Source organism: Dendronephthya gigantea, unplaced genomic scaffold (assembly GCF_004324835.1).
Source record: "Dendronephthya gigantea isolate DGI-Jeju-01 unplaced genomic scaffold, DenGig_1.0 000041F, whole genome shotgun sequence".
Taxonomy (NCBI): domain Eukaryota; kingdom Metazoa; phylum Cnidaria; class Anthozoa; order Malacalcyonacea; family Nephtheidae; genus Dendronephthya; species Dendronephthya gigantea.
In genome coordinates this window covers 1,558,583-1,630,671 of record NW_021163051.1, presented here as the reverse complement: position 1 = coordinate 1,630,671, position 72,089 = coordinate 1,558,583, and the positions used below count along the sequence as shown (strand labels likewise).

General features: G+C 38.5%; 5 protein-coding genes, 1 long non-coding RNA gene and 2 pseudogenes across 7 annotated transcripts; 5 read left to right on the top strand and 3 right to left on the bottom strand.

Moving 5' to 3' along the window:
• Positions 1–104: 104 nt before the first annotated feature.
• Positions 105–3,347, bottom strand: LOC114526798 (annotated as a pseudogene).
• Positions 3,348–17,776: 14,429 nt separating this feature from the next.
• LOC114526797 lies at positions 17,777–18,526 on the top strand. The gene has a single exon (XM_028548316.1). The coding sequence runs from the start codon at positions 17,777–17,779 to the stop codon at positions 18,524–18,526; it is 750 nt and encodes a 249-aa protein (XP_028404117.1).
• An 8,790-nt stretch (positions 18,527–27,316) lies between these two features.
• LOC114526804 lies at positions 27,317–28,721 on the top strand. The gene is made up of 3 exons (XR_003687366.1): positions 27,317–27,347; positions 28,319–28,492; positions 28,616–28,721. It is a non-coding gene; the product is annotated as an uncharacterized LOC114526804 (long non-coding RNA).
• A 20-nt stretch (positions 28,722–28,741) lies between these two features.
• Positions 28,742–31,882, top strand: LOC114526796. The gene is made up of 6 exons (XM_028548315.1): positions 28,742–28,757; positions 28,963–29,096; positions 29,232–29,748; positions 29,968–30,048; positions 31,528–31,712; positions 31,874–31,882. Exons 1-6 carry the CDS (start codon positions 28,745–28,747, stop codon positions 31,880–31,882), a joined length of 939 nt encoding a protein of 312 aa, XP_028404116.1. The 5' UTR covers positions 28,742–28,744.
• A 9,451-nt stretch (positions 31,883–41,333) lies between these two features.
• On the bottom strand, positions 41,334–41,885 carry LOC114526795 (uncharacterized protein DDB_G0290685-like). The gene has a single exon (XM_028548314.1). It carries the CDS (start codon positions 41,883–41,885, stop codon positions 41,334–41,336), a length of 552 nt encoding a protein of 183 aa, XP_028404115.1.
• A 9,044-nt stretch (positions 41,886–50,929) lies between these two features.
• LOC114526731 lies at positions 50,930–54,956 on the top strand. Of its 2 annotated transcripts, XM_028548257.1 has the most exons (5): positions 50,930–51,655; positions 51,791–51,945; positions 52,157–52,705; positions 53,281–53,544; positions 53,678–54,956. In XM_028548257.1, the coding sequence occupies exons 2-5, from the start codon at positions 51,853–51,855 to the stop codon at positions 54,860–54,862; spliced, it is 2,091 nt and encodes a 696-aa protein (XP_028404058.1). In that variant the 5' UTR covers positions 50,930–51,655; positions 51,791–51,852; the 3' UTR covers positions 54,863–54,956. The 2 variants fall into 2 exon arrangements, with proteins under 2 accessions (XP_028404058.1, XP_028404057.1); XM_028548256.1 differs by lacking the exon at positions 50,930–51,655 and having other exon boundaries at positions 51,713–51,945.
• On the bottom strand, positions 54,868–56,718 carry LOC114526732 (ATP-dependent DNA helicase Q-like 1). The gene is made up of 2 exons (XM_028548258.1): positions 56,699–56,718; positions 54,868–56,343 (listed from the first exon to the last, which is right to left on the bottom strand). Exon 2 carries the CDS (start codon positions 56,250–56,252, stop codon positions 54,990–54,992), a length of 1,263 nt encoding a protein of 420 aa, XP_028404059.1. The 5' UTR covers positions 56,253–56,343; positions 56,699–56,718; the 3' UTR covers positions 54,868–54,989.
• A 10,619-nt stretch (positions 56,719–67,337) lies between these two features.
• LOC114526794 lies at positions 67,338–68,249 on the top strand (annotated as a pseudogene).
• The last annotated feature ends 3,840 nt before the right edge of the window (positions 68,250–72,089 follow it).

The window sequence follows — 72,089 nt, the reverse complement described above, 5'->3', positions numbered from 1 at the left end:
TTTCTCAAAATATTCAGATTTTGGGTTATACAGGAAAAAACACAGCTTGAAAGATAATATCACAATTTTTCAAAATATATTTTAGTAATTAAAATTTGCAGAATTCAGGTGCTTTCTTTACACCCTTGATTAGAAAGTCCTCTTTCTCTCAATGCCTGGTTCAGTGCATCAACAGACATCACATGGGGGTTCAAACTACCGCGGTAAACTAGGTTGATACCTGTGACCTTGTGAGTCTTACTGTGCTGCTCTAAACTATTTCTATCCGCAAATCTTTTATCACACTCCAGACACGCAATTGGTTTCAAGATGTTAAGAACCTCAGGGAAAATTTTTCTCTGTTTGGCACAGTCCACAATTACAAAGCTATCGTTGCAAAGAGAGCAGGAATTCTCGTTGGTAGGCTTCTTTCGGCCACAATCACAGAAGTCAGGAATTTCACAATGAGATGGTATGCGCGCTTTAAAATGAGAAGAATAAGTTGGTGGAGAAGGTTGGTGCTCTGGCAAATAAAAAGATCTGACATAGTCCAACCTCATTATTTGCCACCATTTACCAGATGATGAACTCTCAACTGAACGATTTATTAAAGCCAACTCCTTTTTAATCCCAGCATGTTTGGATTCCTTTGTTGAAGGGAAATTATACCCAAACCAACATGGTAGTTTTTGTATATCATCTTTGCATGATATGGTATAGCATAACCAACTGTCCAAACAGTAAACCACTGGCATTTCTGAGATATTGTGCTGCTTTAGAAAGTGCTCTTCGTTTAATCTTCTGGCCAGAACTTTCATCCACACAAACCAAGCTATCAATCAGCCTGTAACTGTAACGAGCAAGAGATATGGCTAGTGCACCAATAATGCGAATTGGTAATGTACCGTTTGCTCTCATTACTATAATGCTCCTCGATCTTGTGCAAAAGATGGTACAAACCACAACCCTTTATTACCCTGGAGGAACATGCTGATTTAGAAGTATTCTTTAGGGCCTCAGCCAGATTAACCTTAGCAAGATCTTCTCTTAATGAAAGTGAGGTTGATTCACAAAGGCTTTCATCAAGATTAGAGAGTTCAGAAGGCAAAATTGTTGATGGTTGTTCCTCAGACCCATCAAGAACAGGGGTCTCAGATATTTCAGAGCCAATAGCACCAGAAAGAACATCAATGAATGACTGAAAGGTATTTCTCATAATGGCTTCATGATAAATTATATCAAGTAAATTTTGCCATGCATTAATTTCACAATGCAAAGGATCTGGCCTAATTCTTTCAGCGAAAACACCAATACGTGCCTTACCTAACTGTCGAATACCATTCCCAGCCATAAACTCTAGCATTTTATCATGTCTAGTATTCTTATTTAAGTTATCTGGTAAGGACTTCATGAATGTGTCTAACTTCTTAATATGTTCCTCATGAATGTGATTATAATAAGGTTTCCAGATGCTATCATCATTTCCAATAGATCCATCTAACTTAGACAGATCATTTTTGTGTACATTGGCATAAGGTGATGGGTATGTTGCAGCCTGATTAAGCTCATTACATGCCCAACTTTGCCAACTCATGTCAGCACTAGGCTGAAATTCCATGGTACACTCTTTACCACATATGGTGAATACACTTGACTCTAACAGTGAAATCTCATCAGCATGCTGTTGCCAGAGTAACTCTAGCAGCTCATGTTTCTCAGACAGGCTAACACAGTGTAACAAATACTGATACTCCCTACTGCGAACCCTCTCTCCAAGGTTCCAAAAGGTCAAACTGCCTATAGACATTGTCAACTTACTAGTTTCTGGTGCACCATCATCCGAAAATTGGAAAATGAAATGATTAGTGTTATCATTGAACCAAACTAATTTGCGGAAAAGGTGGGAAAGCCTCTAATGTAGATCAATGATCATGAACACTAACCCAGTGACAGTCCTAGTTACCCCTGGTACATTAGGAATTTGAATTACAGAACCTTTATCTAGAGATTTAACAAATTTATCAACTGAATCATTAGACACCTCTTTATGGGAAACCCTCATGTCTATACCTAAGCATTTCATGTTTCGTGGCAGCCACACCTCTATATCAGAATCAAAAACTGAGGACTGAGTTTTGCAAAGCATATTGAATTTTCTTCTTGAAAGAAAGTTCTGGTATTTCAATGCAATGGATTTTTTAGTGCATCACTAGATTGGCAATATTCCTGTATACATGATCTTACCACACCTTCAAGGTACTGTCCTCTCTTGTAACTTCCTACCAACTGGTCCATCATTTCCTTGTTTGCACCAGATGACAACACATCCCAGGCTCCATACAATGCTCCTTCAACACCACCATGGATGTAATTAAGAACCCTACTGCTCTCTTTCCTTTGTCTGTAACGAACACTTGATGTGTTAGAGGTTATTGTATGAAAGGTTGTTGGGGTGTTCTGTCTGTGAGTACGAGCATGTGTCTTCTGATCCAACAAGGTTTTGAGTTTTTCAAATTGCTCATTCAGATCATCAAGATGCCTTTGGCTTTCCTGTACCTCTTGATCAATAGCAACTTTTCTTGATAATGCCTCCTCTAATGTTTCTCCTATAAGAAAAGGGTATAATTAAGAAACTCATAAGGAAGTGGCAAAACCAAAGAGGCTATATTGATATTGAATAGGCCATAATTGAACAGGCCAGATTTAAAGCACAGGTATCCTTATTATGTCATTGCAATGAAATAAATTTGCATTCTGAATAGGAAAACTCTTACAAGCAGTCTTGGTTAGTTCTTCAATTTCATCTCTTTTAGTTTCTAGTTGTAGCTCAGCTCTTGTTAGCTTATCCTGTTGATTTCTTGCATCAGTGTGGGCTTTCTCAAGCGAAATTCGAGAATATATGGGAGATTTCTCCCAAAATCTGTGCAGCTCTCTCTCCGAATTACATCTTCCTTTGTGATTTAAAGTTTTGCTACATTTTCTACTTCTTTTACATAGAGTTTTAGTGCTAAAGAGAAAAATAATATTGCATAATACTGATAATAGTGATATATAAATATCCAAGATGCCATCCACATTGAATATGCAAACGAACAACGATTTACAGCGCATTTGCTTACCGTTCGTCCGAACTGGAATCCAGTTTAATTAAAAGAGTAAATAATAAACTTCATCTTTGGTTTTAAAATTTCTTCATAAAAAGACCACACAAAATATAGTTAGCAAAAGATGACGAAATTTTGCGATAAAAATTGATATTTCACAATTTTCCGCCACAAAACACAATTTCTGTGGAGTAGTCCAAAGCCAAAATGTGAGTATATATTATTCCTCTATTCAGGGACCCCTATACCGTCACTTTTGACCATCTGGCACTCCGATGTCAACTGGAATTTCCTTCGGAATAGGGTATTTTAAAACTAAATTTTATGCATGTTGCACAGAGTTTTTCATATCCTTTAAAGGATAGGTACATTACGAAAGCTTGATATGTAAAATGGGCTAGGAAATAAAACGTTGAACGCGAAAGCGAAATAGAAAATGTTCCACAAATTTTACTGGTTTGGCTCTAATAGATCTATACGCTGCGCAATGTCTGTTGTGATCACGTGACCCAGACTCAATGCGGGAGAAATTTGCTTAGCAACCAGCCACCATGATAATAGATTTAATACCATTTACCACTCTGTCTGATCTTTCATTTATATTAAGATCAGATGCATATAAGATATCCCATACCTGTGAACTTATATCATTCAAATAAGCCTCACAATTAAAATTTTTGTAGTCACAATAATAAACTTTTTGTTTATTTCTGATTACTTGAGTGTCAGTCAGGCAAAAAAGGACTTTTCAAACATAAGTCCAAATTGGCATACTAGATTCCGCTTATTAACAGAGCTGGCGGGGGTCATATTTCAAAACACACAACTTCGTACTCCTATATATTATCCCCTTATGATAGCAATAGTTGATTTAACACAAATTAAACAATATCCTCAAAGAAAATAAACAAAAATATTTTCATTGCTTCACAAAACCATGCTAATCATAACAATCATAATATGTTATAAATAGTCGCGAATATTATAATATGCATCGCAAACTTCAATATAATGCAAATTATCAAACACTCTAACGAGTGTTGACTGTTGAGTAAGTAGGCTTATCCATTCTAGTGCATTTTATGACGGGATAAGTTTTATAACCATAATATTATGAGCATATGAACTAGGAAGATTATGAGATATAAACTATATTGATAATTGATCAGGTTTATACACAACAAAGCGGCATGAAATCAATAACTGTGAATGAACTTGTCACATGGAACACTCCTAAATCATTATGTTTTTAGGTATATTGCTATATTTCTTATATTATATCCATTTTAAATGTTTCTCTTACCAACACAGTCTTATTTTTTATGTTCAGCAGGCATATCGTGATTAATTCCCTCATGTATTGAAGTCTAACATCAACAAGTTGCTCGCATGAAATCGCTGCTCCACGATAAAGTTTATCAAGAGCCAGTCAGACAAATCAGTCGAGATAAGTCCAAATGGCTTATTGACCAATCAAATGAGCCGGCTGACCCACCCGATTCTGCGAGTTTTTTGCGTTTTACCGCTGCTCTAGATAAAAGAATATTGCTTTTTTGAAACTGAACCCTTTAAACTGTCACTATTATGTAATCTTATTATAATCTTGAAGGAAGTTAATTATTCATATTTCAAGATAAATTTGAATATTTAATTATCATTTTTACTGCCAAAAATATGTAAGTTGCGCGACTGACTGGACTTACCCTAGATCCGCCCCTGGCCTTTCTCGCAGCTGGATTTTACCGTTAGTTGTCCACAGAAACCTGAACTTATGATCTTTTTTAAATTGATTAATCTTACCAAGAAGTCGTTTCCTGTAGACAGGGGGGCTATTATAGTCTGGCGGTTAGGCGGTTTTAACCATTTCAAGGATCAGATTTCGGATATATCTACATTTTCGTGGCGGTTTACAATGAAGAGATTATTGTACGGTAGCGGAAAATCATTGTTTTTAAACTCGGTTTACAATTATATATGTGTTTAATGTGCGGAATACGATTTAAAATATGTCGCAAAAGTTTATTAATAAAAGAATTCTTGTCAGATAGACAGAGGGAAAGCCAGGAAAGGCAAAATAGTCCAGTTATGTCCTTTCCCTTTTGCTCCATCCTTTAGTTACAATGTCACATAACAATATAACATGAAGTAATGCGTACCACGTAATGACTCATTTGCAAAAAGGCATATAAAGTCATATTCAGTGGTCATATTCCAATTTTCAAAATGGCAGAGCCTGAAATGGCAGGTAATAATTTGAATAATTAATGTGTTACGGATGAAAACACAGTCGACGTAATAAAATGTGTTGCCTTATTTTATTAGTTGGGATCATCTGCAAAAGATTTTATTCGAAAGGAAAAGTTCCGTATTAAATTACCGCATTCTGTACGAAAAGTTTCGAGTTTAAAAGAATTAGTTCAGTAAGAATATAGAATTTTATATCGATTTTTGTGCATGTTTTTGCTTTGTTTGCCTTTACTTTGATCAGCTATAGACTTCAATTGAAATTTGTTGATCTTGTGTTGTTTACTTGATTTGTTTTGTTTACTTCTATATTTGGTATGGACTGTTTGGAAAATATAATCATTGCTACTGCCCTATATAGGATAGCTTATAACCTAAAATGTGACACATGTTTAGATGCAATGGGGGTCTTGATAAGATTGCAAAGCAAGTTGGACTTGGAAACAAAATAGACCTGAGGTTGGGGAGGCTTGACTTAGCAGGAGAACAAACATCAATTAACACAGATCAGCAGCTGGAGTTGGAAATGCCTACTATTCGAAGTTATGTTGATAAGTTACTAGGTGAGCTCATTATAATAATTAATTTTAGTATTATCAATAGTTGTTGATGACCAATTCATATTTCGTCTCATTTTAGGAATGGTATATCCTGTGGAAGTGGTCTTTGCACCAAAAAAATCAACCATAGTGATTGAGGTTGGATCTTCTTACACAGTCAGACCAACTAACAAACCTACACCAGAAAAAAATTTATCAGATTTTGAGAAAGGCAAGTTAGATGAAGGTGTGTCAATTGATTTTTCATATATACATGTTTTAATATCAGCAAGCTCAACCTCGTACCCAGGGTCTTTACTCGTGGTGGGGAGTAAAGACCCTGGTCGGGGCTGGTCACGTGAACCCCCAGATTTTGGGGGTAAATTATAAATTCAATTAGGGAAGGGTAGGAGAGGAGCGCGTTTGTCTCTTAAAATTTTAATATTCTAGTTGTGATGAATCTGTGCGAAATATGTAAATTCCATTGCTACTTCACTGATAAATATACGCAAATATTTACAAAAAAAAGCATTGAAACATAATATATCCTGTCAGGAGCACGAGGAGTATCAAATTACACTCAACAGCGTTTCATTTTCATTCAATCGAGTCGATGGCTAGCAAAGGCACGCCGAAAAAACACTACGCAAAAGGAGAATTTTCTGTAATTTCACGCTGCAGACTTTGCAATTGTGTTGCCAACCCAAAACACAGCAAGAGTCTGTTTCTAAAGAAGAACCAGGCGATTTTACTCAACGCTGAGGAAATTTTTGGTGACAAGTTGCCACAGGAAAGCGATCACCCTGCTCACATTTGTGCGCCTTGTGAGAGAAGGCTAAACAATGCCATTCAGTTTAAAAAAATAATAGCAGCGACTCAAAAAACCATAGCTGAGAATCTACGCACGAAACATTGTGCGAATATATCACCTATGATATCACCGAATGTTGTACGGCCCACAAAAGTGCTAGCTGCTGGAAGTTCACGTCGACGAAGCATCGATTTTAATGTGACATCTGATGATACTCAAAGTTCATCCCAAATACTAGTATGTACTCTTTTGTGCATCATACTTTTTAATTCCTGTCCTTCGTTACTTTATTTAAATGCTCAAATATTGAGTCATTGAATATTTTGCGCCATCAACTGAATTGGCGCATAATTTCATTTAATATGATGAATGGCTTCATTCATGCGTATACAAAACATTGATCCTATACTCCTAGTTTGTTGAAATTGTTACTAATCATTAATCATGGTTTTGCTTTTACTTCTATAATATTACAAAGTCTTCACTAACATTACTCAATTAAAACCTTTACTGCATTTCATGTTTAAGGATTCCCTGGCGTTGGTAGATGCATCCTCATCTGTTCTTAATCAGGCGAACAAAGAACTCATTGAGGTTGCAAGAAGATGCAATCCATCAGTCCTGAGGCAGAGATCATTTGATGGCTTGAGTTCCGAAACATGGATGTCAGAACTGATAAGTGAGATGACAAAAAGGTGTCCAATGTCTCATCAAATTCTTTCTGGGCTGTTGGAAACTACCATTGATCCAGAGAAGAGGAATCCTGCTTTGTGCTTAATTTACTTAATGTTCTTCAGATGTCATGAATTAAGCAAAATACAGAGAATTAATTCAGTTTTGCTCATTCAAGGACAAGCGTCTGTTAATGTAAGTTATTCTTAATGTAACAGTTTTGTGCTTATATCTCTAGGTTAACTGATAGTACAATACAGTATGCTGTCATGCAGTTGATGAACAGAATTTTTACAATTGTTATTTTACCCTAAGTGATTAAATATCATTTTACCCTGAATACAAGGCATTATACAATTTAACAGGCCTTGCAATATTAAAAAAAAATGTGAGAACTTGCATAGAGTAGAAGTCATTACATAGTAATTAAATTCAAATTGTATATTGATTTCTATTTTGTTATTAGGTGATTGCTCAATTGAATAAATATGGTTTCTGTCTTGAGCCGAAAATGAAATACAACATCCTGAATGAAATTGGCAATCATTTTCTTGATCATGCTGCAGAATTGGTGAAGTGTGGTTGCAAGTTTGTTTACGTTCTGGATAACATTGATTGGGAAGAAAAAGCCCATGATATGAGACAGGATGTACAAAACCGAAGTGTGCATGCAGTTGCTACGAGCATCGTGTTTAACTGGAGCAATGGACTTATGAGATATATTCAGCTGCTGGTCTATGTTCTCCTGATCCTAAACTCTCCGAGATCACAGCCCATCCCCCTGTGATCACAGCCCATTCCAGACCAGATCAACCTGCCTCACATGCACCACCTGTTGCAACTGAGAGTGATCCATTGCATGGTGTGAAAATACCATGCTATGGAGATCAACTCACTTGTGTCAGATTTGCTGGTGCAAAAGATCTACGTGCTGGGTGCCATTCTCCAAAGCAAAGGCTGGATCATCTGTACCCATTCTGTATAGTTGACTGGCATACAAAAAGAAGCTATTTGAAGGTATTGTCTTATCACATATTTGTACAGATGAAGTTTATATCTATATGTGCTGTATGCCCAATATATTGTATTTTCCTCATCCAACAAAAATCAATTGTACAATTGTATTTAGTATATAGATTTCTAAAATGACATTTTAACTTTGCCTAGCCACATGCAAAGTAGCCAGTTTTAAAAAACCTTTGAATTGAGTATATTTTATGATCCCCATTTTTTTTCTAGCTTCCCCTCAAAATTATCCCTTAATAGAGTTCAAATAGGCTTCTTGTATCAATCTCACATTCCACTCATAGTAATGTGTGTTGTTGTATGAGAGCCATGAGAATTTGAGCAATGTTTTAGGATTGTTATTTGGAACTGTGCGTATACTAGCGTTGTTCCTATACAACTGAGCTTCTGAAAACCTGTTCTGATTGTATGTTTGAAACTGACGTTTTTTTCATTCAGACTGTATTTAAGCATCTATACAAGAATTCTGGAAGAGAAAAGGGTACTCTACGGTTCTTCAGGGAAAAATTGAACAGGAGGAATGTTACTCTGGATGTGAAACACTATGAAGACTGTGAGCAGCTGTTTTTCAGTGTTGGTAAGTGCTTTGTTATTGAAGCCCTTTTGGAATTCTTCCAAATGCTTGATACAAAGCACAAACCAACTGCAAACAGTCCTCATAGTGTTTATGTCCTAACTGAAGAATACCAGAAAACATATCTCATCAACTCTCTGGACAAATTTCTTGATGAGTATGTTTTTAATGAAGAAGAAGAAGATGAAGACTGTGAAACAGTTGATGGCATTTGGTGTTACAGCATTAACATACTCAAGTCATTCCTGCTACTTGCGGACATAAATGATGCAGTTGCTTCAGGTAATGGGGAGTACTTAAAGCATTTCTTCTCTACACCAGGATTTAACGAGTTTGCAATTGAAATGTTTATTAACATTTTACAATGCCAAGTTCTTTTGTCCGAAGCTGAAGCTCACCTTTGTAAATGGGCTGCCACTGTGAATTGGAAAGGTGGTGCGAAAAAGAACATTGAAATTGACTTATTTCAAGAAAACCGAAATGCTGAAATGAAGAAACTGATCAAGTCTATGGGAGCTAACAAAACAGAAAAGGCGATTGGCAGAGCGAGCAAGGCATCAGGAGGGGTGACAAAGATTGTTGAAGCATATGAGGGTCAGGTGAAAATGCACAAGAAATCTTTGGCGCATTCCCACAAGTCATCAACTGAGGATGAAAAGTTGATTGCTAAGAACTTACGTGACTTGCGGCCTTTCAGGAAGGAAGATGGAAGGATGTTTGAAACATTTCCTGATATTCCACACAACCCGACACACAATTTTAACAAAGAAAAATTTAAAGAATGGACAATGAGACATAAAAACAATATATTGGTGCATTACCCTGATGATTCAGAAGAACCAGATGAATAATTTAACTTCTTTAAAACAATAACTGGGAAATTGTGTTAAATATTGTTTTTTGTCCTATACTGAGAAGTAAAATCAATATTGTACCCTGGGCTTTCATTCCTACAGCATAAAGTTGATTAAAATAATTACTAAGGGTTAAAGGTCTGAGTGGGTTGTGAATAATTTTCTCTTGTAATCAAAACCCTTTAACCCTTAACAATTATTTTAATCAACTTTATGCTGTAGGAATGAAAGCCCAGGGTACCATATTGATTTTACTTCTCAGTATAGGACAAAAAACAATATTTAACACAATATTATCTGGAGATGAAATGAGGGACACATTGCCAGACAGCCAGTTCATGAGTTAATGTATATATAGCACCATACACATGCATCTAAATTAATATACTGCACTTATTGTATCTTGCACATGTTTAATTCTATGCTAGTGAACTTATGTATTTTTAAAGAAATTTTGCATGTGGCACAAAGATTGAAAATTTAGTAATAAATAATAGGGATGATTGCTGCATGTAACATAAAGAAATATATTTTGTGATATTACTAAGGCCTTTTTCTATGTTGAATTTCAGTCATGTTAAATGCAAATTAGGACAATTATAGATTAAGACCATAAATCTTAACAAGCTTCATTATTTATTGTTTGTATTGCACTCAGTGGTGCACATTGAACATTTACACTGTTCCTTACATACAATTACAGCAAAGCCAAAGGTGTTTTACAGAATTTTCAACATCCAAATCTACTGATTTGAGTAGCAATCTTCTTTAGACATCTTTCTCACTTGAACAGTACTCTCTCATATCATCTTGTATTGCCAATACCTCGATTGTTATAGTATAACACAGCTGATGAAAGCTTGCTATCTCTCCCTGCACGGCCAGTTTCCTGGAAGTAATTTCACACTAAATGGTGGTCCGACGTGAATCACCTGCCGTACATTTGGATTGTCCACACCCATGCCAATTGTTACAGTAGCTAATACAATCCTGAACCCGAGCAAAGCTGTTTTAAGATTTCATCTCTGCAGCTTGTGGAGCATGAAACTGTGCATAAAGTCGGTTTGTTGAAATAGCAGGAGGGAAGTATTGATGATCACCAAGGACATACTCGAATAGCTTATATCAGTTCTATGCAAATCCACACAACCTCAGCAGACATACACAATTGTAAGTTGGTACTTTTCATCCAACGGTGCTTTGGAAATTGGCATCAGAATGGATTTAATAGCATCAGCATCTTGTCCAAGTCTAAATACTTGCTGCAGAAATACCTCGCAATCGAACGTGGTCGAGCAGCTTTGACTTCGCAAAAAACAGCACTGGTTGCAGATGGAAAATCAAAGACTTCCCAAAGCCTGTCGGCAAAACACACATCACAACTTTTTGTAAATAAATATTTTCCAGGCAAAGAACTTGCTTTGGTTTTAATATAACTTCTTTGTATATAAAGCTATTCAAAATAGCAAATTCTAAACAAGTTTTAAGGTTATGTAGTCCAGCAAGTCAGCATCGATAACGCTCTCCTGCTTGTTTATGAAGTGGTTGCCTGCAAACAGGCTAACGAAGTGTAACACGATACTCTCCCCTCGCCCCCTAAGGAGTTCAATTTAGCCTCGGTCACGTGACCAGCCCCGACCAGGGTCTTTACTCCCCACCACGAGTAAAGACCCTGGGTACGAGGTTGCAGCAAGCTATGGAATGAGAAATCTCACCTTATAGAGCTTAAGAAATTGAATGGAAGTAAATTGAAGAAGGATGGGACACAAACTACAAAGTTGAAAAGTGTGGGAGTAGTGAAGTAGCCATGGAAAATTGAATTTGGTTACTGCAAAAATCGATAATGTTGCGCTACAATTCTGATTCAAAGGGACGCATCAATGCATTTCAAAGACGTAAGTTTAATGCAATTGTATATTTCTTCAGTGACTGCAAATATGAAAGAATATTGTGGACTAACTTGCTGCACAGTTAACTGTGCTTGCTAAGAGCAAGGAATGACAAAAAGCCAATTATTTACATGCTATGAGAAATTTATTGGAAAGAAGACCTATCACATTAATTTCAATATCTGTTTCAGAGCATTTTAATGCATGCACATTCAAAGCAAGCAAACCACAGCCAAAAAAGAATCGAACAGTTAAAGATATGTTAATTGGATCTAGTAAGAGTGAAGTTCCACAAAAGAGAAAAAGAACCATCATCTCTGATGTCCCAGAATCCATTGACTCAGACTTTGACTTATCAGACCAAGAGCATTGTTCAAAGTAAATACTATACAGACCTATTTATCCACATATTTTTCAACATTGCTTTTTTAGGCCTGTTATTGTTACACTACATATTTTCATATTTTCACAGAGTATTCCCTCTAGTCCCTCAATGCATAGAGGCTATATAGTTATTTTATAATTGTTTTACAGTGTACAGTGTATATTGTTTATGTGGCAAAAAAATATACAATACAACTTCCTTTGGTTCACAGTAGTTGTACATTGTACGGAACAAATGACATTTATCAATATTCAAGGATGTAATTATATAATGTAACTATATTGTATGCTGTTTTTAATAAAAAAACAAGTAAGTACATCACATCACCTTTTTTCATCTATGAAACACTGTTAGGCATAACGAGCTACAATTTTTTTGTGGCAGAAAGAAGTAATTATAAGTTAGTTATCCATTTTCAGATATAAAGATTCCAGTTCTGATTGCATGGGGTTGGATTCAGAGGATGGCCTCTCTTCTAGCAATGATTTAAGTGTATCCAGTGATATAACTGATAAGGACATCCCAATTGATTCAGATGAGAATAAATGTCAATCCTCGGGTTCTGATGAATCGAATTTAGATTATATAAATGGTGATGTTAATTTAGATAAAGACAATGGATGGTACGCTTACAGTGTGGATAAATCAGATCCTGTTTGTCGTAAGTTTGATGACTTAATTGGTTGAGGCCTGATACCCAAGAATGGAATCCTTTACAAGTATCTCTCAGACGTCATTGAAATATTCCAGGATCGATGCCACGCATATGATCCAGAGGTTGTTGAATATTTCAACACAATCCGTCAATTAGGTGGTAGGAGAACTGTAAATTTCATTCGGGGTCCCATGAATATTGGACAAGGAAAAAGGGGGTCGATGCAGCCAAAAATGTTGTGCAAAATGAATTTGGGAGGTACTTCTGAGTCAGTTTCTAATGTCGAAAATGACGTAATCAGAACAGTATACGTGATTGTCCCGCGAGATGCATGGTTTCGGCTCGCGGAGAAAGCATGCTGTTTTTTTTTGTGAAGATTATTATTGTGCGACTTATGTGAGAAATTATACGAGATTTATACAAATTATATCCGTGATTATCAGTGAATTTTACTATTTACAACACGTGGCACCTCCTGCGACGAGATTTGAAGCGAAAGAGCTAAGAAGATGGATAAAATTAGCAAGAATTTAGAGACAGAGCGACAGCTATTAAAACTTACGCGAAGCAAAACAAAACTAATTCTAGAGAGGGGATATCTTGACAAAATCATTCGGCATAAAGAACAGACCTGCCAACTTTTAAAATGCTAAATCTGGAACTTTTTAAATTTTAATGGTGAAATACCTGGAGATTGATAGCCAAACCTGGAGATTGTCGTTTTTTACATAAAAATAGAAATCTTTATTAGGTTAACATTTATTAAAGTAATATACCATATTATCTATATATATTTATATAATATATTATATTTACTAACAATATATTATTGGGTACTAAGATAACATATTATCTTGGTACCCAACTCTGGATATCAATGTTACATGTATGTTCAGTTCTGTTCAATAAATATAATGTCAATATAAACCTGTATAAAAATAACAAAAGCACACCAATTTTAGTTTTAATTTGTGTTCATTATTGTATGCCATGGCAGCCTTCTTCGAGTCTCTCAGAAGAGCTTCATCGGGACTCCATTTGAAACATGGAACAACAGATTCTGGATAGTGTAACTTCATGGCCAGTAAATTGGAAAGGGCTCCATCAAGCTTTAATGATGATCTGCTATCGGTCTTGTTCTTATGGACCATACTGAAAAGTCGTTCTTCCCCAGCATTACTATGGGGTAAAACTAAGACGAGCTCTGCTACCTTCTGCAGGTAAAAGAACCAGCTTGTAGTTGTTCCTGGTGTTACCATATGAGCAATATACCACCACAAAATGTCTACTCTGTAATGGAATACATCTGTATCATCAATTGAACCATCAATGACCTTGGCTTCATTCCATGCCTTGTCACCAATGTCCCCATCACTTAAAGTCTGGTAATCACAAAATTCGTCGTATAATGCGTCCATGTTTATATTGACAAAAGATGATTGGAACTTGGCAAGGAAGAACTCCACACTCTCCCATTCAGCATCTAATCGTTTAGGAACATTCATCCATTTGGCATGGAACAGCACATCATTAGTCATTGGAAATTTCTTCAGAATATATTCAAGGGATGCTTTGAAATACTTTTCTGCAGCTTTGAAGACATTGTCATACTCTACTTGAGAAATGTCTCCTTGATTTAAAAGTCTTTGCAGAGTAAACTTGGTTGTTCCACCAAGATGAATTGACTTATTTGGTTTGAAGATCTCAGGATCTGTCAGATCAATTACAGTGACATCTGTGTCTTGCATGAAATTTGCTTTAATGATACAATTTTCAAGTGTTCTGGCAAGTGCAGTGACCTTGTCATGAACTATATGTACCACTGGCTCAACAGATTGTAACAATCAGTGAACAATGAAATGGTGGCTTGGTTGAACATCAGGGCTATTTCTGTGATTGGACTGATAAAATAGGACTTCAGTCCAGCATATTTCTGAAGTGCACGTTCCACACATCTCTCTAATGATAGCCATCTGGCTGAGACATGCTTCAGGATCTTGGTATATTCTTGGTCACAAAATTCCATGTGCTCCACTAATACACCTTTTCTCTTAGTGCTTTTGTCAAACCAGTAATACATGTCCATGAGAAGATTTTCCACATGGACTCCAAGAACCTCTGCAAATGCATCATGGGCATGGCTTGCTGCAATATTGGCTAAGTGACATGGGCATCAACATACATAAATTTCTTCATTTTGCACCTTGCATCTTGATGCAAAAGAGTTATGAGCTCCAATCATCGAGTTTGTATTATCAATGCTGAGGCTAACAGCATTGCACCATGGAATGTTATCTTGCTCAAACTTGGACTTAACAACTTCAAAAATCTCTGCTGCTTTTGATGCATCTCTTCCAGTTGTGACACACATGTCATAAAAATGAGTAGTAACAGTTTTTGATGTGTTTACATCAAAAATTCTCACAGTTACAGGATTCATTTTGTTCACATCTGTATCACTTGACCCATCTGTACCAAGGCTAAAAGGATGTTCCACACCATGTTGTACAATATAATTATGACAATGGGGCCCCGTTGCCTTATTTACTATAGCACTGGTCTTTGTTCTTCCAGAGGAATACCATTTTGCAATATCACTGTCAGGAAATATTGTCTTAAACAATGGTTCCAGATGGTCTGCTGTTGCAAGCGGCAAATTGTGCTGAATAAGGAAATTTGTTACCATAGTTTCAGCTTTAATAACAGCAATATCCCTTGATGATTCCGGTCGTCGAAACAACCCTGCAACTGATGGCTGACTTTTTGTTGTTTTAAGTAGCTTTTTATGAGTTGTTGTATCACAGTGGTCTTTAACATCCTTCAGGCCCTGGTGATCACAACGAATGGTTTTGTTGCAAGGAATACAGACAAAAGCAAACTCGTTATTTCGCACAGCTCGTTTAGGATACGTTTTAGTCCACCCAACCTTGAGCTTACAGCGATACCTGGCGGCTCCAGAAAAATTCACATCATCAGCCATTTTGAATTTGACAATGTAGCCTGCACAGCCTGGCGATAATAGGGATCGTTAGGGGCTACACGTGACTGGCGGGCAAACACGTTTTTGAACTAGGTTTCTCGAATTTTGACCGATATGGCGATATATATTAATTAATCAGTGTATGTGAGTAATTGTATAAATAGTCATACTTTTTATGTTCTTCTTTAGTTTGTGTTTTATTTATAAGTTACACAGTATTTTTTTGCACTATATTTTTTCCCACTGCTACTAATTCTCACAAACCGTGAGAATTACTAGTCATACCGGGTGACCATGAGAAGTCATCTGATAACGGGAGTCTCAGTCAAACCGTGAGAGTTGGCAGGTCTGAAAGAAGCATTGGGGAAAATTGTAAAGGAAATAGAAGATCTCAAAATAGGAGGCGAAAGGGAAAAATTACAAGAGGGAGTAGGGATTGAAGACGTGCAAAAATGGGGAGCGGATATCGAAAGCAAAGTAGACAAAGCGGATTGCGAGATATCGCATTTAAATCAATATTTAACTGAAGCTGAGGCGAGGACTGAGGATGAGAAACGTGAAAAGGAGAAAATATTGTTAAAACAACAAAGGGATGAAGAACTGTAGTTTGAAAAATGTAAATTGGAACAAATGGCTAGCTTGGGTTCGACCAGTGGCAAGTCAACAAAGGTAGAACCAGCAAAGGGGAGCAGTGTTAAAATGCCTAAGTTAGTAATAACAAAGTATGATGGTACATATGAAAGATGGCTCTCTTTCTGGAACAAATTTGAACCCGAAATAGACGATACAGACCTCCCAGCAGTAACCAAGTTTTCTTACTTGAAGGAACTATTAGAGCTCCATGTGTGATGAGATTGATGGGCTACCCTTTACCACAGAGGGGTACACTCATGCCAAAAACATTTTGAAAACCAACCATGGGAACACAAGTGAGATTGTTAGGGCATATGTAAGGAACATTCAAGAGTTGCCTACAATAACTGGCAGAAAAGTAAACAAGATACACAAATTCATTAAGATCCTAAGCTACAATGTACAATCCTTAGAAACATTGGGTAGACTGTCACAGAGTTTGTCAATGGTACGGGGTGTTATAGAGAAATTACCAGGTATTAAGGCAGAGTTGGTCGCAAATCAGGTTGGTTGGCAAGATTGGGGATTTGCAGATTTATTAAAAGCTTTGGAAAACTGGAAACCAATACACCCAGTGGAAAGTTCAGCCGAACATAACCCTAGAACCCCATACAACCTCAACCACTCCTTCTTCTCCAAAGATTCCTCAACGCCAAAGGGTTGTGTTTACTGTGATGATGAACAGCACAAGTCATATGAATGTAAGAAGGTTGCTACACCAAATGAGTGTAAACAGAAGCTGCAAGCAAAGTTATGTTTTAACTGTACAGGTGGCAGACACCATGCAGCACAGTGACGAAGTCGAGTTACCTGTTTTCACTGCAAAAAAAACATCATTCATCAATTTGTGACACGTTAGAGGAAACTCCACCTAACCAAATTCCAGGACAAGCAGCTATGACAGCAACACACAAAGAGCAAAAGGTTTGTCACCCCATTGTCATCGTCAAAGCAAATGGCATTACCTGTAGAGCACTACTGGACACAGGAGCTACAACATCATATGCATCTGCGTATCTCCTCAGCCTGATGAGGATCAATCCATCCAGCACTTTGACGCAGTGTATTCAGACCATCACAGGGACAATAACAAAGCATGTTGAAGTCTACGATCTGGAAGTTAGCAATACAAAGGGAAACTTTATCATCCCGGTGAAAGTAACAAAGGTTGACCGTAGAGATATCTTGTCAGTTGTGAATCCAAATTACCCAAAATTGATTGGTCAATTTCAACACCTACAAGGCGTTTGCATGGTGGAAACAGATACCAAATCATTACTTCCGGTACACCTGATATTGGGGACAGCAGAATATGCAAAGATCAAAACCAGTGAGCCGCAGAGAACTGGCAAAGTGGGAGACCTTGTGGCAGAATTCACTCAATTTGGCTGGACAATCATGTCGCCAATTTAGATAACCAATTTAGATAACATGTTTCTTCCTCAAACTGCACAATCCGATTATGAGGAACTTTGTTGCATGGATGTTCTCGGTATTCAAGACACACCATCTGGGGACCAGAAGGTCGTACATGAAGAGTTCTTGGAGCAACTTCGGCGTGATCCTGTGCATGGGTGGTTTGAGACTGGGCTCCCTTTCAAGGGAGGCCATCCGCCCTTACTCTCAAATGAGGATATCAGTTTGAAACGTTTCGGGACCTTGGTGCAGCGATTGAAAAAAACAGACAAATTCAATGAATACGATTCAATTATTCAAGAGCAACTCAAAGAAGGAATTGTTGAACCAGCAAATCAGCCACCAACCGGAACTGTGTTCTATTTACCCCATCACCCTGTCATTCGTGAGTCATCAGAGTCCACAAAAATGAGAATAGTTTATGATGTATCCTCTAAAACCGGCTCCCAACCATCCCTGAATGACTGTCTTAACACAGGTCCACCCCTACAGAATCAACTTTTTAAGGTGCTAGTTCGAGGACGCTTCCACCCTGTCGCACTCAATGGTGACATTGATAAAGCATTTCTTCAAGTGCGTATTGGGCCAGAGCATCGAGATGCAATGAGATTCCACTGGTTGGAAGATAAGAATCCCCAACGTATTTGCACTCTGAGATTCACTCGAGCCCTGTTTGGCATGGGACCGTCACCATTCTTGTTAGCGGCTACAAAGTCATCAAGATGCGAGCAAAGAGAAGCACCCCAAGCATGCAGAAGAAATTAAGAAAGAGTTGTATGTGGATGATTTGGTAACTGATGGAACTTCTGTCGGCAGGTACATGAAAAGAAGGCGTCGTCTATCGAAATATTTAGAGAAGCTTCATTTGATTTGCACAAGTGGCAATCCAATGTTAAGGAATTATAATGAAGCGAAGATTTGGACAGTAATGAGGACACTAGTTTTGCCAAACAACAGTTAGGTGGAAGGTCCAAAACGGGCTGTCTTCTCGGTTTGAAATGGGATAAGGAAGCGGACAGCATTGAAGTGTCTATCCCATCCGATAAAGTAGTTCCAACCAAAAGAAGCATTCTGGGTAGGGTAGCCAGAATTTATGACCCACTTGGTTTCATTGCTCCTACAATCCTGCAAGGCAAGTTGTTCTACAGAGAGGCTTGCGAGAACAGGTGCAAATGGGATTCAGAACTGCCTGAAGAACTGTCCAAACGTTGGCAGAAATGGGGAAATCATCTTCCTCAGCGAGTTAAGTGCCCGAGATCCATTCCATTAGCTAAAGAGCCCATACAGAGCGTAGAACTACACGGCTTTGGTGATGCAAGCGGTCAAGGTGTTGGCGTAGTAATGTATGCTGTGGTTACTCAAGAAACCCAAGTAAGCCAAGGTTTAGTTTGTGCGAAGGCAAGACTCGCGAAGCAGGGGCTTACCATCCCCAAGAAAGAATTGGTCTCGGCGCATATGGCCGTGAATTTACTCGACAACGTCCAAAGTGCCTTGGACGGATTTCCTGTAGCATCACTTCATGGCTGGTCAGACAGCAGCGTCGCGTTACACTGGATTCGCGGTAAAGGAGAGTACAAAACGTTTGTAGCGAACCATGTTGGGAAAATTCTTGACCACGAAGGTGTAACATGGAGACATGTACCTAGCAAAGAAAATCTGGCTGACGTTGCCAGTCGTGGGGGTTTCATAGACAAAAGAAACCAGCTGTGGTGGAAGGGCGCTAGCTGGTTGAGTAACCGCAGTGCATGGCCGCCAGATCTAAAGAGTCTGATGAAGAAGTTGAGTTGACAAGGTTGGGTTTGGCTAAGAAAGAAGATGACGCTCTAGGAGACTTGTTTACCTATTGGAAGTCCCTATGAGTTACGGCATGGATATTGAGGTTTCTATGGAATACTCGACGGAAGCCGAACAGCAGAGTTACTGGTCCTCTTACAATGCATGATCTAGAGAAATCGGAGAGACTTCTGATTTGCAAGGCTCAAAGACAAGTTGATGAAACCTTCGAGAGAGATCATTTGCAACTTAATCTATAATTGAATGAAGACGGTGTTTTTGAGTGTAGAGAAGAGTTCAAGGATTTTACCCAATCTACATTCCCGATTCATCATGACTAGCAAGAAAGTTCGTGGAACATGCCCACAAATCTACACTTTATGGATCCCTCGTTTACGACGACTGGTAAAGCGGGTCATCAAAGATTGCCATGGGTGTAAGAGATTCCATGCTATCGCTTATGCAACGCCCCCTCCAGCTAACTTACCAACCACCAGAACAGAAGGAAGCACTGCATACCAAGTTATCAAGATCGATTATGCGGGCCCACTACGTTATCGAAAGTCAAAAGGAAAAGAAAGCAAGGCGTACGTCTTGTTATACGCTTGTAGTCTTACTCGTGGTGTATACCTCAAACTTCTTCCCAACATGGAGACGTCAGAATGTCTAAACAGTCTCCAAAGATTCATCGCCAGACGCGGTCTTCCTGAGCGCATTTACTCCGATAACGGGGCGATGTTTGTAGCGGCAGCAAAGTGGGTGAAAATGGTGAAGAAAGACAAAAAATTGCAAGATTACCTGGCTAGAAACTGAATATCATGGCAATTTAATCTAAGCCGCGCCCCATGGTGGGGCAGGCAATTCGAAAGATTGGTTGGTATAGTAAACACAGCGCTATACAAAGTGATCAGTCACGGTCAATTAAGTTGGAAAGAGCTCGAAGCCGTCTTACTGAGTGTTGAAACTACACTAAACGACCGACCCCTAGGATATGTCGAAGAAAATGATGTTCAATCAACCGTGATAACTCCCAATTCGTTGTTGTTTTTGCGATCAAACCAACTCTTGGAACCTTCCCATCATCTAATCAAAAACAAGGACTTGCGAAAGAGATATAAATATCTGCAGAAATGTAAAGACACCGTTTGGAAACAGTGGTCAACGGATTATCTTCGAAGCCTTAGGGAAAGATACATCGCAAAGAAGAAAGAAGGACGAGGAATACCCACAGTCGGAGAAGTGGTTATTATTCAATCTGAACAAAGAAATTGTGGCGCATGGGTACTTGGAATCATAATCAAGTTGATCATAGGGAGAGATGGTGTTGTTCAAGGCGCGAAAGTGTGCACTGGAAAGTTGATCGTGGAACGTGCGGTACAGTTTTTATATGCTATCGAACTGTCTTGTGATTCGGGGGTAGACCAACCCGAAGCAGTGGTACTGAACCCTGAAGCTCCTGAGTTTCGAATGAAGCCCAAGAGAGATGCAGCCACAGCAGCTGAGTTGCGGATCAAGGAACTTGTGCAAGAACACAGTGTTGACATTTAAACATTAACCACTATTGAATGTTATTATTTAATGTCAAAAATTGTTTAGTTGTGTTTGGATGTGTTTCACTACGTCGTAGTCAAACAGGGGTGTGTGTCGAAAATGACGTAATCAGAACAGTATATGTGATTGTCCCGCGAGATGCGTGGTTTCGGCTCGCGGAGAAAGCATGCTGTTTTTTTTGTGCTGATTATTATTGTGCGATTTATGTGAGAAATTACACGAGATTTATACAAATTATACCCGTGATTATCAGTGAATTTTACTATTTACAACAGTAACAAGCAGCAAGCAGGTTATACTGTCCAATCTGGGGTTATTAAGTCCCTCTGCCTTTCTCAATTAAAACTAGCTACAAATAACAGTTGAACTGTTCCTCTTATTGCCTCTGACATCATCCATGTAATCCCATGCGCAATAAGCAATGATGGAAACGCTATCAAGCCTAGCATTGAGTTCGATTCAAGGCTCAAAAGATGTGTTGGCTTGGATATTGATGTAGACACTGATTTTGTGAAAAGAAATGGCAAAGTTACACCGGAATTTTTGAGTGAGAACATCGTTACTGAGGTCGTTATTTCTTTGGTCACGACCATTTATAATGAGGTAAGCCTCCCTTGCGTGACAGAATACGTACCCAAAAGTGTAAAAACAGGAGAAGCAATCAGTAAGTCGCTGCTTTTGACCATAAAAAACTTTGCAAATCTGTGAATCGTGTGTTAAGGAAATTGCTCCTATTGAACATATTCTCAAATACACCAACATTTGCGAAAGTCGATGTGATGCCTGCTTATCGAACAACTCGGTATGTGAGGAATGTAAAAGACAAGGGCACATAAGTCACTTGCCATGTTTAAGAACATGTGTCAACTGTCTTGAAAGAGGTCAGCTGTGTGCGCGCGCCGGGTGTTTCTGGTTTTAACTGCAGATTGTGAAGAGGGAAACAAAGCGGCATTCACAATCATCAAGAAATCGATCGAAGATGGCTCCATTGATCCAGACCTCTGTTTACTGTCGCCAATTCCTGATGTGCCTCACGTGGGCAAAAGTTTAAAAGCTGGATTTTCCAACTGGTATCTGAAACTGGGTGAAGAAAGGTCCAACCTAGCAGTTATTCGCAGCCTAAGAAACAGATCCACAGATACCATCAAGCAATCTATGAGAAAACTAATCCTGAAAAACGATCATGTTGAAATAGAGATCATCAAGACCCGTGCGCTGTTCTAACCTTGACAAACGACTCTGTGCTTACTTACTTGTCCAGTTTAGGTTTAGTTTGCACTACAATCATCCCTAAAACATGTAAATTCATGGCTGACAACAGGCCTGGCATGTATCCTAAACCAATTAGTGTTGCATTGGGTTCCTATGGTTGGTTGTATTTTCTTTGCAATTTTAATGAAGAGAATGGAAACTCAGATTTGGTAAAAGCTAGATTACATTCTCCCTTAGACAAGTTTTGTATTGTAAAGAAACAAATCGAGGCAAAAGAGGTGCACTTTTTAGATGGGATTGTTTACTTGTGCGGAGATCATTCCAAAATCACGATCTTGGATAAAGGACATGCCGTGAATTTGGATGTCAAAAAGTTAAGTGCAGCAAAGTTAAGTAAAGCGCACATGAAAGCTAAATGCCAGGATCTTAACGTTCCTTTAGATCTACAGTGTTCTGTTAACCAGATGAAAGAGAGACTTACCTTAAACAAGAAAAATGTCGAAAAGCAATGTGTGGAGAATGGCTTCGAAAAGTGCACGATTAACTTCTGGAGTGACAATCTTTTTGAACAATAGCCAGTAGTTGCATGCTGCTTGTTCCACTGATAATGCCATTGTTGCTGTCACAACTTCTTTGGGTGGAGTTGGTGTGCGAGGTTCTATTCAGAGCGTCTTTTCCTATGATGTTTGCTGGAAAACAATATTTAGTCTTTGTATTGTTTCATCAAAATTATTCGCAGTCACATCTGTTGGAATCGAAATGATTGAGTTAGCAACTGCTTCTGCTTCCGTTCATGTTGTTGATAACATTCGAGATGGTTGCCATCCGTATCAAATCAGACGAAGAGGTTCTGATATCATCTTCAGCAATCCAATGATTCATAAGATTTATAAGTACACAATTGAACCATCTAAGTTGGAAGTTTTTGCTGGAAATGGAAATGAAAACAGTGTGAACGGACCAGTTACCGAATGCACCTTTCGACAACCAAGTGGAATTGCTGTCGAATTTGACAATGTTGTCTACGTCGCTGATGCGATGTCTGGAACTATACTTATCATCTCTCCATTAATTAACACTGTCAGTTTCCTGAAGGCTATTGGTTATTTGTACAAAGCATTTTCAGTACAAGAAAAAGGCAAATCCTTCAACAAATTCAACTTGCAATCTGCATTAGAATTAATACAAAGCTGCAGGGTGTTTCTAGAAGAAAACGAGCAAAGCATTCGCAGGGATATACATTCTCCACTACCCAAAACGTTGTATGGTCCCCAAGAAAACGTAGCAGCGAAAACAATTGAGTCAGTTAGCTTAATTGAATGGGGAATAAACCGTCTAACCCAGATAACACGGAAATACAGTTACAACGAAAAAAACTTGTTAAGCTTATGACTCTTGACGTTGAACACTTTCATTCAACAACGCACTTTAAAAGTGAAGTCATGTCCATGTTGCAGTATTGCCGCTCATTTGGGAACTGTGTGAAGGAAAGTCTGAAGAAGTTCTCATCATGGAGTGCACATTACTTTACACATCCACATAGTTGGTATCCACTACCAGAAGCTGCAATCCAGTTGAGTGATATGCCACAATTGAAGTCCCTTCCTACTGTTGAGCTTTGCTCCCAAGAGTGTCAACGATTGACAGATGAGACAACTGATGTATCAACAGCAAAGCAACTAGCGATGTGTGTTATGTATGTCAATGATGACCTAAAACCAGTCAACAGGTTTCTGGATATTGTTGAGGCTAACAATTCAGGAGCGAAGGGATTCTATCAATCAATGAAAGTCGCACTTCAAGAGAAGTCAATACCTATTTCCAATATTATTGGATTTTCATCAAACACTTGCAAGGTCATGTTTGGAGAAAATTTAAGCGTTGCAGCTCTTCTGAAGAAAGATATTCCACATGTTGCCACAATCAAATGTAGTTGTCATATTATTCACCTCTGCGCATCTCCAGCATGTTTAAAATTGTCTACCACCCTCGCGGATTTGTGCAGAAACATTTATTCCCAATTCATCAGGTCAGCACTAAGGCAGAAGAATTACAAACAATTTCAAAGGTGGGTAGAAGTACAACCGCACAATTTGTTGAAATTATCGCAGACAAGATGGCTATCTTTAGAGAGCTGCGTAACAAGAATTCTAGACCAATGGGATGCTCTTCGTTTGTATTTCACTGGCTTTATAGGCGAAAAAAAAAAGATCCCTCTTACACGGCACATAACATTTTGAAAGGCTTGAATAATAAATTTATTCTTGCTCAATTGGAGTTTTTAAGTGCTCAGTTGCATCGACTCAATGAGTTTAACACCAAGTTTCAAACAAAAGAACCCATTCTTCACCATCTTAGAGAAAAAGTTCAAAAGTTGCTAAAAGATATTCTGAGCGATTTCATCATCCTGGATGTGGTCAGGGAAGAGGATCCCTTCCTTATTGATTTAGAACGAACAGAAATTAGAGTTGCTTTAGAAAAGATGTATATTGGAATCCTCGCCACATCTACATTGAATGAACTCAGAAATGACCCAGCTGCCGTGCTTCGGGTTAAACAGTCTTGTCTAAATTTTCTAATCAAGTTAATACAGCAAATAAGATCATTTTTCGACATGAAGTCTCCAATATTTAGATTGGTTGAGTTCCTAATTCCTAGCAACGCTGTCAAGTGTTCACCTGCATCATTGAAAGAGCTTTTCTCAATGTTTCCATACCTAGCCGAAGAGACAGACGTTGTCTGTGCTGATTTGGAATGGAGGAGACAGTCGCTGGAAGAGTCCACAGAGTTAATCCCTGACGAGTCATCTATTACCTTTTGGCAGAAACGGCTGCATGCAAAGACTATTCAGGGATCCCTAAAGTATCTGAACCTTCGTAAAGTTGTCGCTTGCATGATGCCTTTGCCATTTTCTAATGCTTCTGTGGAGAGAGTTTTTAGTCTTCTGAATCTAATAAAGACCCATTCGAGAAATTCTTTGAAACGAGAGACTCTGGTCTGGCTGATGCATACAAATGCAGGCATGAGAGCACAAGGGAAGCATGCTCACAAGTTAAAGCTAGGCACAGAATTCCTTCGCATGGTGAAAGATGTTAAGAGTGATGCTACTAACAGGGAGGCCCACAAGCGTACATCTAAACAACTTTCTTTGGTATTTGCCAATACTTAACAAAGACACGAGAACTAACGACAAACAATTTAACTGAATATGATCAGTGAACGTCTTAACATAGGTATGAAAACAGATGGCAAAAACTGTAATAAGCAGTGTTATTTTTGGGAATTGTTTGTTTTGGGAATGTCAATGGTTTTAGTAACAAGTGTTCATGATTAAAATATTACCCTTAGCTATGTTTGAAAATTCCTGAAAAATTTTTAAAACTTTTGTTTCCTTAAAAATCTCCTTAAAAGAGTCAAATTTTCTTCAGTTTAAGGAAATTTCCTTAAAAATGAGAGCCCTGGTCAGAAGTATCTGAAATTTTATTGGGGAAATAAACTCTACCAATTCACCTGTTTGTCACAGGGGCTGGCATGGTTCCATGGCCCCAAGGTTATTCACAAAGCATATGAGGCCAGTTTTTGCATCCCTCAGGGAAAGGGGACATTTATCCAGTGGTTACCTGGATGATTCTTTTCTTGTGGGATACACATACACAGAATGCCAGTCAAATATCACAGATACAATAAACCTTTTAAAGAATCTTGGGCTTTATCCACACAAGGATAACTCAGTTACAATACCCACACAAATTATACAGCATTTAGGATTCATATTGAACTCCATTGATATGACTGTGTCTTTGACAGAGGCCAAAGTAGCTACACTGACATGTATAACTGACAGGAAATTTTGATGGCCTTATGACATTGTCAAAGGAGGCCTTATCTGATATTCATTGGTGGACATCAAATGCATGTCAATTGAAAAAGGCAATAACCCATGGTAATATCAATCATATAATAAACACTGATGCATCTTTCCTAGGGTGGGGTACCTCTCTGAAACAAAAAACAAGTGGGGGGTGGGTGGTCCAGCGCAGAACAGGAGAACCATATACAGGGTGTCTCAAAAAAACAAAAACTATTGAAATCACTCATTGTTAAAATTTGAATGCAGTGTTCACAAATTTTAGCCTGTGGGGATTTAATGCAACTCATAAAATGCTACAACCTTTAATAAATTTTACAACAAGGAAAAGTTGGATCTCCGGATAATGGGGACAAATTTGGTCAAGCTATTTTATTAGATACTATTAACTGATTACTCAGTTCTGTAAGATGGACATGGCAATTCATATTCAATAAATTAGATGTGTTATTGTTCATGGCATCTATTGCTTTGCCCCTTAAGGCTTTAAAATCTCATGGAATCTCTGCAGTGGAGACTGATGGAATTAATCAATTAGATGAGACTTACCTGTAAGTTGAAGTTTGATTGGGATTCTATCAGTTACTGCAGAGCAGAGATTACATGCCTGCCCTATGTGTACCTTCCTGCAATGCCTGCACGTTTATTGTTCTTTAGGTACTTCAGCATCTTTAAAGATTGACCAGCATTGCGCATGCATGCTCTCTCATGTAATCTCTGCTCTGTGGTGACTGATAGAATCCCAATTAATCAATATTGTCCTATTATATAAGGAAATACAAAAGACGGTAACTCTAAATTGCGGTCGTTATCCAATTTACTTGAAACAGTGATTCCATACATCATTATGTCATGTAAGTTAGCTATTTTTTGTGTTTCTTAAGGTATATCCATGGCTAAAATGCCGTTTTCAACCACGGAAAACAACCATGGATTGCGCATGTCCATTGTAGTTTCTATCCCCTATTATCCCCTATCTCACTTTAGAAAACAAAGATGGCGGAAAGGATACAGTGGCAGAAGGAGGGAGAGCCGAAACACCATACTTTCGCTAAGAGGAAAAGGAAATATAAAGGGAAATTACCGCAGCAAAGAGCACAAGAGGACATATTGCCAGATATTCGCGAAGAAGGAAGATGGGATAATTCATCACCATCAACAAACCTGGTTGACAACATGCAAGTATGGTTGATATATTTAAATATAAAAAGTTTATCTTGTATAAATTATGTTGGATATAAACTTACGGCACTATATTTTTAGTAATAATAAATATATAATTTTAAGATACTTTTCCGTCACTAAATTATGCAAGGTTGTTCATTTTGGTTGTTTGGTAATGGGCAAAGTGGAAACTGGAAAGATTTAATATAAATAATAATATTTTAATAAAGTAAAGACTTTAAGTATATAAGAAGATCTGTAGACATATTTGTCTTATAGAACAACATGGTGGTGATGGTGGGTTTTTCTGGTTTGTTTTATGTCTAGTTCATTTGATTAAATTTGCATATGCACAGGATAAGGAAGCCCATGCATGATCCTAATATATGCTGTCATGCAAGATTCTGAGATTCCCTTTTGACAACAAGCCATTATATGTTCAAAATGTATTGAAACAGACTTTGTCTTGTTCATTTGTTTGATGATTGTATTTACCCCTCTTACTTAAGCTATTACAGGTCATTTGAATGCCTGGAGGGAGTATGTTTTTGTTGTAATTCCCTTTAATGCTATTCCCTGTGAGAACATGTCTGCAGTAATTTCAGATGCAAACAAAGTCAGAGCAATGGAACCCATTTTCATAAATTATGCAGAAATAGACTTAAGGTGCACATTCAAGGCTATATTTGCATCCTTTGTATGTATGATTTATGAATTTGATTCTATAATATTTGATCATTCTCTAAAAAATATCTGGCATTAATAGCAAAAAAAACCGAAGAAAAAAACACTGGCCATGAATTCTTTTCCTTTTCAACAAACCCTAGGATTTAGTCCAAATTTGACTACATTGGCCAAAGAATTTCATTCGCAATGAAAAAATAATACCAAACTTCAGTAAATAGTCTGAATATTGGAATTATTTTATGATTATACACCCATAAATCTTTATATACATGACCCAATTATACATATATACTAATTATAAGGAAACCGATGACGTTGGCTCTGATCATGAATCATCAGGCATTGTGGTTGGATCATCAGCTGTTGGCGACATCGATTCTTATTGCATGGAACTAATTGGGCAAAATGCCATCACAACATTGAGCATTGTTTGTTTTCTTCTGCGTGATTATTCTTTGAAGGAAAAGACATTTCTGGTAATGTACCATCAAGTGTGACATGTTTATTTTTACTACTACAGACAAAATTGATAAATACTGGTACATATAACTATAATATTGTACATATGCTTTTTTGTGTTATTTTACTTTTTACTATAGAGTAAAAAGTTTGTTTTAGTAACAAGGAGACCACACAAATTTTCATGTGGAACAAAATGGTGCTATGCATGCTCTTGTAATAAAAGGATCACAGAGTTCTTGACATCTGGAGTGGCATTCCTTGTTGAAATGAATTATCCTGGTAAGTTTACTTTACATGCCTGAGTCCTTTTTAATATTTCTTTTTCTAATAATTCGCTATTATTATGGGACCATATCCTATGTTGAATTAATTAATATGATCAGAAAGAATGCATACCACCAGAATTTTACAAACTAAACAAAATATTGAATTAATAAAATATCAATATAACAGTAAAAGACTATCCCTAATCATTGTATTTTAGATTTTGTTGAGCAATATGAATCATGTTTTCATGTGAAGTCTTTGAAGAAAATATTGTGTGGTTTTGACAACCAAAATGACATTGATGCTACTCAGTTTGCCATTAGTGAAGTTGTTCAACGCAGCACTGATCAGGTATAAAGAACATGATTTCTGTTCTATGAGCTTTTTTTCATAATTCAATTTTAATATGTATACCATATGCATAGATACATGCAGAACATGTACTCTTAATTTTGTGTGTTGTGGAAATTGTATCTTTCAATTTAGCTGCCACTGACCGTTCATTCAGTATCAGGATCCCCTTCCCTCTTATGTGTCGTTCTGGAGAGCAGTTTTGGAGTTGTATGTTGGGAGCGAAGTGAGTTACAATGTTGTTTGTGTTCTGGTATTTTATCTGCTTCGTGTGAACATGTGAAGGAAGTGAGCAAGCTCTTGGAAGATGATGATGAAATGCCTGATTTTGTTGAATTGTTCAATGAGTGCAGGGATGATCATGTGGGTGTATGTGCAAAGGCTTCGTGGTATTTGCGTTCCAAATCATATATGGCTATACCATTTGTTTTACCGAAGCAGCTTAAACAGGTAATGTTTGAAACGTCAGAATGCCAAATCCTTATGGACGATGGAGGAGCACGTTTAACCCCTACTTTACCGGACGTCAATAGTAAATTTACTGCCTGTCCATCGTGCGGTTCGGCGTGGCGAGCAGACTCACCAATTGCCTATGAGTGGTTATCTGAAACCTGCAACCTTATTTTAAGAAGGTTCATTCTGAAATGCTTTGGTGAGTACATAATTAATCACAGTAAGTACTCTAGTACATTCAGTCATTCAACTTCATAGCACCGTATGTTCGTAAAAAAACAAAACTGACATATTGGTAGAAATGGAGATATAATCATTCCTTATTGAGCTGATTGAGATTGAATTGTGCGACTTACATAAGGCCAAAATGCTTTATGCATGGAAGTTTACATCTTTGTATATATTTTATGCTTTTCAGTGTATTACCGCCCCTGTTCCAACACTTTGTGTGGCCAACGTCTTGAATACGATGGCAGTGATGTTGCCCTTTTGAACATGGGTAAATTTGTCATTTCGTATGACATTTTACGCGACTTCATGTTTCACTTTTTGATGGGGATGTATGTTTTGATGGTTACTTGCTTTTTAAAATGTATATCATTTATCAACATATATTACCATTGTTTTAATTTTTGTCGTTATTAACAAAGGTTGAGTCGAATCAGTAGATGCGAAGTTATGTTTCAATGATATCGAATATAACATATTAATTACTTGTGTATGCCTTTCTGTATCTTTTATTGTAGATGTACTATGTATACCTACTATAACGTTTGGTCCGAAGTGATGAATGATGGCGGAAAGGCTGATTTGCGAGAGATCATTTCTCTGAAGCAATGGCAAGCAAGTTGGTACTCGTTTCTGCAACTGTTAGATATCGACTATAACGAGGGTTTTTGTTGTCTAGGGGGGTCCGGGGGCATGCTCCCCCGGAAAATTTTTAAAATTTGGATCTCTGAAATGGCATTTGCAGCATTCTGAGAATACATTTTGTAAATAATTTTAGGTTTTCAAAACACTATTTTAATGGTGCATTTTGTTATAAATCACATGCTAAGCATAAAAAAAACAACATTTCAGAGAAAATATTCTGGATGATTATCTACATTTGTGACTTAAACAATTTCGACCATTCAGCGATGTCAATGATGACATTTACTTACGAGACTCGCAGACACATTACTGCGAGTCGCAGTAATGTGTCCAACAAAATGTATATATGCTACTATTTAACGAAGATAATTGTTGTATGTGTTAAAAATAGAAAGTTTATCATTCTCTGATGTAAAATACACATTTAATACATTTAATTTCATGTTAAATACGAAGTTACAACCATTCGCTAAACGGGAAAAAAACAGTGTTTATGAGCAGATTATAGAATATTTCAAAACGCTTCCGAACAAACAAAGAAATAAACAATACAAAATCGTGCGCAGGACGGACTTGACAGCCACTTAAGGCCATGTTTACACTGTATTGGATAACCTTCGCTGTAACTGAGTATCAGGCTCTTCCGCTGCGACGCGAAAACCATACCGGATAGGCGTTTAGAGCCTACAGACTGACGTAATTGGACACGATTAAGCTTAGTCATTGGCTGTCGATAAATTCGCTTACTCATAAAGTATTACCGTATTGCATCAGAAATTATGTCATAGTTCTATATCTAGAATTTAGGTCATAATTTACACCTACCCGTTAGTATAAATAGCTAAGCGCAAAACATGCATTATTCATATGGCTAAAGTCTGTACACTGTGAATGTGAAATTGTGAATCTTTTGAAATCCATTTTCCAATATATATTTTAAACTTATCGTGAGTGATTGTATTGTGAATTGTTGAGACGGGTGAAACAATTAAGAGAGGCGAACTTCAACAATATGAAGAGGACTGCAAATCGCACAATAACTTCATATTTTGCTAAAAGAGCAAATCTTGAAGTGACTAATGAATCAGATGAGCACCATTAACAGCTGGAGCTGTGGCAACCACAACAGTGAACGAAGAAGATAGCGCTCACGTCAGGACTACTGACAACGATACAGTGTCAAGCTCTCTAATCCCGTCAACATCTGCTGCTGTTACTCCGTTGACTCCTTCAGTATGTGTTGTTCAGCCGCCGCAAGTGGGAGTTCGTCCAGTTGATCTAGACTCTGCAGTGAGTGATCTTGGAACTTTGGTGGATGGGCCCTCGCAGCCAAACCTTGGATCCTATCCGAGAGGCCAGAAGAATCGTTGTTTTCGAGCAACCTGGTATACAAGTTATCCGTGGCTTGAATACAGCATTGCAAAAGACAAAGCATTTTGTTTTGCGTGTAGGAACTTTAGCACATCGACGTCAAAGAGCGACACAGCATTCACTAAAGTTGGTTTTTCTACCTGGTCAAAGGCGATGGAAAAAAATCGCGGATTTAAAGCCCATGACGCATGCTCTGATCACCTCCTTTCCATGACTCGCTGGGAAAGTTACAACATCCAGAAAAATAATCCAGGGGCTAGTATTGGAAATATGTTAGATCCTGGAAGACCGTCTTTAGTGGAAAACAATTGAGAATACATGAAGACGCTGTTGGAGTATCATCAGTACTTTTGTTCTGAAGAGGTGGCGTATAGAGGGCACAATGAAACTGACGAGTCGCTCAATGCAGGAAAGTGGAAAGAATTCATCAATGTGATGCTACGCACTAACCCAACATTCAAACAACTGCATAGGAGGGTGATTCAAACATACAAAGCATACGACTACACATCAAAGCGATCTTCGCTCGAGTTGATAAGAGCCATGGCTTCCGAGGTTCGACATCTGATAGAGGAACAGATAGACAGAGCGGGGATGTATTCAATGCTCATCGATGAATGCAAAGATAATGCGGGGCATGAAGAGCTGTCGACTTGTTTTAGGTTTGTAAACGACGAAGGACAAATCGAAGAACGATTTTATGATCTCGCTAGACTTAAAGAGACTAATGCCCAGACCATTGTGAATGAAGCGGTTTTGGCAACAATTGAAAAACTGAGCTCGTCCGCCACTCTTCTGGCGCTTGGAGCAGATGGCGCATCTGTTATGAGCGGATGTTACGAAGGCGTAGCTGCTAAACTGAGGAGATATTATCCTTGGTTGCTTTATATCCACTGTGCTGCGCACCGTCTGAATTTGATTGTTGCAGCTTATTTTCGTACAGTTAATGAAGCATGTAATGTAATAAATGTCTACAAGGCTTTACACACCATTTTCAACGTCGCCAGCAACAGAGAAATATTCGAAGCTGTTCAAAAGGAGTTTTATCCAAAACAGCCCATAATGGCAGCCTTCTCTCTTACAGAAGTCCGATGGGCTTGTAAGTTTGAGGGTGTTAATACAATGGTTAAAAGACTCCGAGCGATTCTTGTAAGCCTTCAGAAGATCGGTCAAAACAAGCCGATTCAGCAGCGGGTCTCTATCACAAAATTCTCTCGGGAAAATTTGTTATCTCCCTTTGCTTTCTTCATCAGCTTTTGTCAATAATGCATGGATTAAGTAAGGCTATGCAAGAGACCAATGTCAAATGGCTAAACGTAGCCAACGAAATGGTGGCTGTAAGGAAGCTTCTTGTTGAGATTGAAACCAACGACATCATTGAAACCGCCAAAGAGCTATGCTCGACTGTGAACATTACCTTGGACTATGAGGATCCCGTGCATGTTTCCAGACAAGATTCCACAAGATCTGCATGCCCTCGTGAATTCTGTAATCGTCTCAAGGCAGCTTCTGTTCCCACGCTCCTCGAGGAGTTGGAACGACGTTTCTCTGGTGAGAATACTGATATACTGGGAGCTCTGGAGGCTTTAGATGCATCAAAATCGACATACCTGGATTACACGACTCTGTCCAGTGTCATTGCCAAATTTGGAGATTGTCTCCATATTGACTCTCCCTTGCTTAAAACCGAGTGTGAACGGGCGAAGATTCTAATTGCGGCTGGAAAGAACATCGACCCTGAGTTGTACCCCAACTTATTCAAGGTGATCGCCATATCGAAGACCTTGCCAGTTGGTACTGCAACCGTGGAAAGAAGCTTCAGTGCTATGAATCGGATATTGAGCTGGGTTCGTAATAGCTTAGACAGTTCGTTGGCCAATGACTTTATGTTACTATCGATGAACAAAGACCTGTTAAAAAGGATAAACTTGGACAAAGTGCTTGATCGTTGGGTAAATCAAAAAGCCGAATTGCACCCTTTAATTAAAAACATGTTAAACTCTCATCTTAATACTGTAGATACTTTCAAGTTTCAACTGTTGTTATTATTGTTTATAGCCATCGATAGTGCTATGCCTACGGCTAAGTCGTGTCAATAGTCAAATGAGAAGATTAAAATTGTTTCTAAAGAAGCATGCTGCTTAAATCTGTTGTACATTTGTGCTTAGTATATTTTTCGCTGTAAGTCTTTTATGCAATGTGTGAACATTTCTAACCCTTTGGGAAGCAAAATTCATATGACAATGGAAAAATGTGAAGCATCAAGCATGTTGTAACTTGTAAGAAATTTCTTTATCCAAACTTCCTTCATAACACTTATTTTGTGGGATTAGAATACTTTCGCTTGTTTTTTTAAAAAACGCCATTTTGCTGCTGTTGTTATAAAGTAGTGCTTTTACAGTTTACTTCTTGAAATGAAAACTTTCTCGTGCTTCCACTTTTCAAAATGAAAGCTTCAGCTAAAATTATTGGGGGGGCGATCGCCCCCCCTCGCCCCATTCTGTTACAGTGATTGCATTGGGTTCGCATGGCTATGATGTCTGGGGTCATACCAGGCCAGAATACTGAAGTCTCGGCCCGAGATGTCATGGAGGAAATCCCTTGGTGGGCGGAGTGTAGCGTTTGCAGGATGTTGTGGCGTAGTGGTGGTGGGATGACAACACGATCTTTATACATGATAACCCTGTCGACTGTGTAGAGGCTGTGACGGAATTGGTGGTATATCTGTAGTGTTTTCGGTAGTTCATGGCAATTTTCAGGGAAGCCTGATTCGATCATGGTGATGAGTTCGTTCAATGTGTCGTCGCTGGCGGTTGCGGTGCGAACCCTGTCCCAGGTAGTGGCCATGCTGGTTAGTGTCGTGGATGCCACGGAGGTAATCGTGTCATTGTGGTTGTAACCGGGATTCGGCGTTGTTTCATGGTGGCGGATTCCGTCGAGGAAGGGGCGCCTGTGGCCGTTTAGTGGAAATGGGGTGGTAAGGTCTTCTGTCATGGCGATGTCGTCCTCGAGGTGGAGCATGGTGGGGTTTGTGGGACCTGTGGGGTGGCGGGAAATCGCATCAGCTGCTTTGTGGCGGATACCTGGGATGTGTATCATTCGGAACTTATATTGCAGTGTTTTCTCCTTGAGGTTGCGTAGTCGGGGGTTGGGGATGTCTTCTAATCATCGATTGCCAAATAGTTTGAGGAGAGGTTTGTGGTCTACGGCGATTATGAGGTCAGTGCAGCCGAGGACAAAGAATCTGGCTTTATCTAAGGCGTCCGCTACTGTGAGTGCTTCTCCCTCGATGGGTGCGTATCGAGATTCGGCTGCATGTGTGAAGCGGCTTCCAACTAGAGTTATTTTCCAACCGGTATGGCAACAGGAGGGTTCAGCGGATGGGCAGTCGCAATGTTTTTGAAGTAACCAGAAGCCAATTCCGTTTTTTGACCAATCAGTGGCGAGGCAGCTGGGACGTGACTTGTCGAATATACGAACGCCTTGGTTGATTTCCTTAATGATGACAGATTTAGATTCTTCAAAGATTGTGTTTAGTTGTTCGTTCTAAAGGAATGTTGCGCCAGGTTTTAACAGCTGACGAAAGGGTAGCATTCGTTCGGTTGCTGCGAATGCATAGGAGACCTGGTTAACCAGGCCAAACCAGGAGCGGATATCTGTGATATTAGTCGGTGTTGGAAAGTGGCGGATGGCGTCGATGAAGCGTTGACAGGGGCGGACCGTGTTGGGCGTGATTTCAAATCCTGCGAACTCGACTGTGTCTGATCCGAAGATGAATTTTTCCGGGTTAAGGGTTATGCCGTTGCGACCGCAGATGTCTAACCAGTTGACGGCTTGGAAGAAGCTCTGAGTGAGGTTGTCCGCCCAAAGCAGCGTGTCGTCGACGCATTTGGTTTTATTGGGGATGTCGGAGACAATCTCTTCAAATCGGCGCGAGTAGCCGTCCCCTGAGGCGATGTAACCCTGTGGTGCAGACCTGTATCGGTAGCAACCCCACGGGGTGATAAATGTGGTGAGGTGTTTGTCATCTGGGTGGAGAGGGACGCTGTGATAGCCGTTCCAACAGTCGAACACTGATTTTTTCTTGCCACTTGGGATGGACCTTGCCTGGTGGAATGGGCTTTGTGTGTGATGGGTCTCCCGAGTGGCGTTATTGTTAAGTGCTTGGAGGTCTACTGTGCGACGCGGTTTCCCATTTTTTTTGCGCAGATGACCATCCGATGGCACCAGGTCACAGGTTCGCCGATCGGTACGGTTCGATGACTCCGAGTGCGACGTCTTGGTCAAGTCCGGCTTTTACTTCGTCCTGCCAATGTAGAGGAACTGGGATTAGAGTAGCGTATGGTGGGCTACTGGGCGAGCTTTCGGGTCGATCATGAGGCGCATCGGTGGGCCTTCCATGAGGGGTAGTTGTTGTTTGTCACAGGTGTTAAAGGTGCTGGACCGATAGTAATCGAGTAGCCAATTCTCTAATTGTTTTCGGTTTTCGTTAGTGGCCGGGAAAGGTAACTCCTTGGGCTTCGGTGGTGGTAATTGGCATTTAGGGCAGTCGCATTGTCTGTTCGGTGGGTCATCAGTATGGCTGTCGACATGCAGGGCTTCTCCCACGGTCGGGAATGTGTTGGTAATTATTCCTAGGGCTGTGCATGTTTCGCGGCTGAGGAATAGCTTGTTAGAGTCTTGGGTGATATAGACGATTTGTCGACTTTCTAACGTTTTTCCGTCTTTGGATTGACCAGAGAATCTTACGATAGCTGCACCGATGATCTTGATTCCGTTGTTGTTTGCTGCGTGCATACGCATAGTAACTGGGATGAGGTCTTTCTGTTGCAGTCCAAGTCGTGCTATCATGCCCATGCTGGCAAGGCAGCTCTGACATCCAGTGTCTGCCATGGCTTCTAATTTGGCGGGGCGTGGTTTGGTGCATGTCAGGTTGTAACCAAGGGCGTGGTAATCTTCTGGATGGCATGTGGCGTTGATTTGGAGGTATGGTTGATGTTTGGACGGCTGTCTCACCCAGCGGGCGTTGAGGTCATTGTAGATGTGGTGGTCCAATGAAATTGTATTGCAATGTTTATGGGTGTTGCTGGTCATACATAAGCTGTCGAATACTGCGTTTTCCTCTTCTTTGTTAGGGGTATGTTTTGTATCTCGGATCTTGGGTTTGTCTTTGCTTCTGCACAGGCTAGCGTAGTGGTTGGAGCGTCTGCAGCTCTCACATGTTTTGCCATAGACAGGGCATTCCTGTCGGCGGATTCTGGGTGTTGCGGTTTTACCGTGGCCTTGTTTACCGCAGTAGGAACACGAGATATTCTTGTTTGCTTGCTTTTTCTGTGTGAGTTCATCCTGCTTGCCACGGCGATATTGGCTTTTTGCAGAGTCTACGCTCTGGCTATCAAGGAGGTGGCCTGCAGAGCGTTTGCCCGCTTCTTTGGCTTCAATGAACTGGAATGCTTCCTCCAGGGTCATGTTTTGATTTTTGTCGCTGAGCAAGTCAAGTTGGATGTCACTATCTGCGATTCCCCTGGTTAATGTGTCGCGAAGGATATTGTCAGTGTAGTTGATCTCCGCTGTACAGTTGGGGCAGTTGGTTGTGAACTTGCAAATGCTCGCTTGTCCACGGAGGCGAGCGCCAAAGCTGCGTATGGTTTCGTCGCGGTCTTGGTGCATGTTATATAGTTTGGCTCGAGCCACCATGGTGTTCTCCTCTCGCACTGCAAGTTTACGTATTGCTGCCATGACATCGTCGATGGGCTTATTAGTCAGGGTGCCGCCTGCGTTTCGTGTGAGGTCCTTGCGGAGTGTCTCGTCGCAACATTCCAATAACTGCACGACCTTGTCTTTGCCAGTTATCTTAGTCGCTTCGACGTAATCTTGCCACCGTGTTTGAAAATATGTCCATTCCTCACTAGATCCAGCCGTGGAAATTGTTGGTCTTCTAACCTTCTCGACTTTGGCTGTGGCCTGTGGGGTTGGTGGTGTGGTTTGTGTGTTGTTATGGGTGCCCGATGAGTGTATTTGTAATAACACTGCTGCGAGCTGGCCCTCTGCTTCTTCTGTCTTGTACTCGCAACTTGGGTGTGGGCATCTGTATCTCGGCATGTTGCGTATTTCCTTATGTCGACTTTTGGTGTATGGTATGGGCTCATTATTGTTTAGCGCTGTTCGTTATGATGTTATTGTTTAGCGCTTAAATGGCGCCAAAAGCTAGTTTGTGGTGAGGGGGAATTTGCGCTTGTCTTGCTGACTTATTGTATTACCCTGGTTGCACCGAATTGTGTGGGTGTCCCTGAGGTGTCACTCATTGCCTGGGTTGTCAGATTTTCCTTGAACCAGTGAATTCTTCGTCTCAGGTAGTAGGTTTCTCTTTCTCGGCTCTCGCTTGTTTGCTGTGATTGCCGTGTTTCTCGGGGCTTCCGAGGCCCCTTTTTCTCTTGTTTTGTTATCGCTTGGCCTTCTTGGTGGGCTCTTAGGTGTCAAGATTGTTTTCCATCATAAATAAGACTGAATCTATTTCACGAAGCGATCACTTTATTGATGATAGTTCGGACTATTACAAGTACATCATTCGTTAACGAATGATGGAAAACAATGAAGGTTAGAGCCCAGGCTCTATACGTATAACACTATGCTCTAATAATTATATACTGTATAATATCTATATATGTATATATCTATATATGTATTATCTATCTATCTATATATATATATATATATATATATATATATATATATATATTTATGTATTGGCTACAGCATTTTAACAATACTTTTGAGGGAAAACGATTGAAACCAATATTCATAATCTATAAGCTGTATATAATATGCGAAAAAATCTGAAAAATACAAGATAATCACATTTATTTTTTGTGAAAAAAGCTACAAATATATATATAGTTTTATGTATAGCTATATATACACCTACCTAGACATTCGAAAGCGGGCACAACGAAATAGAATTTTTAAAGAACCACTCGGCCACAAAGTGACTCACTTTTAAATGGTTTTGAATAATAAGGATTAAAGCCTTAAAAGTAAATGTTGATAAATATGATTACAAATATGGAAATAGAGCTTGACATATGCGATAACATTATAGGACCGGACTGGTTCTGGGTTTATGTAAATTATCATCATCATTTGCATGGCTGGCCCCTCTGTCCTTAACATACGGCAATCACAGCTAATTGAGAAAAAAATGGAGTATAATCTATACCTCAGGTATCAACACATCATACACCAATTGTTCAAAAATGTACGACTCATTCTTATACATCAAAGAGAGTTCCATGTCCTTCCGCATATATTTACATGTTGAATGTTAAGATAACTCTGATGCCTATAGCTTAAAGTTACTAAATACTCATGCCTTCCTCTTCAAACGAACCACGATAAAAACTGTCCTTTTTGATCGATTGGGAGTTTCGTTCCTGTTGAAACATCAAATATCTTTGCGAGGCGTACTGCCCAAGAAGGATTTGTTTCACAACACCCTAAATATAGCGCGTACTGCCCACCTCAAAAATGAATGTGAAACATATAGGTATGATTTCTGCCGGAGGACCGATAGTTTTTCTCAACTGCTTCTGGCTTGAATTTGACTTTTGTATGATTCCACTTGAAATTAAGAACCTTTTGAACCTTTATACAGAATTTCTGCATCGAGTGAAGTGCCACAAAATTGTAATAGCCTTATATTGGTAATACATCAAATGCACATGCATGCAGTACACGGTTAGCTACAAATTATTTTATATCACAAACCTAACTGCTAGGAAATCCACATTGCATCCACATGACTTCCACTCGTGCTGACATTGCTGATCCACAGAACCTAAGACACACTCAGGATGAAAACACTGCAAACAGTATGAACACTTTATTAAATTCTCATCACCGCCACGTTGAAGTTGACAGAATCTATAAGCATTGCACGTGTTTTCACAGTTGAATTCTATAAAATATAAAATGACCGCATGTATATGTACGTGCATTTATGTACATCGCTTCGTCGAATGTATGCGTGACCATGGAAGTTAAATAACGCGTATTTGACACGTTGATATTTATACAGATGAACGCCGCATATGTTTAGCCTACCGTCGTCTCGTGTTTTGATGAGTGGCACAAGTGGTTAGCTGTATCGGGCACACTATTCCCTTGCGTTCCACTCAAATCGACCCAAAGAATATGGATTTCTCGGTCCCAAAGACGAGCTCCTACATTGTGGTCGTATATATCATGACCGGGGATGCGACAATGCATGCAAATCCGCGTCTCAAGTGAATCTGCAAGCCAAGCTACTTGTAATATACCTGGAACAATATAAACGTTAAGACTTGCCCACGAATATTTTAAGAACTCCAAAATTACGCTTACCGGAATAATTTCCATCAATTGCGGTGGCCTTTACCTCCTCCATATATACAACTTGAAAGAAGGTACGTTCATCAGACAATTCCTGAATGGAAACCTTTCGCAAAGTGTCCTCCGTTGTGACAGTGTGAGCAAGATTTTGAAGCTGGCCAGGCTGGCAAAATTTCTTACACATCTGCAAGAAACAATGCCACTGCCTGAAGAGCATTCACATACATAGAGAGGTTTCTAGCTTTAGCTGGATGAAAACTGTTAAATTCATGCACATTGCCACAATGTTTACATCAGCACTGCAGTGTTTACATTTTATATGTTCAAATGCTTTGCTAAATAATGGTAGGTTCAGCCAGTGGTGAAAAAAATAAATGGTAAAAATGTTACTCATGACATGTTATAATGTATATATATTATTGCAATACCCTTTCTACGAATCCATTCATTTTTGTGGCACCGTTCACAGTCGCATATAAGCGAAGTAGATTAGCCAGGTTTGAGGACTGGTTAAGGGAATCTCCCAGAGTTATTGCCATTGCAACAGCATGAAAGAGGCAATTGCCATCACTCTTCACTTTTCCCGGCTCCAAGTGCTGATCGAGTAATTCTTGCGGAACTTGGTTTTGTAAACTACAAAAGGTAAATATTTACAAACTAGTTGACCTTAAATGTTTTTAATGCCATTCCGTACTGAAGAAAACCAAAGTAATTGAATTACAATAAAATCATTACATTTTATAACATAGCTACATATACTGCGGTGTCTAATGAGAACTGAGCCTATCGCGGGATGCAGTACGCATACCCCAGACTCCCACTTTAGTAGTGGCAAAGAAGTGATTTACACATTGTCAATGTAAGTCGAAAAAAATATACGTACTTTAACAAAATGTTATGAAAAATAAATTACTAACCATTTATGGACAACGTCTTTTGTGATAAATCCAATATGACAAATTGCCAGGGGGCGCAGATGTGGGCTGATTATGTTACATATATCCAAAAATCCTTCCCAAGTCGATTGAGTCTTCAGGCAGTTTAGTAGCCCCAATGTGCTAGAGGGATCTTTACTTGTAGAAGCATGCTTAAAAAAAAGTTTGTTAGTAACAAGGTGACAAATACCATATCCACAAGCCAATGTTTGTCAATATCATGTTTGCATTCTTGGCACTAACCAGCTTTTATCTGTAATTCTTTTCTTTGTATTGTGCTAAGAGGACTATGGATTCCAATTTCCATCACGTCAACATCTTCCTTTGCACCAGCAATTTCTGATGGACCTCCTTCCACACACTCTTGGTTGCCAAGTGGACCACCACCACCAAATCCTCGACTACCATTATTAAAGTCAGCACAACCATCACCATCATCACTACCTCTTCTATCATCACCATCATAATTATCATCACCATCATCACTACCTCTTCTATCATCACCATCATAATTATCATCACCATCATCACCACCTCTTTTATCATCACCATAATTATTATCATCACCAGCATCACCTCCTCTATTATCATCATCACTACCACCACCATCACTTTGACCACTCTCTGAACCACTTTCAACTCTATGAATATTCCTACTACTACTACTGATGCAACAATAATCATTATTAAATGCTTCCATTATTTTGACTAACTCATCAAAATGCGGCTTGTCTTTTCCCCAGTTCGCATTCCTGTATGCAACATCTTCTGGCCACCATGATGGCTTCATGGTTGGATCATTCCACTTAGATGTTTTCCGTCCTTAATAAAATTAAGACAACATAACTTGAATACCAATAGGTTGAATTATTAAACCTGGATAAATATATGACACACCATCCAACTTAATGGCTAATGGCACCATTTTCCTTAATGCAGGCACAGTGAACTCCTCATAGTTGGTTTCTTCTCCAACAGGGAAATCGACATCTTTTTTCTGTGGCTTTTCTGCTTTTTCTAAATCATTAAGGTGAAGATAAACAAGACAGGCTTACACGAAATGAATTTACATAGCCATACAGATTTCATTAATTTTATACGGAAAGTTTTACAACAAATTAATATATACAAATTAATACTATCCTAAGAGAGACAAATTTATGGAAAATGTAAAAAGAGGAAAGATAATTTATGGAAAATGTAAATATGATTAATTCACCTATACAGGGAAGTAATGGGCACAGTTGCAAGGTCCATTTATATAGATCCTTATTATTGTTATTATTATTATTATTATTATTGTTATTATAACATATTCATGTATTAATATTTGTGTGTCTGCATGAAAGCATAATTTTGTCCCTAGTTTATGTCTGTATGTGTTTTGGTACACCATATTGCTATAATATAATGTGGAACATGTCAGGAAAATGGCTAATTAAATGGCATGGCACAGTGAATTAACTGTACTCCTCTCAACCAATTAGCATCAAGTAATTTTAGCAATTTTCATGCAAATTATATATTTATATTAAATCTTTTAGTGATCAAGGTACTGAAAATGTATCCTTATTATACTGTACAGTATTAATTACCTTGGTTTTTGTTCACTTTATTAATGCAGTGTCTGACAAATTCTTGCTGGACAATTGGACTTTTGGCAAATCTGTCAAGGCCTTTTGAACCTACAACATGAGTTATTGTATATATGTAAGAAACATATAACTAGAGGAAAATGTGTTTAATAAATGATTCCATAGCTAAACATGTTATTTGTACCTATACCACATAATTACACCTAGGCATTAAAACAGGATTCTATTATCTGATTTACAAGTATATTATCCATTTCAAATAAACCAGTATATGCAATATAGTGCTTATACCTGGGTGAAGGAAAACAATTAAGTCAACAATGAAGGCAAAAATTTATAAAAAAAATGTACATTGTACAAGTTTGAACGTACAATCATACGTAGAGTTAAAAGTAGAACTGGTATCTTTGTTCTAGTATGCCATTCTTTAACCTTTACCCCAAAAAAATATATATAAAATATTGATAATTTAAATATATATATATATATATATATATATTTTACAGGACATGGGCTACAATGCAATAATGGAAATGTAATCATAATTACCAAACGACTCATGCGCTTCTGGAAGTCCCTGTCAATGCGAGTCCTTCTTTTGGGATTTGGTTCATACGCCACCTATGTGTATTATTATTACTATTATCATCATCATCATCATCATCATCATCATTATTATTATAAACATTGATGGCACAAGCTTATTCTTTTTGGGATGCCTATGGATATTAATATAACTACCTTCTTCCCTTTACGATTTCGCAGATCTCCACTGCAAGTCGGTATAACCCCAGCTTCGTGACTCTGTGTATAACAGCATATTAAAACAGCATAAATTCAAACGCTTTTTAGTTAAATACAAAGCCTAGTCGAGTTACATTAACGATTTGGCCACAGTATAATCGATTATACAATATGTTTTTCATTTTCCCTCCTTGCCTTATCTGCTTATGCAAATTTATTCAAATGAACTAGACATAAAACAACCAGAAATACCCACCGTCGTTGCCATGTTGTTCTACTTGAGCCGAAATATGACGGAATGCCGAGAGCATGGACATGCGCAATCCATGGTTGTTTTCCGTGGTTGAAAACGGCATTTTAGCCACGGATATACCTCGTTTCTCCAGCAAATACAGGGTATTGCCAAAACTTTAAATTATCTTAGGGCATGCTGGACAAACATTTTCTCCATTGCGTTCAGGACATATATCCTTCAGTTCACGTAAGTGAAACCTAAAATGTTTATTTAATAAGTGCAAAACTAATTAAATAATTACTAATTGGGATCCCCTAATAAGTAACATTGTATGGTTTAATACATTGTAATACACCTTTGCATTCATTCTAAAACAAGACAAAGTTTATTTAGCGTAATAAATGCATGAACAGGCCTGGAAATATAAAAATATATAGCGAGCTTATTGCCAGAGGTGGTAATTAATTATCTCCAAATACAATATTTATAGGACAGAGAATTAAAAAACAAATATTCGAGAAATTTATAAACAACAAATAATTAATAAATTAAACGAGACTTACCTGGAAGTTGAAGTTTGATTCATATTGCTTGGTGAATTATTTTTATTTTCAAGGAGAATGGTGTCTCATTTGAGTCTATTTGACTTGAAACAATATTTTGTCTAAATAGTAGGATTGCAACAATTTATTGGCTGGCAATGCATACATTATTTGTTGAAAAATGGGTGTATTTTTGAGATATATTACACAAAAACAACAGTCTACCATATATTTCAGAAATTTACCCCTAATTTTCCAATATTTCTACCAACATACATCATTTTTTGAAAAATGGGGTGTGTTCTCACGATATAATACATATAAACAACATTGGTACCATATATTTCCAAAATTTACCCCTGATTTTCCAACATTTCTACAAAAGTTTTTTTTTTAAAACATGGGGTGTATTTTCACAATATATTACACAAAAATAACATTCCTACCAAAAATTTACGAAATTTAACCCCAGAAGTAAAAATTTAACATCATTGTGTTTCAACCTGTTTAAAAAAGGGCCCATTAGAACTAACAGATATTAACTACTATTATACTAACAGAAACTCAGTGTTGATTATTCCAAAAATAAATTTACAAGTTAAAGTGAGGAGCTTATTTATTTAATCAATTTCTTGTGCAGGGAAAAGATAGGTTCTAGGCCACTCGTAAATCTGTCCAGCTACTACTCTATTCTCCCCATTTCTGGGATTCCATCATTACGAGGGTGTTACGTTTACATCACTGTGTAACCACAAAATGTTGTACTTGTCTAAAGAAGCTTCCATGGTGAAATTTCTTGTGTTTGTGAGTAACGGTCGCGTGCGTCATTCAAAGGTAAAAAATAACGAACTGCCTGATTCATTAAAGTTGCTTGTTGGATGCCGTTTAGTACTTTATGCAAGTTATTCAATTTTAATTATTTGGTTATCTGGCGATGTGGAAAGAAACCCTGGACCTAGAGACGTGCAGAACATGTTAAAATGTCTTGCCTTGAACGCACAAAGCTTGTTAAACATTCATCATACATCAGACTTTGCAACCGTGAGTAACTTAGATTGTTTTCAATGTTTTTCAAAATTTTCACAACGTCATGAGAAACGATAGAGATAGAGGACGTCAAGGTGTTAATGTCAGTGTTAATCAAATTTGGTTAAATCAATTTGAAAAGTACATGAAAGATATATGTAACAAGTATCAGAACGTTGTTCTCTCAGGAGATTTTAATATGCCACACGTATGTTGGAAAGACGATCAAAGCATTGTAATGGGATCTCATGAACTTGCTTTCACGGAGATCCTCAAAGATTTCTTTCTAACTCAAATAGACACGACACCAAGAAGAAATAGCAATATTCTGGATCTCATTATCACCAGTATACCTGACATGGTCAAGATGCAAGAAATTGTCTCACCGAAAGAAGATACGCAGGTCTATCTACGATTATCGTCGTGGTGATCTGGATGCTCTGCACCATTCCATTGACAATATCGTAAAATAATATCTTTTTAGTTTAATAACTGCTGATGGTGACATTGATAGTGATTAGTGATGCTGGAAAGATGCATTTCTTAATGCGGTTAATAAACATATTCCATTCAAATCTTTCCATAACCGTCACCAAGTTCCATGGATCAACAAAGATATACTACACAAAATTAAAAAGAAAAACAATATTCGGAAACGTCTTAAAAGATCACCAACAGAACATTTGTTAAACAGATACAAGTCTGTGCGAACCTTGGTCAAGCAGATGATGAAGGAAAGTAGATTAGCTTACATCCACTCTCTTTGTAACGATAGGACAACCAACTCAAAACGCTTCTGGTCACACTTCTTGCCAAGTCAATTCCACTCAACATGGCTTTGTTGCAGGTAAATTGTGTGACACAGCTTATAGAAGTGCTGGATTATATCGGAAGCCTGATCAACCATGGCAAACAAATTGATGTTATGTACCTTGACATGTCTAAGGCTTTCGACAAGGTTAGACACAGCCGTCTCATTAATGTCACCTCTGGTGTGCCTCAGGGGTCTATTCTGGGACCACTACTGTTCATCCTCTATGCCAACAATCTCTCTGACTCAGTCTGTAAGTCAAAACTAGCTTCCTTTGCAGACGACACCAAACTCTTCAAGGAAATTAACAAATTAACTGATGGCATTGAGTTACAAACTGACCTATCAAATTTTGAAATAGCCTCTACCAATGCAGCTCATCAACTTAATGTTGAAAAATGCTCGACGGTCACCATCACGAGGAAACGTAACAACTCCACCATGACTATCATCTATATGACAGCGTAGTGCAGCACTCAGAATGTGAAAGACCTGGGGGTCTGGATCAACAGAAAGTTGACTTGGTCAAACCACATAGCGATTGTGGGTAATAAAGCAAACGAACTGCTAGGTTACATCAGGCAGGCAACTAGGAACCTGACGCCAATATCTTTCAGACGTGCATTGTACATAGTTCATTGCGTGTGGGCTCCACAGCAGATCGACCACATTTCCTACCTGATCATATAACATCAAACATTTCTACTTTCAACATGTTCAAGAAAAATCTCTTCAACTACTATGTGACAGCGCTTCAGAATACTTACGACCCAGAAAACCCATGAACATGGAAAAGCATCTGCTTGAAATGCAATACCGCTCGAAACATTTCCACAGCACCGACATGTTGCTTTTAACTTTAACTTTAGATCACATTAATTTACGAATTATCCGTCCGTTCACATTATTTTACCATTTATCCGTCCGTCAAACCGTCCGTCTGTGCGGGACCACTGTAATTGGCTAACGCTGTTGTGGCTACCTAGCCATCATCATTGCATGTATTGTGTATATGTTTTTTTGTCTTTTTTATGTATTTTTATATTAGTATGATGTGCCAAATGTAAATAAATAAATAAAACATTGGGAATCTGTAGATTCATGACACCAAGTGGTTGTTGCTGTCGCCATTGCTGCTGTTGTTGCAGTTGTTGCTGTTGTTGCGATTGCTGCTGCTGTTGTTGTGGTTGCTGTTGTTGCGGCTCTTGTTGTGGTTGCTGTTGTTGCGGTTGCTGCTGTTGTTGTTGTTTTTGAGGACTTGCCTCTGTTTCTTTGCTTGAAGATTCAGAATCTAACATGTTGGAATGCTAAAAACTATTTTCCCGCAATTTTTAGAGTTTGCGGAAATGTTTGCTCATTTATGGAATTTTTACCGCTGAGTCTAAGGAATATTTGGCATGACGTTCTGAGAGCCCTGCTTCTGATGATTCCGATGGATCGGAATTGAAAAATATGCATCTTTTAGGTCTATAGAGCCAATATAACAATATGGCTTCATGAGTTGTGTGCGTGTATGGTTCGAATCCATTTCAAAATGGTTACAGTTCACCCATTTATTGAAGACTTTAAGTTTAGAGTACGGAAAAGTTCCGTCTTTTTTCTCACGAAGAAAGACAGTCGAAATAAACTGCTCAGGTTCATCTGAGCTTTCAACAATGATACCTTTCTTTAAAAAGGTAGCTATTTGTAGGTCCATGTTAGTGGTTTCAAGTAGAGGAGTATTTAAGTGGTCTAGGCACTGTAAATTTATTGTAAAAACATTTTATGATAATGGTTCGACAAGCAGTTCAAGGCATCCTTTGACGCTGTCAAACTTGCATAGACAGAAACAGAGGACATGTTGAAGGCATAAGACCCTAAACTCGTTGGATTTATGTAAATTTTGCTACATTACAGTTTGTCGATTTAATTAAATTTGCTTTTTTTTTGTCTGGAGGTCTCACTTTGAATTTCCATTATCGGAAATATTTTATTTCGCGCAACAATTTTTAAAAGACGATAACTTAGCTAGTTTTGGTCGTGTCCATATAAAAACGGTATAATCAATTGATGCCAATATTTAATATAATTGTATAACAACAATTAGCTAATTATAAAAATGTGAAAATGGGCTACAAAAATTTAAAGTCTGGACATCAGTTTTTGAAATACATTTTGACACGCCTGCCATAAAATGGTCGAGAATAAAGAAGAAATGGCCTCATCTGTGTGACATCCCCTTTGAGATATTTCAAAATGCAGACGGATTGACATAATGATTGGAAGCAACCACCCCCTGTTCCACCCCGTCTGACCAATTTGGGGTGGGTGTGTTTCGGGCCTATGTTGGTGCAAGAGTTCTGACAAGATAGACACACTTTACTATGACATTTCGTTCTCAACATAACACCTCTGATCAAGAACCCCCACCCGTTGATATTTTGCACCAATTCTGGGAATTGGAATCCATCGGCATAAAGGAACAGGGAGACCAACCCATGACCACAGAAGATAAAGCTGCTGTAAAGCAAGTGTCTGAAACGTTGAGGTTTAAAGATGGATGGTACGAGCTTGGTATGCCATAGAAGGACGGGGAGCCTAAAGCCCGGCGCACACTAGAGCTTGCTTCTCAGCCAAATGTCATTCGTGGCAGCGTGCTTAAGCAGGAAGCTCCAGTGTGCGGTGAAGTTTTTTGAGTTTTTGTTCACTCGTGGCGCCTGGAACAAATATTCAACATGTTGAATATTTTTTGGCACGAATAACGCTTGCCTCCGTGTGTGCGCTGAATTGAAGGAGCAAGCTCGCAACAACTGAATAATGCGCATGCGTATCAGCGACAGTAAACGAAAACAAAATGGAGGAAATAGCAAGAGATTCCGAAGAAGAGGAATTCGAAGAAATGTTGCTTTTTTTGTTGCTTATGCGACGACGTCTTTTACGAGCTGCAAATCGGCAGACATGGTCAAGGCGCTGGATATTGCGGAGAGAAACACAAGGGGCGCATGCAAATCTAATTCGTGAGTTAAATGCTGAAGATCCAGAACGATTCCGGCAATACCATCGCTTGAATAGAGAAGCATTCAATGAAATCTTGGGAATGGTTTGCCCATTCATCTCAAAAAAAGATACCCATTTGCGAAGTGCACTAAAGCCGTCTGAGCGCCTATCGGTAACTCTGCGATTTCTTGCAACAGGTTTGTTTTTTATCCCTTATTTTCGGTGGTTTTGTAATTATAATAACTAAAAATTTTCTGTTCTTTAAGTATATCGAATTGTAAACTTAGATCTCAAATTTATTATTTCAAAATGCGATGATTTTAAACTAATGAACTACAAGGAAATATTCCTTTCCAAAAGCTCCTAAAAGTAATTTTAATGAAGTGACAGAACTTTATCAAATGATTATGATTCATTGCTTTCTTAACGGACTCAACCTGTCACCTTATATTTTAGGTGAGACTTTTAGGAGTCTGTCATTTCAGTACCGAATAGGGGAAAGAACTATTTCATCAATTGTTGAAGAAACTTGCAAAGCATTGTACATAGCACTAAAAGAAATTTATTTAAAGGTTTGTAATATGAATTTTCTTTTAACACAACATTAATGCATGATTAAGATAAAGGCATCCTATTGTAAATAGTATAAAATAGATGTTTCTTTTAATAGTTTCCAATATCCATTGCAGTTTTTTTCCACTTGCTACTTAGCTGGAGTAAAGTTGTTGCATGCTTTAGTGCCTATCTTCTGGGGTGTGGCCACCTTGTGTATTTTGCAAACTCCATATACCTGTACGAGCATTGAAGTTGTGACCTGCAGAGTCATTCTGGGGTGAAGAATGTGGTTGCTGAGCATTGAATGGAGAATATGTGCTCACAGCTTGATTGTTCATTCCTGCCAGGCTATATTGTGTATTTTCTGTGTGGAAAAAATGTGGCTGTGGTTGTATAGGTGGAATAGATCTGTATGGGTTTTCTTGAGCAAGTGTGCCAGTTTGTGCTTGGAACAGGATTTGGCTTATTTTATGTTCAGCTAGGTGTCGAACTCCAGTGTCAAGCGTAGACAATGTCTGTGCTACATATTGACAAAATGGTTCAACAGGATTAGTAGCTGGTTTGTTTGACTTCTGTGTCTTCGACTTTCTTTCAGCAAGAGACTGTGCCAGTTCTTGTATTATCTTAAATTCCTCTTCAGCTTGCCTTTTTCTATTGGGTTTCATTTTCAATGGCTCTTTTGTCGATCTTGGAATTTCATCCAGGTCGTTGTCAAATAATTCACTTAACCTTCCATCTCCTACATGTCTTCCAGGAAATTCAGTATTTAAATTAAACTACCACATTGTTGGGGATGATGCCTTCCCTATGTCAAAGAATCTCATGAAACCTTACCCACATCGCAACTTAGAACAAGAGAAGCGTATATTTAACTACAGATTATCACGTGCAAGGAGAGTGGTTGAGAACGCCTTCGGAATTCTAGCTCACAGATGGAGAGTTTTTCTGACTACAATTAAAATGTGCCCAGATAAGTTGACATATGTCCTTTTTGCCGCTTGCTGTCTACACAACTACCTAGTGGAAAAAAACAAATCAACATACACAGCGGCTGCTGACTTAGAGAATGCTGATCATACAATTTCTGAAGGAATGTGGAGAAATGACCAAAGACTTACTGGTTTGCAAAGCAATCCTAATCACAACCCACCTAGAAGTGCCAAGGATCAGCGTGAAATCCTAACTACATACTTTAACAATCATGGATCTGTCCCATGGCTAGCCTGCGTTGCCAGCCGGCTAAACACGGTTATATCCGTCTGCGCATTAGCGAACAAATTCATGTTCCAGTACCAGGAAATGAGTACTGACTCCTGATTGGCTCGCTTTTGTGATAGTTATAACATCGTTTCTGATTGGTTACTGAAGCAGTAAACAATATCAGCCTGCCCGCAGGCTTCAGGAAGAATAGAACCATATTGGTAAAAGACTGTAAAAGACTACTTATTCATGAATTATTCATGTGTATTATGTTCTCAAGATATAGTTAAACACACGGAAAGATATTTTATAGAAGGAAAAGGAAAATTCGATGTGAAAGAAGCGTTAAGAAATCTCCCTTTCACTGTCCCGGTGAAAAGTTCTGTGAAGTATATTTGTAAGCATTGTCTCGCGAAACTGAAAAAACGCAAAAGTTTGAAAGAACAGTTGTCTGAAATCGATAAGGCAATTCAAAATGCCTGCAAGATCGACGAGACACCGTCCGAAACGAAGAGACGAAGTGAGGATAACAAATCTCAAGTTGCTGGCGAAGCCTCCCCGACGAAACGACAGCGTATATTTGTGCCCACAACATCCACACCAGTAAAAGAAAACACGCCAAATTCTGGGTTAAATACTCGTCTCGAAATTCCTGCCTCGCCCGTAGTTTTTCAGCAAAAAAAGGGAGAAGTCGATGTGACTGTAAAGATAAACTGGCCGTCCAAAACTGCTGAGCGAAAACTCCCCTCTGAACTTGAGTCACTTGGCAAGATGCTGTTAAGGGGTACATACAAACAAATAGCTAATGCGGCGTGGAAAAGCTCTGATCTAAAAAGAGAACTTAAGCAACTAATGGTGAAAGAAATTGAAAATGAGGTGACTAAACTTTGTTCAAAGAAAACCCCATCCTGTCTCAGAGCAACAGAAAGCAAAGCATGCTGTCATTTTCCATGGAAAATCTGTCAAATGAGATAAAAGACAGAGCACCACTTTTTCATTCTGTTCTTGCAGCAGCAAGTATTAACAAGAGAAGTAAATCAACCAAAGATAAACCAGATTTTGCAGCTGTAGCAATGGCAGCTTCGATATGTTTAAAGAACAGGTCAAGATATATGACTGCCGTTCAGCTTTTGTTGACCATATTTCTTTATCATTCTAACTGGATGGTAAGTGCTAACAAATAATGCAACTCACACAAAGTATCCTTTGTTGCTCTATCAAAGCTCTATAGCTTTACCGGATGTAAGGGTGGGGGAGGGGCGGGAGTTGATTTTGGTCACATGTTTTTTCTCATCATAATGTGCATAGGATGGTTAATTATTAACCTCAATGCATTAAAAGGGATATTTCAAGTAATATCTAATTTATGAATTTTAGAATACACTTGCCCGGCTATGTCCACTGAAAATCACAACCAGTCATACTTATGTATATAAGAAGTTGGACGAGTTTGGAAAAGATTACAACAAGGACATCTTACATTCGGTGAAAGAACAAGGGGAGTTTATGGAACAACGAGCAGCCCAAATAAACCCAGATGCACATGGTCAACAGAATAACAGGTGTTTTACTCAAGATGTTGGAAGAAAACTTGTGTTTGACAACATTGACTATCACCAAGAGGTTCACCGTATGACAGAGGACCACCAAAATGTAGACAAGCACTGTGTAACAGTAATGGCAATTGAAAACCGTGTTTCAGGGAATCACCTTGGTGAAGAGCAGCCTAAGGATGGGATTCTTAAACTTCAGAATGGTAAATGTCTCCCATCTTGTCGTGATAATCAAAAGCAACGTGATAACTATATTGCTCTGGTGGGACGTGTTATTTCTACCAATATAAAAAGTTTGGAATTCTTATCAGATGCTGCTGTTCATCATATTCCCCATATGTACACAAAAGAAATGTGTATGAAATCAGATTTGGTAAGTTATGGAAAAACACACTTGCAAGTTATTATTAATTTTATTGAATATATGATAAATTATGACGAAGCAATTGTAGTCGAATACCTTGTCATTTTTGAAGCTGTGTTTGAAGAAAGCGGCTACTGGCTATGAGTACTGATATTTAATAATCATTAAATACCTGGCTACATGGCTACACCTGGTTTAATTAAGATATTCGAGAACGAGGCATTACAATGATGATGTAATGCTAAATGTAGGTCTATTTTTTTCACTGGCTACTGGCTACAGGTTTAATTAAGCTGATAGTTGATATATCTTAATTAAACCTGTAGCCAGTAGCCAGTGAAATAATAATTTATAGCTGCTATACATTTAACATTACATCATTATTGTATAACCTCGTTCTCAAATATCTTAATTAAACCTGTAGCCAGTAGCCAGCATTGTGGTGGCTATGAGTAGCGGCTGTGACTAGTGAAAGGGTATTCTGCAGTTTAGCCAATTATGATAAATATGAAAATAGATAAATTATCTGCCCTAAACAGAAGCCAACACCATGAGACTGCTTATATTTACTTATTTTTTTATAGACATTTCTTGGTATGTTGCATGATAATGAAAATGACTCAGACGGAATACTAGCTATCCTGAAGTCTCTTCAAAAGTATGTTCCATGTTATGGTGAAGACAAAGATAAGCAATATGCTGGACAAGGGGTCGTTGGTGACCAATTAAGTGTTGAGCGTGGGGTGAATGGGCTTAGCTCAGTTGCAAATGGATTTACGCCAGATGAAAGAATTGAAGGCTTGCACTTTGAGATTGCAGATTGGCATGCTGGGAACAAATTTTTGGAGGTAAACGACTTTGTGGTAAAATTAAAGCATATAATACACTTTCATTGAGTCCAGAACAAGGTTACCATAATTGTATTTAAATGAAAATATCTTACATCATTACAGTGTACCATGCCAAATTCTGTTTTATTAGGTGGCTTTCTCTCAACTATACAATGTTGCATCAGCTGGCGATAAGTGTACCATGTTTAGCGACAGAAACCTGGTGAATAGGCGAAATGTAAAGCAAGATGTGACTGCAGCAGCCAATGCTTGTAGAAGATTTTTTGTCATTGAAGTGGAAGCTCGAATCATTGCTGCAGCTATGCATCTTTTAGGAATGCAGAAGATTGATGAAGAGCCAAGCAAACACAAGTTTTCAACAACTGCAAGTGCAAGTTTACAAGAGAGAAAATCCTACTTGAATAACATTTCATCACTTGTCATTGATGAATTTGTTATTGATCAAAGGCGTAACAGTGATGTTGAAGAGTCAGTTAATTCAATCCAAGAAGATCTACAAACAGATATCCATGGCAGGTTCCCTTGCCGGGCTCCTGGCTGTACAAAAACATTTGCTCATGCTGGAAAGTTAAGAACAGACCACGAAGCTAAACACAATCCACCTGTGTCATTGCGAGACTCTAATGCACACATTCTAGAAGCAACATCTGTTCATGAGGATGATGATATGTTGTCATACCAGAGATCACTTCTTGACTATGGCATGCTCGTGTTGAACTTTTTCGACGCAATATCAGAAGGGGATGGTCAGAGAGTTGTTCGGTGTTGGAAATTTTTTTTAATGTACTTAAAACATCAAGGAGGGTCAGCCAAGTATTCACTGGAAGCACTGTATTTGATGTTTCAGATAAATGCTTTATTGAGCCCCAAGTGTACACATCATCTAATTTGGAACCGCTTTACCAAAAGCAAACCTGGAATCAGTGGAAATATTCCATTAGACCTGCAGTTGGAATTTTTAAACAAGTTGGTAAAAGAGGCTATAAAAAATCAAGGAGCAGGTGCGTCAGATAAATCCCTGGATAGAATCTGTCACTCACTGGGGGTAACCTCATCTTTGATGAAGACTTTTGACACCAACTTATCAGTTTTCAAAAGAGCAGGAAGACATGTTAAGACCTCAACTCAAGGGGATCTAAAGAAAATTGTCAATGAATTAGTAGTTAATAATGCCTTCACATGCACACCAGGACGGAGATACAGTGTTTTTAAACATGTTAAGCCAAGTTTGTTGAGTGGCTTTGATATGCATAAAATGTTTACATGGATAAACAATCATAAAAAATTCATGATTTTGAACAGAAAAGCGAGATGAAGTGTAAATAATGTTTAGTTTTTAATTAATGGGTTTGGGATCTTAAAAAATTGCTACTTGTATATTTTGTAAATAATTATATTCATATTGTTAATAACTGTTCAAAATACATATATTGTCAACAAAGTCATATTGAAATATTATTGTAAGAAGTATCAGTGTCCATGGTGGATTCAATAGCAACCAGATCTTGGCTATTTACAATTTCCAAACATGATGAATCATTTCTCAAAGCCTCCCATTCTGTAGTAAGAGTTTCCTCTTCATCTGAGTCTTCTAAATCATCAGGTATTTCTATTTCCATGTCACCAAAAATATCCTGTATAATTCTTAAGATTTCAACAGCATACTTATGTCGCCATATTTCAACAGATTTTAAAACATCATTCAAAGTAAATAGAGAATGGCAACTACCAAGTACTTGATTAATATGAAACATGTTAAATTCTAGTAACATATTTGGACATGTCACCATATTTTTAATGTTGTATTCTTTTAGCATCTCTCTCTGATAATTGATAAGCTTTTCCTTCAATAGTTTTTTGTCTTTCTTGGTCACAACTCTTGTCAACTTGCTTTTCTCCTGTTCATCAGTAGTATATAAATCAAGGTCACATTCTTGCTCAAGTTGTGGACTCCAAAGTTTCCTGCAAGAGGATGTGCCACACAAACAACTTTGCTGGCAGTTACTACAGCAGTTGTGCAGAAACTGAAAGTTTTTGTGGTCCACCTTGTACCCAAAATGAATCAATAGCTTTTCCCTCAAACATCCTTCGTGATTTAAATAATGTTTCATGTCATTATCACAGTGCACAGAGAGTAGGCCATTATATAGAAGCATGCATGTGCTTTGAACTCCATCTCGACCAGCTCGACCACACTCTTGAATATACGATTCTATACTTTTGGAGGGTCCAAAATGCACAACTCTTCTTACCTGCTTACAATTGACACCCATCCCAAAAGCAATTGATGATATTAGTACACGAATCACACCATTTTCATTTGACATTTGCTCAGAAACATGTTCCTTTACAGATTCTGGTGTGCCTGCATGGTACATGTCAACAACACGATTTCGATAATCTTTGCTACCATGATAAAGTTTTTCTTCAAGACACACTTCAAACAAACGAAATAGTATTGCACATTGTTTCCGTGTTTGACAGTATATTATAGTTCTGGGTGTATTTATTCCAAGCCTTTGACATTCTCCAAGAAGTGCACCAAATTGCTTTTCAATGGGGTAATTTTTATCAAGGTATTGTCTCGTGTATGAAATGTTCACTTTATCTGGACTCTGCTGTATCATAATTGTATCGCGAGATATATTAACTGCATCCAAAATTTTCTCTGTAGTAAGTTTTGATGCAGTTGCTGTTAGAACCATTATTTTGCATTCTTGTGGAATAAGTGATCTGAGTTCACCTAGACAACCATACCACTTTCGGAATGGGCATTTGCTTGAATTTGACAAACCCCTAAAATGGAAAAGGAGTGATGATAAATATTCATAAATACATAGTTGAATCAGCCACCCCACACACACACACACACACACACACACACACACACACTTTTAACGACTTGTCCGTAATCTCAAATAGTATTCTTTCATATTGAGCAGAAATGGTATACTATCTGTTGTAATCAATAAACATTGTTATTTGTCAAATTTAATAGGTCTTACTATGCCAAATAATTTTATGACACATGGGGTGACTGGTAAGATCGTCCTCGCATGCATTAGCTAACGTGTAGCTATGTAAGACTATGTGCCTGGCGAGTAATAAATAGATATTTTTAATATAATTATAAAGCATTCACATAACGTACCACTCAGTAATACAATGAGCCTCGTCCGATAGCTACACCAACCAGTTTTTCACGGAAATCAGCATCGTTGAAAATCTCCCTCCAAGTACTCGTTGACAACAAACATTCAGGAGAGCAATACACGATCAAAAAATACCCGTTTTTGACCTGTTGTATTGTTTCTTCATCGTATTCATCCCCAATAGCAATGGCAGGAACACCAAAAGTTGCTAAGTATTCTACTTGATCTTTCATTAGAGCTTTCAATGGCGAAATAACAACAACTACACTAGTGCCACGAGGCCTCGAGTACAGAATATCATACACGATAGGAATGCATTGAAATATTAACGATTTACCATACCCCGTCGGCAAATTTACAAAGACATTTCCCTTTTCAATAAAAGCTTTAACTGCAGATACTTGTTCTGGTAGGAGGTGATCGATGAGGAATTGTTTCTGAACAGATAAAAAGGCTTCTTTCCAAGCACGCTCCGGAAATGTAGCCATTTTGATTTTTAGGGTGCCAGCCCGTGTAATTTCCATAACCAATCAGAAACGATGTTATAACTATCACAAAAGCGAGCCAATCAGGAGTCAGTACTCATTTCCTGGTACTGGAACATGAATTTGTTCGCTAATGCGCAGACGGATATAACCGTGTTTAGCCGGCTGGCAACGCAGGCTATCCCATGGCAAGACAATATGATTGTACAATAAATGAAGCAACCTAAAATTAATTAATGTGTTTTGGAATGTTGTTTAAAACTGATTAGCTTGTCTGGCTAACATGTTTGAAATGTAAACTTTCTTTACCATGGCTAGTTACACACTAGTTACACAGGCTTTCAACTAATAATTCAATGAACTTATGTGATTGAATACTTATTTCTAAAATATACTTACTAAATCGACGTTTGAAATAGATGCTCGTGTTGCAACATGTGGAGCAAGAAATTGTAATTTTTCTAGCAACCAGGCAGCCCGTTTGGTAAGGGTTTTTCTGGCACTTCCACATGGTCCAGGCTTCTTGGCTTTTGTATAACTATTTCGTAATGCTTTTAATTTAGCTTTAACCCAGTCGACTGCAAAATGAATTAATATTAGGTATATACTAAAAATAGCACAATACAGTACAAAAGTATTATTATGCTGCAGGTGGAAATAGATTCCACCACCAGTAGCGTAGCTAGCCTGTCGATTTGTCCCGCTATGCTAATATTTGAGTGTTTATTGACTGTGAAAACAATAGATTTCTAAATACATGAATAATTATAATAACTCGCAATTTACATAGCGGGACAAAATCGTCAGGCTGGCTACGCTACTGTCCACCACTATTGCACAAGTAAACCAAAACATAAAATACTCCTTGATTTTCCAAAAGAGATACATAGTGTGTAGATGAGGTCATGAGGCAAAATCTTGACAAACATTAGCAAAGAAATTCAAATATGTATCGACTAATCGACTGTATCGTTAAAGCTTACCAGTTTTTTGCAATTTTTCGGCAATTTCTTGGAATGCCTTTTCTCTCTTATCTCGGTTTTTAAAGTCTGGAGATCTAACATCATATAGGCACGGATAATCGGGCCATATATCAGCAATTCTGTCCTCCAAAATAGCATCAGTCAGCAACTCACTTTGCCCCTCCATTTTGTTTTCGTTTACTGTCGCTGATACGCATGCGCATTATTCAGTTGTTGCGAGCTTGCTCCTTCAATTTAGCGCACACACGGAGGCAAGCGTTATTCGTGCCAAAAAATATTCAACATGTTGAATATTTGTTCCAGGCGCCACGAGTGAACAAAAACTCAAAAAACTTCACCGCACACTGGAGCTTCCTGCTTAAGCCCGCTGCCACGAATGACATTTGGCTGAGAAGCAAGCTCTAGTGTGCGCCGGGCTTAAGTTAGACAATAACTTTGAAGTTACCATGCATCGCCTTGAAGACCAAGAAAAGTCCCTGAAGAGGAAAGGTCCAGAGCTCATGCAGGCTTATAGCAAGATTTTCAAAGACTATTAAGAGAAAGGATATGTACGGGCGGTTCCCAAGACGGAGGCGTCAGATCAATGGTTTTTACTGCACTTTCCAGTGGTTTGACCCGACAAGAATACTACAAAAGTCCAAGTTGTGTTTGACGCAGCAATGAAGTATAACAGAAAGAGTTTGAATGACGCAATGCGATCAGGACCAAAGCTTCAGAGGGAGATCATTGACGTTCTAACCCGTTTTCGGGGAGCGCCCGTGGCACTTAGCAGCAATATTTCAGAGATGTTTCTGCAGGTGGGCATACAGGAGTCAGATAGAAAGTACCACAGATTCCTTTGGCGTGACTTTCATACAGCGCGCAAGCCGACAATCTACGAGTTTGAGAGATTGGTGTTTGAAAATACGGCATCTCTTTTTTGTTCACAGTACATCATTCAAAGTCATGCTAAAAAACACTCAACAGAATTCCCCAAAGCTGCTGATTCAGTGTTAAACTCAATGTATGTCGATGACCTACTCAACTCCTGTGAAACCATGGAGACAGCCCAAGATTTACAATGCCAACTTACGACCCTTCTCGGGCTTTCCTCTACGAAAATGAGCATCAAACGAAATAGCGGTTATTGAAAACATCCCTGAAAGTGAACGTCTTTCAACCTTAGACTTCAGCAAAGATGGTGGAACGAAAACGAAAGACCCTTGGTCAGCAAAGACCCTTGGCATGATGTGGGAGGCCAGGGATGACGTGTTTACCTTCCAGATCAAGTATCCTGAATCGGCTGAGCCCTTAATGAAATGCACCGTATTGAGTACCATCGCAGCAATTTACAACCTGCTTCAATTTCTCGCTCCATTTATTATTCGCGCTAAGATGTTAATGCAAGAAATGTGGTTGGCTGGACTAGATTGGGATAATTTCTTTCCAGATGACCTGGCGACAAAATGGTCAAAATGGGTGTCAGAATGACCGTTCTTGTCGCGTTTGGCTGTTCAATGTCTCCTTCGCCTTGCAAATCATGTCAGTGTTGATATGCATCTTTTCTCGGACGCTTCCAAAGATGCATTTGCTGCAGTGGCATATTTGGGAGTTTATATCAAGTTGACGATATAACTTCTTGTCTTATTGGGTCAAAGTGTCGTGTCGCTCCTGTGAAGTGTATGACCATATCTCGTCTTGAACTCATGGGTGCTGTATTGTCTTGTCGTCTAGCTCGAAACCTCCTAAAAGTGCTCGAAGTAGACAGGGTATTCTTTTGGATACATTCTGAAAATGTTTGGTATTGGGTGCACAACCAAAGCAAAGAGTTCAAACCATTCGTAGCAAACAGAATTGGAGAGATCCATCGCACCACAAATCCAGAGCAATGGCACCACATCCCAGGCACGAACAACACAGCTGATCTGGCTACAAGGAGAATGAAGACTTCTGAATTGCCTAAGTGCACCTTCTGGTTGGAGAGCCCAACATTTTTAAAACAGCCCGAGACTGCATGGCCTACACCCCCGAGCAGGAACCCAAACCAAGTTAATGACCACAAGAGACAGGCCTGTCAGACTCACACAACTAGCACAGGTGAAATTCTTGCCATCGATCCACAGTGTTTTTCAAGCTTCAAGCATCCTTGTCGGGTGACAGAATGGATATTACGTTTTGGAAGAAATACGAGGATACCGGTTGCAACTAGAGTGAAAGGACGCAAACTTTTATGTTTGGAGATCGCACAAGCAAAGAAAGCTTGGATAAAGGAAGTAAAAATTGAAGCATACCCTTAAGCTGAGAAAGACCCTTCGCTGGTACAACTCAATCCTCGGAAGGACCCTGATGGCCTGCTGGGACTGGACGGACATTTGCGCCTTGCAATGGAATTGCCTTACGATGCTAGACACCCTGTCATTCTACCAAGACCAGCCCGGTTACCCAACTGATTGTGCTCAACGCTCATGAATGCTTAGGACATGGCCCTGGTGTTAAATTAGCCTTAACACATTTACGTTCTTGGTATTGGATTGTGAAAGGTCGTAAGACAGTTCGAAATACAATTGAAACTTGTTCTGAATGTCAGCAACGGTTTTTGATGAAGATGGCAAACCAGATGATGGCACCTCTTCCACGACCCAGATTGGAGTCATTGCGGGCATTCGAAAAGGTTGGAGTTGATTACGGTGGACCCTTCCTCACTTGACAGGGGTGGGAACGAACGTTAAAGGCGAAATGTTATCTATGTTTATTCACCTGCTTGGCTACAAGCGCCGTACATTTAGAGATGGTGTACTTGTTAGACAATGATTCTTTCATCAATGCCTTTACCCGGATGATTTCCAGGAGGGGGACGCCAAGCTACGTGATAAGCGACAATGGGACCAACTTCACGGGCACGGAGCGAGAGCTGCGTGAACTTGTTGATAACTTAAACCAAGAAAAGATCACACGAGAGACCATTGTTCACTAAGGGATAGAATGGAAATTTAACCCACCCTCCGCGCCGCACTTTGGCGGCGTATTCGAGGCATTAATCAAGAGTGCGAAAAAAGCGATAAAAGCAATTTTGGGTGATGCTGAGGTAAGAGATGAGGAGTTACACACAGCCATATGTGGAGGAGAACTCCAGACTGATCACCTATGAACATGAACTCCAGACCGATCACCTATGTTAGTGTGGACCTGAATGATTTGACCCCCAATCATTTTATCGTTGGCCAGATTGGAGGGCGATTTGCCCCAGAAATTCTAAAAGAGGAAGACTATAACCCAGTTAAAAGATGGCATCGCATACAGCGGTTGTTGAAGTTGTTTTGGAGGCGTTGGCGTAGGGAGTCTTGTCCGTCATTAAATGTCAGCAAAAAATGGTTTCACACAAGGCACAACTTGAAACCTAGAGACATTGTATTTATAGCTGAACCTAAAGCTAATTGTGGTGAGTTGCCGCTTGGTTGCGTGATGGAAGTGTACCCCGGAAGTGACAGATTGGTACAAGTCGTGAAGGTGAAATCAAAAGGCAAGGAGTATTTCTGCCCGATTCATCGCCTGTCTCCTCTAGAGTATGTAGAGGAGTGATTGAATTAGAACAGGACAGTGTTGGGGATCATTGATATGTAATAAATATTGTTTGTTGTAGCAATTTTGAACTAGGTTATTTAAGTTGAATATGCATTTTGGAAACCTGCTTTGTATATCGAATGTGGCTGCATTCAGGAGGGGGAATTAAACTAAATTAATGGAGGTAACTGTTTGAAGGAGGTGCTAATACATGTTGCCATTCAGTGAGGCTGGCAACCTATTGAATAGAATGCCTCGTTATTGAGCTTCAAATGTACACTATATGTATTTGATGTAATTAAGTTGTTTCACAAAGCAAAATACCTGACAACTTCATCTTTGGTGTGTAGATCAGCTCTAGTTGGAATGCCCCTGAAACCAATTTCCTGGAATATGCTAAGACCTTTGTCTTCTGTGAGTATATTTTGAACATCATTGGAGCTTTTGCAACCAAGTAACTAAATATAAAAATGAGAAAACAACTGAACTGAACTGCCAAGATGTGAACCATCTTAATAAGTAATTTATTGATTGTTGATTGTTTTAAGAACATAAATCAAAGTATTTGCAAACAGAGCAAACTAGCTAACATTAATTGGGGTTTAATATTACAAATTAACATCATTTTATTGATACATTGGATGCTTAACTATTCATTTACATGATAATTTAATCATTTCATATTGATTAATTTTCAGTTTAATAGTACCTGATTGACAAAATTCTTCAGTTCAGGACATCTCATTAACTGACGGATTAACAGAGGCAACACATTTGCAAAATAATCAAAAACCCACTCCTTTAACAATGATGGTGAAGAGCCACCATAGGCAATCGACAATGCCATTAATTCTCCTGCATATTGGAATGAAAATTACTAAGACCCTGCGCAATGCAGGCAGGTTCTCCATCAGGAAACAGTCGTTGTTGTATTTCTTCGAGGACATCTATATAAAACAATGAACAGTTTATTACTGATTGCAGCATAGTAGCTTAAATGAATTAACAAATGAATGATCAATTTGTGGCAATGATGGTGCAAGGCTAGACTTAATGTCTGTGAAATGTCAGTCAAACCCATGTTAATACCATATTTTCTTTATCAAATTTATTCTGCCTAAATGCTAGTCAATTAATTTACTTGTTGGAAACAATAAATTTGTTAGCTACATATTTTATGGGATATTTTATAATATAGTCTTGTGAATGCAAAAATTAATTCTAAATAACTTTTTTACTTAGTTCCTTCCTAAGAATTCTAAAAATTTATAGATGTATGATAAAGGCCCATGTGATGTCGACCAAGGCCCAGCTGATCCTCAGTATTGTTTATGCAAATAGCTCCTAAATTAATAGGATAAAATCTCCATGACAGGCTTCTCTTAAAATTACAGTATCAGATAAAAAATAAAAAAAGATTGGGAACAAATATTGCCTAACCTCTGTAAGGTATTTAAATGTGTATGAATTGATTTATGCATACTGCATAATATGCAACATTAGCATACAGAAATTGTGCAATGTTTGTTTCAGTCTTTTCAAACTAACTCAATTGCTGATCCATTATCTATGTGGCCAGAAGATGGTTATGTGGACAACATGTTTTAGCATACCTTATAGAAATTCTTGTCTCGGTCCACCTGTGTCGATAGTTGGTTCTCCCATAAAAGTTACTTTTATGTTGCCACATGCCTTAAACCAAGGGAATTTCTTTCTTGTTTCAACATAGTCATCAAACAATCTGCCCCTCCAAACATTATTCTTGACGTGGTCGGCAAGATCTGTTTTGCTATATTCTTTACAATATCTTTCACAGACAGGCAAGTTCCATTGGATTCTGGAGCATTATTTTCTTCGTTTTCAAAGTTTGGGTTGTCTTCGTTCATAACTGACTGGAAGACGCTATCGTCATAAGACTGTTTGAAAACTTCATTCCTTATAGAGCTATTTTCCACACACGAGTCTGCGTGAGCTTCAATGTCTGAGCAATAAAAAAACATGCACGAAGGACATTGTACATTGTTTTCAGTTACAGTGCAAGTCAGTGGTTTCGGGTGGGTCAAAATTAAATTCTGTTTGTCTGAAACAATAATTTTTCTGCCTTTTTTCTCAGCTTTAACTAAGAACGGCGGATCTGACAGTTCATCATCGGCCCCGAATTTGTTGTCTTCTTCATCCAGGACCGAGTGCAAACTTTTAATTTTTTCAGAAAAGATATATTTTAACTCGCAAATAAAAAGCATGATTCATGAAAATGGTTTTCCCAGCTCTTCCTTATATCGTTTTAAAGAAAACTTCTCTTGTACTCCAGGCGATGTATTTACGATTGATTTGTCAGGGTATCGGCCACGATCGGCTTTGACGTGATCTTTGTTGAAGCGCCCATGTTTTTCGAGCGAGACGGTCAGCAATGCATCTGCGTCAATGTTGGCGGAGACTTTTATTGGAAGGTTACTACCCTTCTTCACCTTTAATTCGTGCCCTGTAGCTATTCCAACTTGAATGGTGATGTCTGGTTCACTAGGTTTCTCCTTTTTTGCGTTTTTAAAAGAAAAATTCTTCCTTCTAGCTTCCTCTCGCGATTGACGACCACTCAACCCGGTACTCGTCAACGATGATGCACTCAATGATGTATTGGTATCAACATCTTTCAATTGTCGACCACAATTATAGCAATATTTCGCCTCAGCAATTACAGACAAACCACAGCCTCGACAAAACATGCTATAGCACTTGTTCGAAGTTCAAACTTCGAAAAGCCAGAATTCCTACTTCCGGTTCAATTTTCTCACATGTTTTTTGGTCCACAAGGTCATCATTATTTTTAGTCATTACGATCTAGCCTGTTAGTTAAGCCAGCGGTCACCGTATGTCTGCAGCAACTCGTATGTTTCCAGCAGCTTGTATGTTTCCAGCAACTCATGTTTGCAGCAACTCATATGTTTGCAGCAACTCAATCGTATGTTTGCAGCAACTTGTATGTTTGCGGCAACTCATATGTTTGCAGCAAATAAAATACATATGTTTGGACCCTGATCTTGCTTAGCAAACACACATGTTTGCAGTTCCCATTGTGGGCTACCGTACAATTGGGACCCAAACACGCTGAAACGTGTTCCTCGTGTGCACGAACACGATGCCTCCCTGTCGTGTGCCTCGGTGCACAAACACGATGCCTCCCTGTTACTAATTATTCAGATTGTTACGTTTTTCCGGTGTTTGAAACATTTAACATTTTATGGAGTGCGTCCTTTTAAGGTAGCACTACACAGTTTTAAAACATTTATTCAGTATGGAATAAATATTTAAAAACTGTAGCGTTTCATCTCAGTTTAAATATAGTACATGTACATATATAGTGTGTAATTTGCCTGCAAATTTGTAATTTTGCAGAATTTCTAAATCATGCTGGGCAGCAGTGCATTTCTGAAACAACATAATAGCCGAATTCACATTAGAGACGGGAAACTCGTCTGATGTGAATCCGGTCACAGACGGGTTTCTCGTCCGAATTTACTTGTCTAACTTTCCTGTCTAAACAGACGGGTAAGTGAGACAGGAATCCCGTCTGGACAGGAAACTCGTCTTAAATTCGCATTTAGACGGATAAATCAGATGAGTTTTGCTGACTTTTGCATAAGCAACATGGTCAAAGACTGAAACTAGAAGGTCGCTTAAGACAAAATGGCGCCCAAAAGAAAACAAAGTAAGACAAGAAAAGCCCCAAAAATGACTTCCTGTCAACAAACAAGAAATAGAATTTGGACGGAGGAGGAAACAATAACATATGCGAAAGTGCTTTGTGCATCTGAAGGCACAGATCGGTCTTGGTTATACCAGATCGAGAACTATGCACTTAAAAGAACTTCAAATAAAATACTATTTCAACGTATAAAGCAGCACTTTGAAGTAAGCATGGAATATGAAGAAGATGCTACATTTATGACTGAACAACTACGCGCAAAGTTCAAATGGTTTAAAAAACAATGGCGAACTATTGATGCCAAAATAAGGAATGGAACTGGCCTTGGAGCAAAAGATACAGCTGTACCATCCTGGTATCATATAATGAACCCACATTTCAGCGAAGCCGTTGATGACATGACATCAGTTTCCAGTAAAGCAAGCGATATAGATACCAAATTTGATTCCACTGGTACAGAGGATGATTCTACTCATGAATTTAGTGATGATGGCGATTATTCTATAAGCAACAAGAGAAGGCCCAAACCAGCTGGCATGATTCGCACTCAAACCACATCATCTGAAGGTTTCAGTGGTAGCATTTCATCTGACAGCCAAAATGCTGGCACATCGTTTAAACAGAAAAGTGCTCACATGTTATCTGAACATCACACTTTGTCTGAGCAACATAGTGATGGCGCATTATCTGAAGGGCAAGATGTTGATGAAGTTGAGAATGTTGCAGAAGTACAAGAGGTAGAACATGGTTAAAAGGACCAAAGAAAGAAAAAAAGCCCTATAAAGAAGACTAAAGTTAGAGTACACCCCAAAAAACTTTTTTCAAAACCAAAATCCCAGACAGAAGCTATGATGCAAGTAGCAAAAAGCATTGAAACAAACAGTAAAGAACAAGAAAAAAACCGAGATGAGCGACTAAAGATTTTATTAGAAGCAGAAAGGAAAAGAGATGAGCTATTTTATGCATACCAAAAGGAACAGGCTGAGGCAAACAGAAGGCATGAAATGCTTTTGGCTCAGTTACTCATGAGGGAATCATCTACAACACACCCACCATTTACCCCAAATCATGATCAAATAGCCCACTCTTCTAATACTCCTGTAAGTTATGGTCACAGCCTTGCAAGAAATCAACAACCTGCTGCCCCAATTAACACATGTAATCCTTCTACTACATCTTGGGATGATGATTCATATTCCCTTTATAAACTCTGATTCATTTTAAGCATTAACTTGTCAGTTATATAAAAAATGTTCAGTTGATTTAGTTTCTTTTGTTAAAGGCACAGTAGAACATTTTGAAATCAACAACCTGCTGCCCCAAAAAATCGAGAAAGAGAAGGATTAGGGGAGTCTTTGTTCCTAAAATGCTCCAACTGCAAGGTGGAAACTCCATTGGCAACGAGCAAGCGTTTAGGTGGGAAAGGTGGTGGGTCCCAAGAAGTAAATCGCAGATCGGTGCTAGCGGCTCACCACATTGGTCATGCGGGACTTGCACAGTTTTGTGGTGGAATGAATTTGCCCCCTCCAGTTACTAAAAAAGCATACAATGAACACTTGATTCAAATTGAACAGACTGCTAGAAGCCATGCTGAACAAGTGATGCAAGATGCGGCACAAAGGTTGCGAGAAAAGATTTTGTTCGAACAACTAGATAATATCGAGAATGGTGATGGTAAGACAGACATTGCCCATGTTGCTGTAACTGTCGATGGTACTTGCCAAAAAAGAGGACATTCTTCTAAAATTGGTGTAATTTTTGTCATCTCAGTGGACACTGGGGAAATACTAGATTATGAAGTTAAGTCTCTTTTCTGTCGTGAGTGCAAGGAACATGCGCAGAGGATAAGGAAAGTGAGAAATATAAACAGTGGAAAGAGGGACATAAACAAAAGTGTCAAATCAACCATCAGGGCTCTTCAGAAGAAATGGAGGCTGTTGCAGCTGTGGAGATCTTCGGCAGAAGCGTTGAAACAAGGCGACTAAAGTATACAACCTTTGTCGGTGAGGGCGACAGCAGCAGCTTCAGGCGGATAAAGGAAGCGTTGGTGACAAATTATGAAGTAAGGAAGGAGGAGTGTGTGGGACATGTGCAGAAGAGACTAGGAACAGCATTGAGGAAGTACAAGAATGATCACAAAGGAAAAAAATTATCAGATGGCAAGAGTGTTGGAGGAAAGGGACGGCTAACGGACAAGACAATTGACAAGATGCAAAATTATTACGGGAAAGCTATTAGGGAGAACAAAGGTAATTTACAAGGAATGAAGAGGAGCATAAAGGCGATTCAACACCATATCATTAGGGATGACTCCAAACCCCTACAAGAGCAACATCATTACTGTCCAAGATCTGGTGATACATGGTGTAAATACTGGAAAGACATAAATGAGGGAACATCTACGTATAGTGAGGATAATCGGCTACCTCCAGTTTTTATGGAAGAGTTGGAGCCCACCTTTACAAGATTATCCAACCATGATCTCTTGCTTAGATGTTTGAAGGGCATGACTCAAAATCAAAATGAATCTGCCAATGGAATGCTATGGTCAAAATGTCCAAAAACCAAGTTTTGTGGGGCACGGTGAGTTCGTATTGCTGCTTGTGAAACAGTGGCAGTTTTCAACACTGGTGCTGCTAGCAAGGCAATGTTTATGGTTTTATGTGGAGTTACTCCTGGAGAGAATTCAATGAGAGCTCTTAGACTTCAGGACAGAGTTCGACTTCAAACAGCTTCCAAGAAGGTCACCGAGAAATACAAGAACCAGAGAAGGAAACTTCGTGCTATGCGGAAATCCAAGGGTGATAAGGAGTCATACCAACCAGGAGGCTTAGTTTGAGCTCCCAACCTGACCTTCAAGAGAAGAAAAAGAAAAGGAAGAGGACTGTCAAGGACAAGGATGGGTCTAGCATGGAAATTGCTGTGCCAACATCAGATGTCGCTAGTAAGAATAAGCGGACTTGAATCACTTGATGCTACTGACTGTTGTTGGTATATAATATCTAAACATGTTGTTACATAATATCTAAATATGTTGTTGATATATAATATCTAAACAAATATAGTATATAATGTTATATGGTACAGAATTATTTTCCCTGAACACCTTGGAACCCAAATAAAAATAATTAGTGCAATTCTGTACTTTTCCTAAGCTGTAAATTAGTTTAAAATTGCTTGCTCATCTTTAACGTACGTTTTCTCAAAACGACAACATTGTATAGTACGAAACTCATGGAAGCTCTAAATAAAAGAGGTTTTGATGGATTACCTCAATTTTTGGACTGCAAGTGTATCTCTTAGTACTTTATGCAATGAATAGACAGTTTTGCCGAATTTGCAATATTTTGCCTGTTGCTATGGAAACTGTCTTTTTATCCGATTTTGACTGATGTATTTGACGAAATCAAAATCTGGCTACTTGTTGCATACAAACCACCTTAACAAATTTGAGGTTGATATCTATTTTCCCCCCTCAGATATTCCTGCCACAAGCGTCTTGCTTTGCCGTGGTTTTTTGTTGTTGCCATGGTGACCATTGAGTTGAGGTCACGGTAACTAGTGTTAGAAGTTGTATATGAGTAATTTCTAGATTCAGGCCAAGTTTTGTGGTAATTGCTTAAATTGTCATAAAATTAGAGCAAAAAAACTAATTTGGCTTTAAATCTCATGAACCTTTTGAATGCTGTTTAAATTTACAATGATATTCGAGAACCCTTACTTTGGAAATTAACTTAGATTCGCAAGTATTCAATAGAGGCAAGCGCCGGGTTGACATGACTGTTTATACTGTCGTTGTCAAAATGGGGACATATGGCTAAATCTAACTTTCAATTCTTTTTGTTGGAAGTTTTTGTTACAATTCACAAAAAATATTTTTTTAAAGAGCACCGCCCTCGATTAAGCGCCCCATCCGAAGTTCTAAAAATTTAAAGAGCGCAGCGGAGCTCAAACAAGTAAATACGATGACCATGTTCGCGCTGTGCAGGGCAACCAACATGTTCAGTCATGTTTCCATCGACCAGACAACTTGGGTTTTTTTGCTGTGCAGTCAAGGGCGAGATGAAGTGCTGTCTTGAGTCACATTTTTTCATGCCAGTTAAACAGATGTTAATTACGATTATGCCTCCCTTATATTACAGGAGTTACCTGAAAGTTGCATGTTTGCTAAGCATTGATAAATGTTGTTCATAGCTCGCAATGAAAAATACACCAGCAGAGATGTGCATGTTATTAGGATTTTCGAAATAGGATGAAAATTTGCAGGACATCGGGCATGGGCTATCGTAAAGTATATTTTTGTTTATGAGTATTTTCTTGCAGTCGAACGTATTTGCACCTGAAAACTGAATTCCTACTGATATACTGAAAATGCGCCACAGCACAGATTTTCCTGTAAACATTGAGGACAGCTTATTGCTCGGTTTCCAATCAACACTTCCCAGCACTGCTCATTCACATGGCAAAACTAACAAACAAGTGGCAATACCAAAATTACATGGAATGCAAATTCAATTGCTTTTTACAAAAAAAAACTTTCCCGCCGTGCCAAATAAGGTTTACTGTGTGTATTTCAAGATTTCAATACCACCAAATTGCTTTCACCTTTTGATATACTGTTCCAGGGGGTAAACTCTATTTTGTTGCTTAATTTATGCCACCAGTAAATTGAGGTTGACTGCCATCAGTTTTCATCCAGTGTATGTTATTTAGAAATATGGGCAGAAAAGTACTCGCAAGGAACACAACTTCATCAGGTCTGGAAAAAGGTTAACAATGGACTAGAAATACCACTGGAAGGGATTAGAAGATATTTTAATTACTAAACTTTTGGCGTCATTCTAGAGGCCATGAGTTACTCTAATTGGAAAAAAGAACAACTTTCCAAAAAAACATGTATCATGCTGGATTTATCGCGCTTGAACATTGCTTAAATTGGGTGTCACGAAATGTCCGATAGGAAGATTAAATTTCAAAAACCTGTCAAAAATTATACTTTATTTCGATTGCTTTGAAAATCAGCAGAAAGCGGAAGTATTTACCTACCTTTAATGTGATATATTTGGTTTGGCGAACAATGCTGTGTTTCCCCATCACATTGCGCTGAAGCGCAGCCCTATTTTCCTACCTCTTTTCTTCGTCTGAGAGCCTCTCTGCAAAACCGAGCTCTCTCCAGCCTCAATATTCGTTCAATCGATATTAGAATTATTTTTCGTTAATAAGCGACCCATAATGATTATTCTGAAATAAATTCATAAATTTCGATTTTTTTATTTTGCATGACTTCGGTTGATATTTACACGGAGCCGCTCTTAAGTCCATATAAAAAAAATTCAGAATTTTGGATTTTTTTATTAATAAACCATTTTGTGACCTATCACGAAGGTCGAAGATTCACATAAAAATTATCCCTTATATATCGCCTGTGGCTATTTATTCATTAAAAAATGGACAAAATATTTTTCCATACTAAATCCCCTGCTATTATTTTTGCTAAATATCGACTGCATGCAAGAAAAATAACTTTAGAGAATGTCCTTCTTTTTGTGTTGAAGCACATCATGAAAAGATGCAACTACTTGTTTGACAGCTATGTTTAGTTTTAGCGCAACCTAGTTTTGATTAGGAGGCTGAAATAATTCTAACAGGAGTTGTAGTTACCATTATATACACATGCTTGGCATATTTTTTGTATTTTCACATTTAGGGGCCATATATGCCAATGAAAATTCTAAGTTGAAACCTTACTTTGATTCAAACAGGCTTTTTTTGGTCCGTCATTTTAGTTTCTTGTGTTCGTTTCTTTTCAGTAGTATTTTAAATCTAAAAACAGAAAAAGAAATAAGAAACTGACACACTTTCTAAAAAAATTTCATTTTACTTTTATAGAAAGGATGGCATTTACCTTTTCGCATAAGTCTGCGTATATAGTTTTGAAAACAACAACACCTGAAATACTCTTATCGGTGTATAGGAACTGCTGAAACAGGCTGCTATTGCTGAAAAATATCTTATTTAAAAATATCCTATCCTATCTTCTCTTATAACCATAACTCTCGTATAATAGTGGCCTAAGTGCAGAGATTCACAAAAACCCTGAATGAGCTGTAATCTTATTGAACCATCTTGATTTCTACAAAACCTACGGCATACTTTAAAGCTACCCTGGCTCATCAATCCAATATTAGCCATTTTGATATATCATGACAATATTTCATTGTTTTTTTGTGTCAACTATCGAGGGATTTAGCAAAGATTGCCATGGCATGAAAGAACCTTGTGACATGCTGCCTACTTAACATCTGGTACGTCATACTCCTATCGTTTTTGGGCTATGTATCAGTGTGTTTACTTAGGAAAATATTGTTCTATCTCAAGTCCCTAAGTTATCACTCCTCCCTATTATTTGTGCATGAATAGCTAATCTCATTACATAAAATTTCAGACATCAACTATTATCGTAAAGATTGCAACATATACACAAATATCTTCCCCCCATGAACTGCAAGCATCCAGCATAAAGACTTAAGGCCTTAAAGACTTAATCTTATCACTAACTTTCTACAATGCCGGATGAAAATTCAAAACTAAAGGTACTACGTTTGAATCAACAACCTTTCCCTTATTTTGAAAAAGCAAAGCCCTTCTATCCTTACCCTTAACCTTTTCGCATTGCGAA

What these genes read in the sequence shown, in the direction of transcription:
- LOC114526797 (XM_028548316.1), top strand. Translation starts at nt 17,777, where the DNA reads ATGTTTCTTCCTCAAACTGCACAATCCGATTATGAGGAACTTTGTTGC.
- LOC114526796 (XM_028548315.1), top strand. An exon ending in TTCAACGCAGCACTGATCAG is followed by an intron (nt 29,097 to 29,231) that starts GTATAAAGAACA and finishes CTTTCAATTTAG; the next exon opens with CTGCCACTGACCGTTCATTC. An exon ending in GTTCATTCTGAAATGCTTTG is followed by an intron (nt 29,749 to 29,967) that starts GTGAGTACATAA and finishes TATGCTTTTCAG; the next exon opens with TGTATTACCGCCCCTGTTCC.
- LOC114526795 (XM_028548314.1), bottom strand. Translation starts at nt 41,885, where the DNA reads ATGAAGCCATCATGGTGGCCAGAAGATGTTGCATACAGGAATGCGAAC.
- LOC114526731 (XM_028548256.1), top strand. Translation starts at nt 51,715, where the DNA reads ATGCTGTCATTTTCCATGGAAAATCTGTCAAATGAGATAAAAGACAGA. An exon ending in TTTATCATTCTAACTGGATG is followed by an intron (nt 51,946 to 52,156) that starts GTAAGTGCTAAC and finishes TATGAATTTTAG; the next exon opens with AATACACTTGCCCGGCTATG. An exon ending in TGTGTATGAAATCAGATTTG is followed by an intron (nt 52,706 to 53,280) that starts GTAAGTTATGGA and finishes ATTTTTTTATAG; the next exon opens with ACATTTCTTGGTATGTTGCA.
- LOC114526732 (XM_028548258.1), bottom strand. Translation starts at nt 56,252, where the DNA reads ATGGTTCTAACAGCAACTGCATCAAAACTTACTACAGAGAAAATTTTG.